Source organism: Chenopodium album, chromosome 4 (genome assembly GCF_948465745.1).
Source record: "Chenopodium album chromosome 4, dcCheAlbu1.1, whole genome shotgun sequence".
Taxonomy (NCBI): domain Eukaryota; kingdom Viridiplantae; phylum Streptophyta; class Magnoliopsida; order Caryophyllales; family Amaranthaceae; genus Chenopodium; species Chenopodium album.
The window spans coordinates 72,501,778-72,559,036 of NC_137837.1; the positions used below are offsets into that span (position 1 = coordinate 72,501,778).

At 36.5% G+C, this 57,259-nt stretch overlaps 2 protein-coding genes and 4 pseudogenes across 2 annotated transcripts; all 6 read left to right on the top strand.

Moving 5' to 3' along the window:
- The first annotated feature begins 5,005 nt into the window (after window positions 1–5,005).
- LOC145628105 (L-type lectin-domain containing receptor kinase IX.1 pseudogene) lies at window positions 5,006–7,122 on the top strand (annotated as a pseudogene).
- Window positions 7,123–8,751: 1,629 nt separating this feature from the next.
- On the top strand, window positions 8,752–11,838 carry LOC145628106 (L-type lectin-domain containing receptor kinase IX.1-like). Its single transcript, XM_081680429.1, has 4 exons — window positions 8,752–8,845; window positions 9,059–9,394; window positions 9,576–9,635; window positions 10,835–11,838. The coding sequence occupies exons 1-4, from the start codon at window positions 8,752–8,754 to the stop codon at window positions 11,836–11,838; spliced, it is 1,494 nt and encodes a 497-aa protein (XP_081536555.1).
- A 1,846-nt stretch (window positions 11,839–13,684) lies between these two features.
- On the top strand, window positions 13,685–15,765 carry LOC145628107 (L-type lectin-domain containing receptor kinase IX.1 pseudogene; annotated as a pseudogene).
- Window positions 15,766–20,694: 4,929 nt separating this feature from the next.
- LOC145628108 (L-type lectin-domain containing receptor kinase IX.1 pseudogene) lies at window positions 20,695–21,789 on the top strand (annotated as a pseudogene).
- On the top strand, window positions 21,692–25,629 carry LOC145628109 (L-type lectin-domain containing receptor kinase IX.1 pseudogene; annotated as a pseudogene).
- Window positions 25,630–35,717: 10,088 nt separating this feature from the next.
- On the top strand, window positions 35,718–36,899 carry LOC145628110 (uncharacterized). Its single transcript, XM_081680430.1, has one exon. The coding sequence runs from the start codon at window positions 35,718–35,720 to the stop codon at window positions 36,897–36,899; it is 1,182 nt and encodes a 393-aa protein (XP_081536556.1).
- The last annotated feature ends 20,360 nt before the right edge of the window (window positions 36,900–57,259 follow it).

Genomic DNA, 57,259 nt, shown 5'->3' on the forward strand with positions numbered 1-57,259 from the left:
CGATGATCCTCAGTGTGAGCTGTTGTTGCTTGGAGGTTCCTCTAGTTCCGATTCTGGTTTTAGTGGTGAGCTTGTGATGCAGAGGGTGACCAAGACCATTGCCCTTATGGATAAGGTCGCTATGCTCGATGATCCTCAGTGTGAGCTGTTGTTACTTAGGGCATGTACTGGAGTTTCAAAACTCTACTTTGCATTGCGTACTTGTCCTCCTAGTACTTTTGAGGTGGCTCAGCGCACTTTTGATGCAACTCTTCGATCTTCCATGGAGCGTATTGTTACTGCTTCGGGGCCTGGGTTTGGTGATTGGTAGTGACGACTTGCCACCTTACCATTTGCATTTGGAGGGCTTGGTGTTTATTCTGCAGGTGATGTTCGTCACTATGCTTTTCTTGCTTCTCGGTTATAGTCATCTGGGTTGCAGACGCAACTTCTTCAGCATGCTGGTATTGTTGGTCTTGGACGAGCCTTTGAGGATGCGTTGAGTCTGTTTAATGGAACAGTGGAGTCTGACATTTTGAGTAATCCTAGTGAGGTCGCTGCCCCTAAACTCATGAAGAAATTGGCAGATATATATTTCACAAAGGTTACCGCTTCTGCAGAATCTGCTTATTCTTTAACTCCTCGACAATCAGCATTATGGAAATCACAGCAGAGTGATCACACCTCTACTTGACTTCGGGCGGTTCCTATTTCAGGGTTGGGTCAGACGATGAACGCCAAGACTTATCGCTGTGTGTTGTCCTATCGATTGGGTGTTCCATTGTTCTCTATCTCGACGTTGGGCTCTTCTTGTTCGAGGGTTTTTGCTGGAGATATTTTCGATGATCACGCGGTGTCTTGTGCTGGTATTGTGGGTATTAAACATCGGCATAATTTTGTTCGGGATACCCTTGTTGATGTTTGCTATCGTTCTGGGATTTCAGCGAGAAAAGAGGTTGACATTGGGTTGGCCGGAGGGAACGACGAGACCCTTAGACCCGCGGATGTGTTACTTTATTCTTGGGATCGTGGTCGCGATGTCTGTGTTGATTTGACAGGGTCTTCTCCTTTGACAAAGTCAAGGCTATCTGACTTCATTCCTGGGCGGGTTGTGGCTGATGCAGCTCATCGGAAGCGGGTTAAGTATGAAGCTCGATGTCAGGCGATTGGATATGGTTTCATTCCCTTCTCCTTTTCTTCGCTTGGGGAATTAGAGAAAGAGGCTTTTGCGTTACTGAAGCGGATTCAGAGGTTCTCGACGACGCAAGACATTGGGGCTCGTGCTGCAGCTCATATCTTCACTAGGGTAGGATTTGCAATAGCTAGAGGAATGGGGGCCCAGATTGTATCTCGGCTTCCCACTAATTTATTGTAGGTTGTATGACTTTTGTTTTTGAGATGATGATGATGATGATGATGATGATGATGATGATGATGATGATGATGATGATAATAATAATAATAATAATAATAATAATAATAATAATAATAATAATAATAATAATAATAATAATAATAATAATAATAATAATAATAACACCCTTGATGTTTGCTATCGTTATGGGATTTTAACAAGAAAAGAGGTTGACATTGGGTTGTCTGGAGGGAACGACGAGGCTCTTAGATCAGCGGATGTGTTACTTTATTCCTGGGATCGTGGTCACGATGTCTGTGTTGATTTGATAGGGTGTTCTCCTTTGACACAGTCAGGGCTATCTGACTTCATTCCTGGGCGGGTTGTGGCTGATGCGGCTCATCGGAAGCAGGTTAAGTATAAAGCTCGAGGTCAAGCAATTGGATATGGTTTCGTTCCCTTCTCCTTTTCTTCACTTGGGGAATTAGAGAAAGAGGTTGTTGCATTGCTGAAGCGGGTTCAAAAATTCTCGACGGCGCAAGGCATTGGGGCACGTGCTGCTGCTCATATATTTACTAGGATTGGATTTGCTATACCTAGAGGAGTGGGGGCCCAGATTGAATCTCGGCTACCCACTAACTTTTTAAGGTTGTATGACTTTGTCTGTTTTTAAGATATAATAATAATAATAATAATAATAATAATAATAATAATAATAATAATAATAATAATAATAATAATAATAATAATAATAATAATAATAAAATATGCTCTACTCAAATTTTCTATGCTTAGCTAAAATATGCTCTGCTCCAACTACTGCTATGCACTAATTTAGACCCCTTTTTTTTATGGAGACCCCGTGCCGTCGCCCAACTTGCACCGTGCCTCCACCGCCCTGATGTTATTTTTAATAATTAAGAAGTTAGGAGTAAATTTAATTAATTTGTATACTCCTTTCAATTATTACTTGCTCCATTTCTCCACGCACAAAGTTTTATAAAGAATAATACTCCCTCCATCCCAGAAAGAACGATCCATTTGGTCTAATTTTAGTCCCAAAAAGAATGACCCATCTATACTTAGTATTTAAAAACTATAACCAAGATTAACACATGTCTCTATCCTATTACCCTTCAATATCTTTTTCTCTAACCTAAATGCCACATGTCTTCTTACACTATTAATTAATTCTTTATTACACTATATTTCTTTAATTCTTTCATTCAAGTTATATGCTTCATCTTCTACATACACTTCATCTTCATCTCCCCTCTTCAATTCAACCCTTTGCTTTTCACTCTTTAATTTTAACCCTTTCACTTTTATTTAATCCCCATTTTCAATTACAATTCCAAAAATTAAATTTCCTAATCATATTTTTGATCACATTATAACCAATGGCTTATTGATATTTCCTAATTCATCTTGCAATGCAATTTTTTATGAATAACCCGTGCATTGCACGGGTCAAAAGACTAGTTAGCATTAAAATACCCACCAATTTGCAACAATATTTGTGCAAAATTAGCTTCCCCATATAATTTTTTTTCCCATATACTTTTAGGGTAATGTTATATGTAGCCCTTAGGGCTATATATAAGCATTAAATATATTCTTGGAAATTGTATAAAATTAGAAATTCATGACAAAAACACTATTTTTGTCATGAATTCCTAATTTTAAACATTTTTCCTCTCTGCTTTATGTCTCTCTTTACTTTTTTGTAAACCCCATGTAAATTTATCTTTCCAATATACTTTTACTTCTTTTATTTAACTTTATTAATACCCGCGAAATAAACCCAAAAGGGTCGTTCTTTCGGGGATGGAGGGAGTAGAAAATACTAATAAAAATATGATGGAAGTGGAGTTGGTTGAAAAATAGAAAAATTTAAAAAGCCAAAATGTGGAGAGAGAATATGAAACATATTTAATATGATGTGAGGAGATCACTAGTGGAGAGGAAAATTATAAAATATTATTAAAAGTTTCAAAAACAAGAAAAAATGAAGTAATAAAATACGGACATAAAAAGAAAATGGAGATAATAATAAAATACGGGGGAATTGTATTGAATATTGCAAGATATTGAGAGCTTAATGTAACTTTGGCGGAAATTGATATGATTTAATAATATTGCCCGACTAACGGTTCTTTCAAAAAAAAAAAAATGTAAGTAATCAATCTTGATCTTGTAAATTTTCTTAATTAATTTTTATGCATAATTTTAAATATTCCTCTATATTCTCATATTTTAATTTCTTTTCCCTTCTTTAAAAAATAAAATAAAATTATACTACCTCCGTTAATTGTTATGTGCAACTTTGGGGTATTATTAGTGAGATATAAAATATTCTAAAGTTGCACATAATATTTAACGGAGGTAGTATAATGAATATTTAAAACAAAAAAAAAGGTACAAAAAAAAAATAGATTAAAGTTACAACTTACAAGAATATAAGAATTACATGCATGTGTACAATAAGCGTGCGCTTGTTATTCTGTTTAGAAAAAGGATTAAACGTTGTCACTTGCTAAGTTAAATACCAATATATCGTCATTTGTTTATTTTTATACCAATAAATATGTCGCCTTTTGGTTAGCTTTTATATCAATTTGTTATCACTTTCTAATTTTATACCAACATGTCACCAACAATTTCTATACCAATATAACACAAAGGTGCTAATCTTTACACCAATATGATTAAATTGATCCATGATCATCCATAGCCAGTGTTCAGTACACTAATTTTGAAATAAAGTCAATTTGGTTAAAAAGAGAAATAAATAAATTTGGATAAACCTACTCTTTTATTGTAATTAAAAAAGCTTGTTATAACTACAATATAATAATGATTACAACTATATATTTTTTTTATTGAAATCGTGATTCGAATTGTAGGTTCATAAAATTCTAATCCATAGCCAGTGTTTGTTCCAATGTCGATCATGAGACCATAGTGTGAACTATATACGTATGAAAATACTCCTAAACTATTTTAAGTGTCCCTTGAAAGTATATTGAGAATGAAGAACTTGAAAGTATCTACTACCTCCGTTACAGGTTATGTGCAACGATTTGACATAAAGCAGAGAGGAAAAATGTGTAATCGCTGCACATAACCTGTAACGGAGGTAGTATATAAAATGTGTTGGACTCTTTGCACCTTGCTCATATTATGTAACACACACTTTATAAGGACTCTTCGTTCTTGAATATCCGATACACTTTGATTTTTATCATAACTTTATCAATTCCTAACTTATTAACTTACTACTCCGTAGGATATACAAGTGTTTAAGCACGGGGCATATATTTTCTAGAAAATATTAATTACATATAGAAAATTTTTGGGTTTAATGGTTGGTTATTTGAGCATTTATCAAGGAACTTTCTATGATTTTAATTTTCTTAGACCATATATAGGATTTGAATTTTTCCATTGAAACTTTCAAAGGTCATGAACTTAATTGTCAAATACGTGCTCAAGTCTTTATGCGTTGATTCTCAAATTATTAAATTATTACGACCAGCCATGTTTTTCTGTCATTGTTCTTTTATTTATTTATATGACCATTGACGAGTACATTGCAGCTGGAAATTATCATTAAATTACATTAAAATCAAGCTTTGTTAACCTTATTCATGGTACAAATAAAATGCAATTATGCAATTATCAAGAAGAAACCTTATAAAGTGTGTGTTACATAATTTTGTTTCCTTGCTTTTATTTGTTAACCATGTTGAATCACTTTCCTTTAACTTCACTAGTTTCGACCAATATAGTTCACAAAGTATTAGCTATATGAATGATACGTTCACTGCGAATGGGGCGATTCAGCTCACAAAGAGTGGCGGTGGTAGTGTAGGACGAGCGTCCTACTCTCAACCTGTCCATCTTTGGGATAAAAATTCCAACAAGATAACAAATTTTACCACACACTTTTCATTTGAGATTACACCAGTTGGCAATAATCCTAACTCTTTTGGTGATGGGATTGCCTTTTTCATAGCGCCTTTTGATGAGACTACTAAATATGCTCCAGAACATTCAAGTGGTGGATGTCTTGGTTTGGTCGGTGGTGATGCCAAATCTTGTAATGTTACCAGCAAATACCAATTTGTTGCTGTTGAATTCGATGCTTTTCAGAATTCATGGGATCCAGTAAAAATCATTTGGGAATTGATGATACTTCTGTAAAGTCTGTAGTTGCTGCTGATGTGGTTAGTAGCCTGAAAAACAGGACTGCAGCACATGCTTGGATTACTTATGATTCTGTAACGAAGAATCTGAGTGTCTTTCTGACTTATGATGTTCGTCATGCGTTTAATGGGGAATGTAGCCTTTCGAATCTCATGGACTTAAGATCAATTCTTCCGGAAACAGTCAGAGTTGGGTTCTCTGCTGCAACTGGTACGTATTCCGAATTTCATAGCATCCTTTCTTGGGACTTCAACTCAACCTTAGAAGATCTTGATGTAAGTGCACCAAGCCCATCACCTCAGAAACACCACAAAAGCAATCAATCACCAATTGAAACAGGTCGGCAAAGTAATAGCAAAGCCGCACTGATTGGTGGCCTTGTAGTTGGTGCAAGTGTTTTAATGATTGGATTAGGATCAGTAGCATTTGTGTGGAGGCAGAGGAGATCCAGGGAAAGTAACGATGACAAAAATATTAATATGGATGATGATTTTGACCAGGATATTGGGCCAAGGAGGTTCACTTACAATGAACTTATTCGTGCCACTAGCAACTTTATCGAGGAAGGAAAGTTAGGACAGGGAGGATTTGGAGGCGTGTATAAAGGTTTTTTGTCTGATATAAGCCGGATTATTGCAGTCAAGAAGATATCAAAGGGGTCTAAACAAGGGGAAAAAGAGTATGTATCAGAGGTGAAGGTTATCAGTCGTCTGAGGCATAAAAATTTGGTTCAACTTCTTGGTTGGTGCCATGAGAAAGAGGAATTGCTTCTTGTTTATGAATTTATACCTAATGGAAGTCTTGACTCCCATATTTTTGCAGGCAAGAGGACGACGGTCTTACCATGGGCAGACAGGTACAAAATTGCATATGGCTTGGCATCTGCCTTGCTATACCTCCACGAAGAATGGGAGCAATGTGTGCTGCATAGAGATATCAAGTCTAGTAATGTCATGCTTGATTCTAATTTCAATGCTAAGCTTGGAGATTTCGGGCTTGCTAGGCTCGTTGACCATAATCGAGGATCACAAACAACTGTATTGGCTGGCACTTTAGGCTACCTAGCCCCAGAGTGTGTTATGACTGCAAAATCCAGCAGAGAATCTGATGTCTACAGTTTTGGGGTGGTGGCCCTTGAAATTGCATGTGGAAGGCGGGCTATTGAACACAAGGAAGAGCCTAGTAAGGTGAGTCTGGTAGAGTGGGTATTGCAGCTCTATGGAGAAGGCTGTCTTCTTGATGCAGCTGATAAAACACTCGAGGAAGAATTTGACATTCAAGAAATGGAATGCTTGATGATTGTTGGGTTGTCCTGTTGCCATCCTGAAGACACTTTACGTCCTACTGTAAGAAAGGTTATAAATGTTCTTAACAAGGAGTCTTCTTTGTCTATCTTGCTTACCAACCTCTCGGCTTCCACCTATAGCACTCCGCCAACATATGTACAGCCAGCTCCTTTCTATGTCGCTTCCTCCCCTGTATTAAAAGGCAGCAGTACTGCTGGCACCACAACCTCCTCATCAGCGCATCCAGTTGTTTCTGGTGCTATTCCTTTGATGGTAGATTATGCAGCAGTCTGATATTTATTTCAATGAATTTTGAGTTAGTAATTTGTTAATCTTTTACTTTTCAAACAAGATTAAATTTCTGTCAGATTTCTTTTTGCAGTTCCATGTTGGTGCAAATGTGCAATTAAAATTCATGAACAAATGAAGAATGTAAACACCCATTAAGGTGTTTTTTTTTTTAATTCTTTGTTTTTACCTCATTTGACAGCTTCGAACATTGATTAACCCTGATGTTGCAATTATATATATCAAGTAATTAAATGCTATAATAACTTCACAAAACTGTAGCAGCAACGTGCATTAGATTGAAACAGGTAAAAATGTTGTACATGAGTACAATTTATGGACATTTATGTAATAGACAAATTAATTAAGACATGAAGTACATAAATGTATGTCATCACCCACGCTTAAGGAAGAAATAGAAAGAAACTCTCAGTGTTTTACCAATCCCTACCCTCTTGGTGGCCAACTTATCTATATGCTATTGCAAAGCTATGGGTCCTATGGCTTACTCTAGCTTATGTACAGGAAAAGGATAGGTTGAACTTGTGTATATACTCGACTAGCAACATCTTTCTATATAAAGGCAGTATGAAAATCAATAACGAATATGGATACTTTCTAGATCACATCTTCTTCTGGATTTACAAGCAGTAACGGAGCTACATGTTCTTCCTCTCGGCCAGTTATTGTGATGGCTCTTCTCCCCTGTTGTTTGGGAATGCAGTGCTGAAGTCTGATTAGCCAATTTATGCCAAGTTTTTATATTGTAAGTAAAAAAAAAAAGGTATGTAGTATTTATTAAAATTATTTCAATAGCGTAACTCTCTGAAGATACATACAGTCTGTAATTTATCTTTGAAGTATTGAAGTATTTTATGTAATTTTAAGTATCAATGCTGCATCAATTTAACTTTGTGTCCACTGTAGTATTGTATCATGTTGTTATGTATTGGTTTCTAGATGTAATACTGCTGTGTTAATCATATACCTTACAATATTTAAGAAATTTGTTTTATGATTTATCTCTAACAATATTTCTTGAACCCTGCTAGTCTCCATTATTTGCCAAAAATTAGTTCCTCATCAGGAAAGCTTTTACTTTGTCGTTGGCTCGTTTTAAGAATTTAAGATTAGAGATCTCTTTTTCAGATCACGTACTATTAATTCTGCATTAGTACGTGTAATAGTTGTGAAACATTTTGGGAATGGAGAAAAGTATATGCATATACGTCTTTTCTCTTTGCACCTAGCTCATGAGTTGAACCCATTTTTTTTTTTTTTTGAGAGCAAAATGGTTTTTTACATTGACTTGGTACATGCAATGTATAAATGTTTTGCAATCTAGAATAGTTATATCATTGACTTTTAGTATGAGGCTCTAAATTTGAACTAGTGATTTCCACGACTTAGTTTGTTGTTACCAGTTAGACATGGTCCTTTATTTATAGCATAGGATTATTAGAGTAGTTTGTGTTTGACATATTAAACAAACTGAAGCTGAAATATTACTAGCTGAAAACTGAATATAGTGTAACCTGGACTTTTCTAAGTGAATGTGAGCCAAGCTTTGTATTCCAATGTATAGAAATGAGCATATAAATTTGCAGCTTTGGTTCATCATTATGCTTCATCCCAATGACCTCTACTATCTTTCATTTCTTTATTTTGTTGTTGTTTATTGTCTCAAATGTACAATCGTTGAGCTTTAATTTCTCTAGTTTCAACCAAAGCACCAAATATATACTCAAGGAATGATACAAATCTTATATATGGTGCGATTCAGCTGACTGTCAAAAAAGGAAATGAAAGTCTCAGTGGAAGTATAGGGCGAGCATCCTACAGTCAGCCTGTGCACCTTTGTGATAAAACCATGGTTCTAACAGCTTTGGTGATGGACTTGCCTTTTTTCAAGCGCTGTTCAATGTTTAAGCTGATGCTCCAGGGGACTTATCTGGTTGGTGTCTTGGTTTAATAGGCGGTCAATCTAGTCCTGACCATTCTTACAATGTTACGAGTACATACCCATTTGTTGCTGTTGAGTTCGATACCTTCCACAATTATTGGGATCCAAGTGAGTCAGGGGATCTGAGTAATGATCATGTAGGAATAAATGTCAACTCTGTATATTCAAAAGCAGAATTTACAGTGACTGAAGGCCTGAAGAACAGGAGTACAACAAATGCATGGATAACTTATGATTCTTCTACCAGAAATCTAAGTGTTTACTTAAGCTATGATGCTAATCCTGTATTTAATGGGGAATCTACCAAAAATGATTGTTGGCTTGTGGTGCTGTCATCCTGAATATACTTACCGTCCCACTATAAGACAAGTTATATATGTTCTTAACATGGAGTCTCCTTTGCCTAACTTGCCTACGAAGTTCCCGGTTCCTACCTATAGCTCTCCACCAACAAAGTTAGAGCCTTTCTACATCTCATCCTCCTCTGGGTTAACAGGCAGCAGTACTTCTAGTTCTGGCACCACAAACTCCTTATCATCTCACTCAGTTGTTTCCGGTACTGCTCCTTTGCTGTTAAAGAATGCAACAGTTTGATTAGCCTTTTTTCTAGATTTATCTGTTTGAAGAAAATTGCCCATTTTATATTCTTTATGTGGGCTTGCCCAGTTAATCTTCATGATTGACATAATTTGTCAATCATATTCTCCACCTCAGCTTTTGTGACCCCCACTTGATGAATCAGCAAGATGAAGCTCATTTCATTTGACGCCGTAATCGCAATACTAGACATTAACCATTGAAAAGCTTCCTACTCTTTCTTGCTCCATTAAAGCTTCATCAACCTCCATTCCACCATTGAAGCTAGCTTCCACATCTCCACCACCATTGATGCTTACCCGACACCACCATTGAAGATTCCCCAATCTCCACCCACCTTCACCAATCTTAAACGAAAACCCTATGAATAAAGGGTGAAATTAATGGCATGGTCAACCCCTAAGGGTAGGGGTGACCATGTCCTCCATTCAAGCTCCCTCCATTGAGCTTGGTTTTCGAAGATGGGTGATTAATGGTAGAAGTGAGGTCGTCGATGGCGAAAAGAGGAGATGAAATATGTATGACGGTGGTTGTGATGATGATTATGGTTGTGGTGATGGTGGTGGAATGCTTTCACGTTTGATATCGATCGCCGATTCAGGGAACTCTTCTCTTGGAAGTTGCCTCCATTGTTGAGTGCGTGATTGAGAAGAGTGAGGAGAGAGAAAATTGGATGGAAAATGATGTTGTTAACGGCGTGAATTATGTAATTGTGAGCTGGAGTAGTGATATGGCAAGAATGCCAACTGTCAATGGCTAATTTACCATACTGTCCCTACTTAAATGCTGGAAATGTCATTTACACCCTTATGATTGACAATTTTTGTTGATCATGAAAATCAACTAGTATTTCCTCGTTTCCCCTTGGTGGTTTGCACTTGATTGTATAACTTCATGCACTTTCCAGCATCTGTATTGCATTAATAAAATTTTGCTTGGATGTATATATGTTATTTAGGGTATCATACACTGTAATATAGATTATAGATCTCTGCATTTTCAAATAAATTGAGTGAATAATTTGTTAATCTTTTACTTTTCCTCAAGAAACATATATATTTTGGTTCATAAAATCTATTGACAATTGCTTTCTGCAGTTTCATGTGGTTGCTGCAATTGAAATTCATTCAGGAATAAAGACTTTAAACACCAAATAAGGTTTTTTGTCTGATATAAGCCGGATTATTGCAGTCAAGAAGATATCAAAGGGATCTAAACAAGGGGAAAAGGAGTATGTATCAGAGGTGAAGGTTATCAGTCGTCTGAGGCATAAAAATTTGGTTCAACTTCTTGGTTGGTGCCATGAGAAAGAGGAATTGCTTCTTGTTTATGAATTTATGCCTAATGGAAGTCTTGACTCCCATATTTTTGCAGGCAAGAGGATGACGGTCTTACCATGGGCAGACAGGTACAAAATTGCATATGGCTTGGCATCTGCCTTGCTATACCTCCACGAAGAATGGGAGCAATGTGTTCTGCATAGAGATATCAAGTCTAGCAATGTCATGCTTGATTCTGATTTCAATGCTAAGCTTGGAGATTTTGGGCTTGCTGGGCTCGTTGACCATGATCGAGGATCACAAACAACTGTATTGGCTGGCACTTTAGGCTACCTAGCCCCAGAGTGTGTTGTGACTGGAAAATACAGCAGAGAATCTGATGTCTACAGTTTGGGGGTGGTGGCACTTGAAATTGCATGTGGAAGGCGGGCTATTGAACACAAGGGAGAGCCTAGTAAGGTGAGTCTGGTAGAGTGGGTGTTGCAGCTCTATGGAGAAGGCCGTCTTCTTGATGCAGCTGATAAAACACTCGCAGAAGGAGAATTTGACATTCAAGAAATGGAATGCTTGATGATTGTTGGGTTGTCGTGTTGCCATCCTGAAGACACTTTACGTCCTACTGTAAGAAAGGTTATAAATGTTCTTAACAAGGAGTCTTCTTTGTCTATCTTGCTTACCAACCTCTCGGCTCCCGCCTATAGCACTCCGCCAACATATGTACAGTCAGCTCCTTTCTATGTCGCTTCCTCCCCTGTGTTAAAAGGCAGTAGTATTGCTGGCACCACAACCTCCTCATCAGCGCATCCAGTTGTTTCTGGTGCTACTCCTTTAATGGTAGATTATGCAAACAGTCTGATAATTATTTCAATGTATTTGTGTTAGTAATTTGTTAATCTTTTACTTTTCAAACAAGATTGAATTTTTGTTAGATATATTTTTTTTTTCTGCAATTCCATGTTGGTGCAATTAAAATTCATGAAGAAATGAAGACCGTAAACACCCACGAAGGTGCCTTTTTTTGTTTGTTTAAAATTTTACCTCATTTGACAGCTTATTCTAACAACTTCGAACATAGCTTAACCCTGCTGTTGCAATTATATATATAAAAAAAAGGTAATCATTAAAATTATTTCATTATCGGAACTCTCTAAAGATACATCCAGTCTGTACTACATGTCTACATTGAAGTATTTCCTGAAACTTCAAGTATCAGTGCTGCATTAATTTAATTTAATTTTCACTCTAATATTGTATCAAACTGTTATGTGTTTGTTTCTAGATGTAATACTGCTGTGTTTATCATATACCTTACAATATCAAAGAAATTTGTTTTATGATTTATCTCTAACAATATTTTTTGAACCCTACTAGTCCCCATAATTTGCCAAAAATTAGTCCCTCATCAGGAAAGCTTTTACTCTGTCATTGGCTCAATGTAAGAATATAAGACTCGAGATCACTTTTTCTGAACGCGTACTATTAAATGGGGTTGTTGTTATGTACTACCTCCGGTCCAATTACTCGCAACTTTGGAATATTTTATATCTCACAAATAATACCCCAAAGTTGTGAGTAATTTGGATCGGAGGTAGTATTATGTTCATGAAATAAATCCATTAATGATTTCTTTCTGTTATTTTGTGTTCTGCTTCAATTGAAATTCATGCTGAAAATGAAGACTTCTTTACCAAATAAGGCCTTTTTCCCCCTCATTTGACAGTATATTTATAACTTCTACCAACATCAAACATTACTTTGCTGGTGCAATTATATCTAGCTGAAAGCGACTAATAACTATCCTACAACTTGAATGATATAGCAAAATATTAGATCTTACTAAGTATTTAAGGTCATTAATATGTACTTTGGGTATTCTGGGATCATATGAAGCTGGTTTTACTCCGAATTTTACAATTCCTGCAGACTGCAGTATTGGTGGCAGCAGTAGATGTATTGGATTTGAGCGTCAGGGAAACCGAGGCATGTGAAGCAGAAAGTGGATAAAGCTTTAGCAATAACTTGCTTTTCATATGCTTAATCGTTTGCTAAGATCAATCTGATTGTGTCAACTCATGCAGCGTCATATGCCTGGTTCTTCTGACTACCAAAGTAAAACCTGGCAGGTATGCTTCTTGGCCAGTTTTAGTTCATCTTATACATGGTTAGGCATAAGTTTTACGAGATCCAATATCTAGAGAAAATACAAGTTGATCTTCATGATACATAATATCAATTTATCTAAGAGCCAATATTAGTCAATTATCACATTTAAGTAAGGGTATTTTTGTAATTTCATATATAATAGAGGCGATCGGTATAACTAGTTATTGGTGCCCATAGGAAATAAACAATGAGAGTATTCTATCTTTTCAATTCGGCCGCCCATAGGAAAATTTTAAGTCATCAATTTGGCAAGTGCTCAAGTCTTTATACTGCATTAGTTAATACCACCAGCCATATAATCTTCTGTCATTATTGTCCTTTTTTGCTGATTTATAATTTTATAGGACCAATAATGAAGACTATTTGTAATAATATAAACGAATTGACACGTGGTCAATAAGTTGCAGCTGGGGAAATTACAAGTAAATTACATTAATAAGGTTGATTAAATTAATAAGCCAGAGTTTAATAGTAGATTTAAGCTTTGTTCACCTTATTAATGGTACAAATAATTTGCAATGCAGCCTTGTAATTCTTCTGTTTAGAATTTTGTAGCCCAGTCTTTCTGCATTGTCAATCATTCACTGTTATAGTATGAAGTTTGTGTTTCAATTTTTTGTTTTCTTGCTTTTTTTCCTAAACCATGTTGAATCACTTTTCTTTAACTTCACTAGTTTCGACCAAGATAGTTCTCTGAATATTACCTGCAAGAATGATACACATTTTGAAGATGGGGTGATTCAATTGACGAAGAGTACAAGGGGTTCTACTGTTGAAGCAAGTGCAGGACGAGCATCCTATAATCAACCTGTCCGTCTTTGGGATAAAAAAACCAGCAAGAAAACAGACTTTACCACCCACTTTTCATTCCAAATCAAACCAGCAGGCAATACTAATTATTTTGGTGATGGTATGACTTTTTTCATAGCGCCTTTTGATGATTCTACAGAGTATGCTCCAGAGAATTCATTTGGTAGGTGTCTTGGTTTGGTTGTGGCTGTCAATGTTACCAGTAAATATCGATTTGTTGCTGTCGAATTTGACACCTTCAAGAATTGGTATGATCCGATTGGTGATCATTTGGGAATTGATGATACTTCTGTAGTTTCCGAGGTTAATGTTACAGTGGATGGGGGACTGAAAAATAGGTCTACAGCAAATTCTTGGATAACTTATGATTCTTTAACTAAGAATTTGAGTGTTTTCCTAACTTATGATGATCATCCCGTGTTTAATGGGGAATCTAGCCTTTCGCATATCATTGACTTAAGCTCCATTCTTCCAGAAACAGTCAGAGTTGGGTTCACGGCTTCAACTGGTACAAGTGTTGAACTTCATAGCATCCTTTCTTGGGACTTCAACTCAACCTTAGAAGATACAGATATCAGTGTACCATGGCAAAATCACACAGCTGTGACAAGCAGCCAGAGTCATAGCAAAGCAGCAATGATTGGTGGCCTTGTAGCAGGAATCAGTGTCTTAATAATTGCATTAGTCTCAGTTGTGTTTATGTGGGGGCGGAGGAGATCAAGGCGAAGTAACGACAACATGAATTTTGACCAGGATACTGGGCCAAGGAGGTTCACTTACAATGAACTTATTCGTGCCACTAGCAACTTTCTCGAGGAAGGGAAGTTAGGACAGGGAGGTTTTGGAGGCGTGTATAAAGGTTTTTTGTCTGATATAAGCCGGATTATTGCAGTCAAGAAGATATCAAAGGGGTCTAAACAAGGGGAAAAGGAGTATGTATCAGAGGTGAAGGTTATCAGTCGTCTAAGGCATAAAAATTTGGTTCAACTTCTTGGTTGGTGCCATGAGAAAAAGGAATTGCTTCTAGTTTATGAATTTATGCCTAATGGAAGTCTTGACTCCCATATTTTTGCAGGCAAGAGGACGACGATCTTACCATGGGCAGACAGGTACAAAATTGCATATGGCTTGGCATCTGCCTTGCTATACCTCCACGAAGAATGGGAGCAATGTGTGCTGCATAGAGATATCAAGTCTAGTAATGTCATGCTTGATTCTAATTTCAATGCTAAGCTTGGAGATTTTGGGCTTGCTAGGCTCGTGGACCACAGTCTAGGATCACAAACAACTGTATTGGCTGGTACTTTAGGCTACCTAGCCCCGGAGTGTGTTATGACAGGAAAATCCAGCAAAGAATCTGACGTATACAGTTTTGGGGTGGTGGCCCTTGAAATTGCTTGTGGAAGGCGGGCTATTGAACACAAGGAAGAGCCTAGTAAGGTGTCTCTGGTAGAGTGGGTGTTGCAGCTCTATAGAGAAGGCCGTCTTCTTGATGCAGCTGATAAAACACTCGCAGAAGGAGAATTTGACATTCAAGAAATGGAATGCTTGATGATTGTTGGGTTGTCGTGTTGCCATTCTGAGGACACTTTACGTCCTACTGTAAGAAAGGTTATAAATGTTCTTAACAAGGAGTCTTCTTTGTCTATCTTGCGTACCAACCTCTCGGCTTCCACCTATAGCACTCCGCCAACATATGTACAGCCAGCTCCTATATATGCCGTTTCCTCCCCTGTGTTAAAAGGCAGCAGTACTGCTGGCACCACAACCTCCTCATCAGCGCATCCAGTTGTTTCTGGTGCTACTCCTTTGATGGTAGATTATGCAACAGTCTGATATTATTCAACAGTCTGATATTTATTTCAATGAATTTTGAGTTAGTAATTTGTTATTCTTTTACTTTTCAAACAAGATCAAATTTCTGTCAGATTTCTTTTTGCAGTTCCATGTTGGTGCAAATGTGCAATTAATATTCATTAAGAAATGAAGAATGTACACCCAAGGTGTTTTTTTTTTAATTCTTTGTTTTTGCGTCATTTGATAACTTATATAGTTATATTAAGTTCTAACAACTTCGAACATTGCTTATCCCTGCTGATGCAATTATATAAAGTAATTAAAGGCTTTAATTAATTCACAAAATAGTAGCAGCAACCTGCATTTGCTTGAGACAAGTAAACATGTTGTACATGAGTACAATTTAAGGTCATTCATGTAATAGACAAAATAACCAAGACATTATGTACATAAATGTATTTCCTCTAAAAAAAAAAAAAAAAAGTACATAAATGTATGTCATCACCCATGGTTAAGGACCTTTCAATCAACAAGCGACATGGTTAAGTACGATTAGGGTTGTACATCGGTCCAAAACCGGACCGGACCTGACCCGGACCTGCATGGAGAGGGACCTGAATCCTTGATTTTTAAGGACCGGAGACGGATCAACAGGTCCGGTTCCGGTCCAGACATGAAAAATCAGGTCCGGTTCGGGTTTGGTCATGAATAGACCTGATTATTGATTTTTTTTCGTTTTTTTTTTCAAAAATAATATAAAACTGCTGACTTGTTTATTAACTTGTTGTCTAGACCTATTTATGGACCTGTTTAGACCTGTTTGGACCTATTTGTGGACATATTTAGACTTATTAAATAAAAAAAGTAGCTTTACCGGTTTCAGGTCCAAAATTCCGGGTTTTACCCGGACCGGTCCTGAAACCTGAAATCCTTGAATTTCAAGGACTGGGACCGGACCTGAATCTACAAGCCCGGATCAGGTCCGGTCCTAACAGGTGCGGTTCAGGTCGGTTTTCAGGTCCGGACCAGTTTTTGTACACCCCTAAGTACGATAGTGCTCCTTCCATCCTTTCTTGAAAGAGGGTTATATTTCAATGTTTTTGGGTTAAAATAATACTCTCCCCGTTTCATAAAAATCACAACACTTAATTTTAAATTCGTTTAATAATAATTGCAATATTTCCTTATTTAGTAAGGAGTAAGGACCTACTACTAACTTATTTTTCTGTTCCACTAACACTACTTTCTGGCCTGTTCATGGAATGAAACGAATATCCGAATTGAAATGTGCATTTAGTTCTAATACTCGAATCCGATTCAAAAATTTCGGATATCCGATATTTGTTTCGGATCGGATGTTTTAGATATGTATTATTCAATATTAAGTAATAAAATGGATTGTGACTATTTTCTAACTTTCACTAATTTTATCGCACATATGTACAACATATTTTAACAAAATAGTAGTCTTTTGGCAATTAAAATTATCATCAAATATATTGAGAATATTATAGTAATAAGATTAAGTATGTATTATAACACATGATGAGTTTTATAAGGACATTTTATATTTTTATATACATTTGAGTATTTCAACTTTTATATTTCAAATCTCTTACTACCTCCGATCTAAATTACTTGCAACTTTAGGGTATTATTTGTGAGATATAAAATATTCTAAAATTGCAAATAATTTGGACCGGAGGTAGTATATGGAATATTCCAAATTTTGAAAACAATATCAAGATTTGATATCCGGTTTTTCAAATTGGATATTTGATCCAAAATCCAAATTCGGATAAGATATTCAAAAATTCGAATTGGGAGTATTATTTTTAGGAAAAATTGCTCCCATTAATCTGAACTTTGCCCCATCCGCGGAAATTAATCCCAACTTTCGTTTATTATCTATCACTCCCAACTTTAGGGGTATTAATTTCTATTGCACCCAACAGGTCAACCAACCTGATGTAGCAGGTTACCTAGACACGTGTCAACACGTGATAGGTCCAAAAAATATTAAAAAAAAAAGAAAACAAAAATAAAAAAAAAATTAAAAAAAAAACTACCAAACCCAGCCCTCTACCCTTTCCCGGAAAACACCACACCCCCACCCCCACCCCGCCGGAATTTCGGCCCCCTCCCCGAAAACCCCTCCCTCGCCATCGGAAACCGCCGCCCAGCCACCCCACCCCTTCCCCCACCCCCGAAAACCCCTCCCCCACCCCCAAAAACCCCTCCCTTGCATCGAACACCACCCCAAAAACCCCAGATCCGCCGCCCAGCACTCCCCCTTCCCTCGAAATTCACCCCTTTCCTTCCCCCACCCCCGAAAACCCCTCCCCCGTTGCCGGAAATGGCGCCCATCCCTCCCTCACCCTCGAAATCCATCCCTTTCCCTTCCCTCACCCTCAATTTCACCCCCTTCCCACGAAAACGACACCCCCTTTCCCCGTCAATTAGCCACGAAAACAACTATGCTAAGGTTTTTTCCAGGGTCTGGGATGGGTGGTGGAGGAAGGCCGGTGGTTTTTAGTGGAAGTCGGGGGTTGTCCGACCGTTTTCCGGTGAAACTAAGGGTCGGGGTTAGGGTTTCGGCGATTAACGGTGGTGGCTGTGCGTGGTTTTTTTTTTTTTTTTTTTTTTTAAGCCTATCATGATACGACACGTGTGCAATTAATCACAAGTCAACAATGTTTACCTGATTAACCGGTTGCAAGTCATTTGGGTGCAATAGAAATTAATACCCCTAAAGTTGAGAGTGATAGATAATAAACAAAAGTTGGGATTATTTTTGACGGATGAGGCAAAGTTCAGATTAATTTGAGCAATTTTTCCTTATTTTTACTCATTTCCCCATATGTTTCTAATTTCCATACAACTATTTTTATAATCACTGCCACGGTGCTCTTGCCCACTCAATCTAACAATCCGTCAATCCTCTCTATTTGCAATTGCCACCGTTACGCTTGAGACTTGAGTGCTTGACCAGTATTCAGTATATGTTTGTTTACTTGTATTAGGGTTCTTATTATTTTCCCCCAATTTGATTTCTGTCCTCCACAAACACAAAATTGGAATCCTCTCCATATATCTTAACTTGGGAGTACACCCATCTTCTCACGGCAAATTGATTTTCCGATTCTCTGTTTCTGGATGTTACCCAAGTATAATATCATCGGATTAATTCCCTCTTCTAATATCAATTTGGTTAATTCCCTCTTCTAATATCAACATTTGATTTTGCGATTCTGGGTAAACCCCAAATATGTTAACCATGTTGCATGTTAGACGGCGGTGATGAGCAAATTCCAGTGATTGAAGAAAGAAAATAAGTCTTTATTTTTTTTTGATGTTCTACCCGGTTCACCCTTTTGGGCTAATCCGAATTCGGGGATCAGTTTTGGGTGGTTAGGTTCCAGTCCCCTCTCAATTGTTGTTGCGGGGGATCGAACACAGTCCTCCCTACCAAGTGTAGTCCCCACTACACCTAACACTCAATTGGTAAATACGTCTTTATTGTAAGTAAAAAATAAATACGTCTTTATTGTAAGTAAAAAATATTGAAATTATTTCATTATCACAACTCTCTGAAGATACATACAGTCTGTTGTACTACATGTCTAGTTGTCTACATTGAAGTATTTTCTGTAATTTCACTCTAGTATTGTATCATGCTATTATGTATTGGATTCTAGATGTAATACTGCTGTGTTATTCATATACCTTACAATATCAAATACTGCTGTTTGAATGTGTGTTTCTTTCTTTTTTGCGAGCAAAATCTTTTTCCATTGACTTGGTAATGTACTTAACTAATAATGTATTGTAATCTAGAATAGTTATTTTATTGCATAAGATATGAAGAAAGAGAGTGTGACTAAGTGGTAGGATATCACATACGTTAATCGTGTTGGGTGAAATAGATAACGGGACTATGTTTTTAAGGGCGAAGGGAGTATGTATTTTCCACGATAAATGTTAGCATCGTTAAATATCCGTAATAAACATGTGGATTTTAGTTATTGTTCTTCAGTCTAGATTTCTATGACTTGGTTTGTTGTTACTAGTTAGACACGGTCCTTAATTTAGAGCATAGGATTATAAGAGTAGTTTGTGTTTGACATTTTAAACTAACTGAAACTGAAATATTACTAGATGAAAACTGAATATAGTGTAACCTGGACTTTTAAAAGTGAATGTGAGCCAAGCTTTGTATTCCAATCTATAATTTTATCTTCCTTTCTTCATTCTTTTGTAGCTTTTGCTCTGTATTCCAATCTAAACAAATGAGCATATCAATTCGCAGCTTCAGTTCATCATTCTACTTCATCCCAATGACCTCTAGTATCTTTCGTATCTTTATTTTGCTGTTATTTATTGTCTCAAATGTACAATCATTGAGCTTTAGCTTCCCTAGTTCGAGTTTCAACCAAAACACACCAAATATTATCTTAACAAAAAAATCAACTTTTTACACTGGCTTGATTCAGCTGACTATAAATAATGTAGTTGACAATCTCAAGCAAAGTGTCGGATGAGCATCCTACAATCACCCTGTGCGCCTTTGGGATAAAAGCACAAACAAGACAACAAACTTTACCACCCACTTTTCTTTTGATATTGAGCTGACCAAAGATTCTAACAACTATAGTGATGGACTTGCCTTTTTTCTAGCGCTGTTCAACGTTTCAGCTGATGCTCCAGGGGACTCATCTGGTGGGTGTCTTGGTTTGATAGGTGGTCAATCTGATCAACTTTGCAATGCTACGAGTACATACCCGTTTGTTGCTGTCGAGTTTGATAGCTTCCACAATAACTGGGTTTAGGTCTTGGAGGGGCTCCGAGTAATGACCATGTAGGAATAAATGTCAATTCTGTATATTCAAAAGCAAATTTTACAGTGACTGAAGGCCTGAAGAACAGGAGTACAGCAAACACATGGATAACTTATGATTCTTATACCGCCAATCTAAGAATTTATCAAGGGGATCTAAGCAAGGGAAAAAGGAGTACATGTCAGAGGTGGAGATTATCAGTCGATTGAGGCATAAAAATTTAGTTCAGCTTCTTGGTTGGTGCCATGAACGAGGAGAATTTCTTCTTGTTAATGAATTTATGCCTAATGGAAGTCTTGATTCTCATCTGTACTGGGGCAGGAGGGTGGTTGTCTTACCTTGGACAGAGAGCTACAAAATTGCTCATGGCCTGGCATCCACCTTGCTATACCTCCACGAAGAATGGGAACAATGTGTGTTGCATAGATCAAGTCCAGCAATGTCAGGCTTGATTCTGATTTCAATGCTAATCTTGGAGATTTTGGGCTTGCTAGGTTCGTGGATCACAATCTAGGATCACAGACAACTGTATTGGCTGGCACTTTAGGCTATCTAGCCCCGGAGTGTGTTATGAGTTATGACAGGAAAATCCAGCAAAGAATCTGATGTCTACAGTTTTGGGAAGGTGGCCCTTGAAATTGCTTTTGGAAGGCGGCCTGTTGAACCCAAGGAAGAGCCTAGTAAGGTGAGTTTGATAGAGTGGGTGTGGCAGCTCTATGGAGAAGGCCGTCTTCTTGATGCAGTCGATGAAACACTCAAAGAAGGAGAATTTGACATTCAGGAATTGGAATGCTTAATGATAATTGGGTTGTGGTGTTGCCATCCTGAACATACTTTCCGTCCTACTATAAGACAGGTTATAAATGTTCTTAACAAGGAGTCTCCTTTGCCTAACTTGCCTACGAAGTTCCCGATTCCCACTTATTGCTCTTTGCCAACAAATATAGAGCCTTTCTACCTCTCAACCTCCTCTGGGTTAACAAGAAGCAGTACTACTGGCACCACAAACTCCTCGTCAGGTCACTCGGTTGTTTCCAGGACTACTCCTTTGCTGGTTGTAAGTGATTTTTTCGTCTGATGAAAATTGCCCACAAACTGGTGCCAGTAATACATTCAGACAAATATAAATGGCTGTAAGTGATTTTTTGGTCTTTTGCTTGTTAAATTGTCACTTAGCTTGATCGAAAACTTCGTGGTTTTTCTAGCATCAGTACTGCTCGAATAATTTTGCCTGAATGTGTTGTACACTATGTGTCTTTAGCTTCATTGAATTTGAGTCAATAATTTGCACAGACAACTGTATTAGCGGGTACTTTAGGAGTTTAGGATACCATCAGATATATTTATAATGTAATGAGAAAAAAAGGTGTTCATTATATTATTTCATTTCATTATGGTTGTTATTGGTGTATTACATTATACTCTTTGTTCATCTGTACACTGAAGTAGTATTTCCTGCAACTTGCAAGATCAGTGCTGCATCAATTTGATTTTGTTTCACTGTAGTATTGTACTGCGCACTTATGAAGCAGTTATCTAGATCTAACACTGCCTGTAAATCATGTATCTTTCTTAATTACAAGTTCAAAAAAAACCTTTGTTTTATAATTCTTCCCTACCAAATGTTTTTGAACCATTATTTGCCGAAGATTAAAGTCCCCATTAGTCTGTTTCTGGCTCGTCGTAAGGAACTAAGACTAGAGATGTCTTTTCCAGATCACTTAATATTGAACTTTGGAAGTATCTATATAAAATGTCTTGGACGACTCTTTGCACCTTGCTCATGAGTTGAACACAATTTTTTTCTTTTCTAAGAGCAAACTGTGTTTTTCCATTGACTTAGTACATTCAATGTATAGGAATATTGGATACTTATTCAAAGCTAGTCTCTAATTTTCAACAAAAGAAGAGGAAGTTCGGTACTTGTCCAACTGTGAGCCGAGTCTTGGAGGAAGGGACTGAAGAAGAGAGACTTAGTGGTCGTCCCATTTAAACTATTAACGTCAAAATGAATAAAATATACTGAACGAGAGAAAAAGAGTTAGCAGAAGGTCACATATCACACGAGATATGAAGAAAGAGAGTGCGATGACAAAAAGTTAGAGGTAGTCAGGTAGAACACGCATCACCTACATAAGCTATTGAGTTATACTTTTTTAGTAACTACTCTCTTCGTTCTTGAATATCTGATACACTTTGATTTTTATCATAACTTTATCAAATCTAAACTTATTAACTTACTACTTTGTAGAATATACAAGTGTTTCAGCACGGGCATATATTTTCTAGAAAGTACTTCCTCCGTTTTCTTTTAGATGCAACACATCTTTTAGCGCGGTAATTAAGAAAGGTGGGGTTTACATGATATAATAAACTTTAAAATAGAATGAGTGGTTGTTAGGAGTGTAATTTAGTGGGTCATGTGCTTTAAATAAGGGATATATTATAGTTTTTCCCTAAAGTAACTTTCCTTTCATAGTGTGTTGCAAGTATTGTGACATTTCATTTTTAGAGAAGTGTTGTAAGTAAAAGAAAACGGAGGAAGTATTACTTACATATAGGAATTTTTTGTGATTAATGGTTGGTTATTTGAGCATTTTTCAAGGAACTTTCTATAATTTTAATTTTCTTACACCATATATAGTATTTGAATTTTTCCATTGAAACTTTCAAAAGTCATAAACTTGTCAAGTCTTTATACGTTAATTCTCAAATTATTAAATTATTACGACTGCCATGTTTTTCTGTCATCGTTCTTTTATTTATAAATATGACCATTGACAAGTACGTTGCAGCTGGGAAATTATCATTAAATTACATTAAAATCAAGCTTTGTTAACCTTAACCATGGTACAAATAAAATGCAATTATGCAAGTATCAAATACGCAACCTTGTAAAAATTCACGGTCAATTACTATAGAGTAAGTGTGTTTTACATACATTTTTTTCTTTGCTTTTATTTCTTAACCATGTTGAATCACTTTTCTTTAACTTCACTAGTTTCGACCAATATAGTTCACAAAGTATTAGCTATATGAATGATACGTTTACAGCGAATGGGGTGATTCAGCTCACAAAGAGTACAGGTTCTGATAACAGTGGTAGTGTAGGAGGACGAGCATCCTACTCTCAACCTGTCCGCCTTTGGGATAAAAATTCCAACAAGATAACAAATTTTACCACACACTTTTCATTTGAGATTACACCAGTTGGCAATAATCCTAACTCTTTTGGTGATGGGATTGCCTTTTTCATAGCGCCTTTTGATGAAACTACTAAATATGCTCCAGAAAATTCAGTTGGTGGATGTCTTGGTTTGGTTGGTGGCGATGCCAAGTCTTGTAATGTTACCAGCAAATACCGATTTGTTGCTGTTGAATTCGATGCTTTTCAGAATTCATGGGATCCGAGTAACAATCAATTGGGAATTGATGATACTTCTGTACAGTCTGCAGTTGCTGCTAATGTGGTTAGTGACCTGAAAAACAGGACTGCAGCACATGCTTGGATAACTTATGATTCTGTAACGAAGAACCTGAGTGTCTTTCTGACTTATGATGTTCATCATGTGTTTAATGGGGAATCTAGTCTTTCGGATATCATTGACTTAAGATCCATTCTTCCGGAAACAGTCAGAGTTGGGTTCTCTGCTGCAACTGGTACGTATTTAGAGTTTCATAGCATCCTTTCTTGGGACTTCAACTCAACCTTAGAAGATACCGATATCAGTGTACCATGGCAAAATCACACAGCTGTGACAAGCAGCCAGAGTAATAGCAAAGCAACACTGATTGGTGGCATTGTAGCTGGAATTAGTGTCTTAATAATTGGATTAGGCTCATTTGTGTTTATGTGGGAGCGGAGGAGATCAAGGGGAAGTAACGACAACATGAATTTTGACCAGGATACTGGGCCAAGGAGGTTCGCATACAGTGAACTTATTCGTGCCACTAGCAACTTTCTCGAGGAAGGGAAGTTAGGACAGGGAGGTTTTGGAGGCGTGTATAAAGGTTTTTTGTCTGATATAAGCCGGATTATTGCAGTCAAGAAGATATCAAAGGGGTCTAAACAAGGGGAAAAGGAGTATGTATCAGAGGTAAAGGTTACCAGTCGTCTAAGGCATAAAAATTTGGTTCAACTTCTTGGTTGGTGCCATGAGAAAAAGGAATTGCTTCTAGTTTATGAATTTATGCCTAATGGAAATCTTGACTCCCATATTTTTGCAGGCAAGAGGACGACGGTCTTACCATGGGCAGACAGGTACAAAATTGCATATGGCTTGGCATCTGCCTTGCTATACCTCCACGAAGAATGGGAGCAATGTGTGCTGCATAGAGATATCAAGTCTAGTAATGTCATGCTTGATTCTAATTTCAATGCTAAGCTTGGAGATTTTGGGCTTGCTAGGCTCGTGGACCACAGTCTAGGATCACAAACAACTGTATTGGCTGGTACTTTAGGCTACCTAGCCCCGGAGTGTGTTATGACAGGAAAATCCAGCAAAGAATCTGACGTATACAGTTTTGGGGTGGTGGCCCTTGAAATTGCTTGTGGAAGGCGGGCTATTGAACACAAGGAAGAGCCTAGTAAGGTGAGTCTGGTAGAATGGGTGTTGCAGCTCTATGGAGAAGGCCGTCTTCTTGATGCAGCTGATAAAACACTCGAAGGAGAATTTGACCTTCAAGAAATGGAATGCTTGATGATTGTTGGGTTGTCGTGTTGCCATCCTGAAGACACTTTACGTCCTACTGTAAGAAAGGTTATAAATGTTCTTAACAAGGAGTCTTCTTTGTCTATCTTGCTTACCAACCTCTCGGCTCCCGCCTATAGCACTCCGCCAACATATGTACAGTCAGCTCCTTTCTATGTCGCTTCCTCCCCTGTGTTAAAAGGCAGCAGTATTGCTGGCACCACAACCTCCTCATCAGCGCATCCATTTGTTTCTGGTGCTACTCCTTTAATGGTAGATTATGCAACAGTCTGATAATTATTTCAATGTATTTGTGTTAGTAATTTGTTAGTCATTTACTTTTCAAACAAGATTGAATTTTTGTTAGATATATTTTTTTTTCTGCAATTCCATGTTGGTGCAATCAAAATTCATGAAGAAATGAAGACTGTAAACACCTATGAAGGTGCCTTTTTTTTTTTTTAAAAAAAAAAAAAAAAATTTTACCTCATTTGACAGCTTATTCTAACAACTTTGAACATAGCTTAACCCTACTGTTGCAATTATATATATATATATATATATATATATATATAAGGTAATCATTAAAATTATTTCATTATCGGAACTCTCTAAAGATACATCCAGTCTGTACTACATGTCTACATTGAAGTATTTCCTGAAACTTCAAGTATCAGTGCTGCATTAATTTAATTTAATTTTCACTCTAATATTGTATCAAACTGTTATGTGTTTGTTTCTAGATGTAATACTGCTGTGTTTATCATATACCTTACAATATCAAAGAAATTTGTTTTATGATTTATCTCTAACAATATTTTTGAACCCTACTGGTCCCCATAATTTGCCAAAAATTAGTCCCTCATCAGGAAAGCTTTTACTCTGTCATTGGCTCAACGTAAGAATCTAAGACTCGAGATCACTTTTTCTGAACGCGTACTATTGATTCTGCATTAGTATGTGTAATAATTGTGAAACTATCTTTAAAGGTAAATAACAAAATGTGTGAGCTAGCCTGTTTTTGCACTTATATTTTGGGGATCCCTCATTGGTTGGATAAGGAAGTTTTTCTTACAAAAATATGAAAGAAATCTGGTGGTTTCTGTAATCTTCCATTGTTGATTTCTTTTTACAGTGTAGTGTACTTACTGCTATTACATTCATGCAGAGATGAATCCTTTAAATACCAAAAAAGGCTATTTTTCCCCTGAAATTTGACAGCTTGTTGTTAAGTTCTGACGACTTCAAGCATTGCTTACCCCTTCAAGTGCAATTATAATGTAATTTAACGCATTAATAATTTCGGTTCCCCTGAAAGTAGAAATTGAATATTCTTAGATCATACAGATTACCGTGTAATTTAAATAGATATACCATATTCCTAGATCATACTATGTAGTTTAACGCATTAACAATTTTGGTTCCCCGGCCCTGAAAGTAGAATTTGCTACATACAGTCATATGTTATTCCAAATTCTATAATTCATGCGAACTGCAATGTTGGTCGCAGACTCGCAGCAGGGAATTTGTTGGAATTGAGCAATGATCATCAGGGATAGCAAGGCGTGTGAAGCAGAAAAGTGAATAGGCTTCACTGCTTCAGCAGTGATTTGCATTCCATGTCCCTAATCATTTACGCTGTGTTTGGATAGAACTTTTGGAAGGAAAGGGAGGGGAAGGAAGATGAAGGAAGGGGAGGGGTGAAGAAAACCAAATCCCTCATTTGGATAGCAGAGTAAATGAAAGAAGAGAAAGTGAGGGAATTTGCTTGTTCTTGTGAATTTTACCCATGGCTGAACTAATGATTTTGTTCTTGAGATAGTATGAATTGAAATTCTCAATTTTTCGAAATAAAAATTTCACATATCAAAATTTCAAAATATAAAATTTGGAAATATAAATTCTTACATATAAATTTTCCAAAAACAAAAAACCTGTAAATCATTTCCCAGTCGATTTTCCAACAAAATTTTCAGAAAATTGATTTTTGAAAATTAAAACCAAAATTTCTGAAAATTGATTTTCGAAAATCAAAACAAATTAGTTATAGAGAAAGAAGAACACATTTTCTAAAAATTGATTTTCGTTTGTTAAAACCTTTTTTTTTTCCAGAAAATTGATTTTTGAAGAACCATAACTCAATTTTGGATATGGCGGCAATTGATGTGGTGGAGGCTACAAACAGCATGTTTAGGGTCGGTGCTGGAGCGATTTGTTCAGTTTTCCTTCCAAATCTTCTCTAATTTGGAAAGATTTGTTTTTTAATTGTGGAAGAAAATTATTTCCTCCCATTTCTCTTCCTCCCAATTCCCTCACCTCCCATCTTTGCTATTCAAAAGGAGGAAAATTCATCCCTTCCTTTCCCTCCCCTTCCCTTCCCTCCATCTCTATGCATCCAAACATTTATGAAAAAATTACCATTACATATTTTTACATGTTTTTTTTGCTTAACTAGAATGTGCACGTGTTAATTCACGTGTTATAATTAAAGATAGGATTAAAAAATATAGAGTATATACTTAAAAATTTAAAATAGTGGATGCAAATAGTCTTTAATAAAACATAAATAGCAACAAAAAAAAAAAAAGGGTTAGTAGTACTCTAATATTTTTATAGAAGTGATTACCAAGTTATTAGTTACTCCCTCCATCTCTAAATTACATTCCTATTTCTAGTATTTATTCCTCACATAATAGAGGAAAAAAGAAATGTAATTTAGGGACGGAGGGGAGTGCTAAAGAGTGATTTCCATGGATAATCTAAGAAGAGAACAAAATTCCATAAATATGCTACATGTTAATAAAATTCTCGATGTATCTAGACTTATCAAAGCTAACTCGACCTGAAAAAATCGACCTGAATCCAGTCAATAAGCGATTCGTTTGAACCCAAAAAAATGGTACCCGAACCTGATATGACCCGACCCGAAACCAACTCTAGACCCTAGTGAATCCGAGAATTTGAGACCCGAACCGAACATCAACTGACCTGGAGATGACATGACTTGAATATAACCCATGAAATATTGACTTGAACCAAAACCGACCTGAATCGAAATTGACCTAAACCCGTTTAACCCGTCAAACTCGAATGTAACCCAACCCATTACTAACCCACCCCGAATTTTACCCGACTTATTACAAAACCGACCCGAATTTAAACCGACCTGTTATTAACCCGACCTGATTAGATTATTTCTCTTACAATAAATGAAGAAATCGATAATGGTTATACGTAAACGTCATTACATGAATTGTTAACAAATTGACCTGAAAAATGTACCCGAACTCGATATGACTTAACCTGAAATCGACCAAAAACCAAGATTAACCCAGTATTTGAGACACGAACCCGAACACGACCCGACTTAGAAATGACCCGACCTGATTAGATTCTGCAAATTTTTTACTTGAAATGAACTCAACTCGAACCCGAGTATGGCTCAATCGGCTTGATTATAATATGCAAATTGTTGACTTCAACTGAACTTGATTTGAACTCGAGAATGACTAGACTTGGAAATGACCCGACTTAATTATAACCCGCAAAATTTTTACTTCAATCGAACCCAACTCGAACATATCGACCTAAGAATTACCTGCAAATTATTGACTTCAACCGAACCCGACTCATACCCTAGAATGACCCTAACTTATTTTAACCCGTGAAAACCCGAATTAAACCCAACCTATTATTCACCCGCCCCGAATGTAACCCAACCTATTATTGACTTGACCTAAACCTGACCCAAAACTGATAAGATGTATGACTTAATGTGATCCGACTCAAGCATGACCCAACCCGAATCCGACCTACATAAATTACGACCTTAATCCGGATTGACCCGACTAGAGTTGTTAAATCGCTAATTTAATTGACCAACAAATATCATCTTCATAAAGCCAAATTTCAAAATCAAATTTAATAAGCATGATGATGAGGGAATAAACAAATCAAACGCAATAAATATGTAAATATTTTGCATATTATATATATTCTCTGGTCAAAGGATATATTTAGTTACTAAATATGTGCCTCTAGTTACGTCTATGGATTAGGCTTGTACATTGTATATAATTTGACTTGGTTAATGAAATTAGTCAATGAAAATATTTGCATATTTAACACCCAACAACAAATATTAAACAATTTCCCTTTTTTTTTTTTGGAAAAATTGAAAAGGATAATCCCACCTTTCGCCCATCTGCTAAAAATAATCCCACCTTGTCGAATTCCAGAAATAATCCCACCTTGTAACTTCATCTTCCCAAAATGAACCTTTTACCGATTTATGAAATTAGTAACCTGTTTTAGAAGGTGACTTGACACTTGTCACCTTCTAATTGGTCCTAATTTTAAATAATTAAAAAAAAACAATTAAAAATAAAAAATAAAAAAACTCCCAGCCCCACGACCACCCTATTCATCGCCACCATCGCCACCATTACAACCCCATGCCGCCACCTCTTTGTCACCACCATCACAACCCCCTGACGCCGGAAAAGCTAGACCAACCGTACCGCCGGTAGAATAGCCGAACCAGCCACCTTCCTTGATTCCATCCCCTTCTCCCGATTCCCTCCCCTTCTCCGTTCCCCCTTCCACTTCCCCTTCTCAGATTCCCTCCCCTTCTCCCTTCTCCTTCCACTTCCCCTTCCCCGATTCCCATGGCAGCGTTGTGTGAAGTAATTCGTCGTCGGGCCCATGGCAGCGTTGATCGAGTTCTGGCCGGACATGGACATGGTTGCCGAGAAACTCCGATTCGAACGAAGTTTCTAATTCGGGTGGGTTTCGATTAGAAGATTAAGAGGGGAATTGGACATGGCAGCTCCTTCTCAAACAATTTGGGGTGGGGATTAAACCTCGGAGCTTGACAAAACGGAATCAATGGCAGTTGAAATCTTGGGTTAGGTGGGCTTGGCTCAGGTGGCGTGGCGGGACGGCGCTGCATCTTAGGTGGGCGTGGCTCAGGTGGCTGGGCTGGGCTTGTATCGTGGGATTGTGGTGATGGTGGGAACTGGGAAGGTGGTTAGTTTAGTGGTGAATTGGTGATGGTCATGGTGGTTATTGAATGAAGAGGGGGAGGTGGAAAATGGTGGGGGATAGGCGGTGCCAATGGTGGGGTGGGGTGGGTTAGGGGGTTTGGGATTTTTTCTTTTTTCTTTTTTCTTTTTTTTTTTTTTCTTTTTCCTTTGTTTTATTTATTTAAAAAAAAACAAAAAATTTACCTGTTGAAACGGTTGTAGGTAAAAAGGTTCATTTTGAGCAGATGGGGTGTTAAGGTGGGATTATTTTCGGAATTCGAAAAGGTGGGATTATTTTGAGCAGATGGGCAAAAGGTGGGATTATTCTTTTCAATTTTTCCTTTTTTTTTACAAAGTAACCAAACATTATTGCATTTTAGAAAGGCTATTAAAAAAAAAGTCTATTAAGGGCTACATATATCATTATGTTTTACGATGTATTAAATTTACTTAGAGGTAATACATCAATTATTAACTTTAAAATCTTTTCTTAAATGTGTAATAATCAACCTTTGATCGATATACTAATTAACCATTGATTCCCTTCAAATAACCATTGATAAATTTACTTTCAGATAATTAGTTATAGAATTACATGAAAGAAGTGGATAAAAACTCAAAGCAAGATTATATACCGTACAATGGCCATTACATAGTATCAAAATAATTTATACATGAATAAACACTCAACTATCACAATATTAGTGGAACCAAAAACTATACAATAATGATAAACAATATACTATCAATCACTAATTTTAAATTATTTTTTTTACAGTTACCCATTATTATTGAGAATATGGGGAAGAATAATGAGAAAGGATAAGAGTATGAGGCATGAAATTGTAAATTCATTTTTTTCGGCCTATGATAATTATTTTAGTAATCATAATTGATAAACAGTTACACAACATTTTTATTTGCTAATTTTTTTTTATTTTTTTTTTGAAATTTAAATTTTAAAGTTAGATAAAATTATTGGAGGGATTTTAAGTTTGAGAGGGAGTGAATGAGAGCTTAGGATTGAGGATTTGGGTGCGTAATTATTATATTAGCTTTAATTTTTGAAAACATTTGATCACTTTATTCTTGTTGGAATAAGTGCTTCATTATTATATTAGCTTTAATTTTTGAATTTTTTTTGTGGTTTTTAATACTTATTTAATGAAAATAATTACTCCCTTCGTCCCTACAAGAATGACCCTTTTGGCCAAATTTTAGTCCCAAAATATTCATCCCATTTGCATTTACATATCCTCTAATTCCCAATAATATTTGTGTAAAATTAGCTTCCCATGTAAATTATGATTTTTCTATAAACTTTTATTACTTTCTCTCTCTACTTTTTGCAAATTATTCCATGTACATTTCCCTTTTCAATGTACTTTTACTAGATTTTTTCCATACACTTGTACTTTGAGTTAAGGTAACATTTGGTGATCAAGTTTTCACCAATTTCACCTTTTGGTGATCAAGTTTTTTTTTTGCTTGCAATTTGGTGATTGAGTTAACTTTTCAGGCAACTTAACTCATCTGAATTTTATTTAACTCACCTTTAACCACACCAAAACTTAATCACCCTCAAAATAAAATTAATCACCTGTCATAAATAACTTTGGAATTATTTGTCAAATCTTTTTTTTTTTTTTTTCAAAAACTAGTTATTTGGAATTAATTTACAAAAATAAGTTTTTTAATTTCCTAACCGAAACAAAAGTTCATAAAAAAACAACTCGTTTAAACACACAACAGCACCTGCAACACACACCCAGTAATTACCCACACCAATTCACATCAGCTCATCCACCCGAATGCAACCAATATCTCGCCGCCACTCACCACCTCTACTCACCATAGCTGCCCAATACCGCCATCTCAGGTGTCCTTGAATCACCAATTCATGCAACCGCAACCACCATTAGCCTCTGCGGCGACCCGCACCTTTCCAAACGCTCCAGCAGTGACCAATGATCAAAGTAGCAACACCACAAGTCTCCGCAAGTAATATGCAAACCCTAATTTGCCATTTTAGCTCACAAGCAGTGGAAATCAGCAATTAATGCTCCAATTGAGTTCAAATAGGTTAGAACTTTTAGAGCAGCCGCTTTATATTTCGAAGTGAACGCTCTCAATTTGTTCAATTTTTGGAATCGAGGAATGAAGCTTGGAGCGGGTGCTCCAATGGGCTGCACAACCGCTCCATCGTGGGCTTTTCTTTCTTAATTCTCACGTGATTTGCAGGTGAATGAAGGTGCTCATTAATATCGTCGAGTGGTCAAGATTGTTTGCTAATATAATGATTGTTGATGATGATTAACGATGATCGATGATGCTGATGAATGGTGATAAAGATGGATGATTGTGATGATGAAAAGCAGAGAAGCCATGAACGAGAAAGCAGGGGAATTTGGGGTCATTGACTCATTTTAATAACTGACATAATTCGATTAAAGTAAAAAAAATATAACTAAATAAGCTAATTTCTTATAGGTTAACCTTAGGTGATTATGTTTTTAACCCAAAGTGACTAAGTTTTTGTCTCCCATTTAATTTTCCTCACGTGAAAAGTGGCTTCAATCACCAAATTGTAAGCAAAAAAAACTTGATCACCAAAAGGTGAAATTGGTGAACACTCAATCACCAAATGTTACCTTACCTCCTTGTACTTCCAACTTAAATTTTTTAATCCCCATGAACACTCCCCAATACGGAAGTTCTTTTAGGGACGGAGGGAGTACAATATCTTTTACATGCACATAAGATTATCGGAAGATAAAAAAAATAATTTGTAAGATCAAACAATAATCTAAAAAAATGAAAGATAAATTCTTATAATTTAACGTCTCAAAAGTTGAATTTGGCATGTTAGTCAGGGCGGGGCAAACTAAATAGGTACCTATGCGACCTATCAAAATTGGGCCCCTAACCTAAAGTTGTAAAAAATTGAAGTTGAGTTTGAAAAAAAATTACTAAAATAAGCGAATAGATACAAAAATAACAGATTACAAACAAAAGATAAAAAAAACCCAAAACCTCTGTTCTTTCTTTTCAACACAGTTTCCCACTGAAAACCTAGGGCCTCACCGGGGATCCGGCTCGCGGCTGGAGCTCCAGTGAGAAACCCCTTTCGTTAATTGCGTGTTTCTAACCGTTGTTTATCTCCTGTAGGTGATTCCAGTTCCAGCAAGCTTTCTCCTCTTTCAAGTTAGGGTTTTGGCCGGGGTTCCTCAAGGTATAGTACCATCTTCTCCGGCAATCGCTCTTTGAGTTGGGGTGTGTTTTCTTTTCTGTTGCAGGGAGACTTCAAAGGTCTTGATTATTTGCAAGTCCTTTCTGCTAAGAAGGAAGATGGGGTTTACAAATCCGGTTGTTCAAGGACGTAATTGTTTTAGGGGTCTTGTAACACCCCAATAATTCTCCCTTTTCCAAACCACTTACTTTAAATAAAAATAGAGGAGAACCATTGGCATGTTACCGCCACGTGTTAAAACGTTAAGGCTTTATCTAAGTATTGCAGCGGAAATCCAAGTTAAATCTTAAAATAATATAATTTAGAAAACCAATAAGTCAAAGCTTACGAATTGGAACCATAAAAGCCCTTATTTAAAACCAAACCAATAATCAAAGTAGTAAAACATAATTAAGTTCAACACAAAGAACGAATACTCTCAATCACACCAATCCCTTGACAATGCGTATGTTAAATCACCGAACTTCACATCATCAAGCTAACCTGTGCAATACTGCTCCCCAATAATACAAATGTAATAATTGGATCATCACAGGGTCATTGAAAAGCGAAGGCCATGACCAAAAGAAAACACACAAAAGCACGCAATCAGCAAAGCTGAGTACATACAAGCTACAACGCACAAAACCTGACATGCTCAACTAATTAAAGTAAATAAACATACAACTTGAATTCATTAATCAAGACTCCACACTTAAACAATTCAATTGACTCAACATACTTTCTAACCAATTCTAAACACTCGACTCTTTATATTTAATTTAATTAATTTAGTTTGGAGTAAGCAATAGACGAGGTTGTCCAATCCACCAAATCATTTTGGTCCCAAATGACCATTTAAAATAAAAGTTTAGCGCGATGCAAGAATGGGCGCGACTCCATCCTCACAAAGTTAGTCTAGGATCCTATCTAACTTTCATTGTAAAATAAAATGTAAATACCAAAAGAAAAGAGGACATGTTGATCAAACAAGCCTCGGAAAGCCACGGGCTACCACCGTGTACCCCAACCCATAATTGTCAATACTCTAGAAGTGCACGCTTTCTAGAGTTTTATTGCTCATCCATGTTTCACTTTACGTGATTACAATTTTAATTAATAGCCGACTCAATCAAATAGACCATACATAAAAATCATACATCAATTTAATTTTAATCTTATTTAGGACAATGGTGATCACATCACAAATTGACCTTTAATTCCATTAAACTTCCAAATTATCCAAAATTGTTGAACATAGTCAACCCACCTAGCCATTTCGGCTTAATCCACCTTTACTCAACATACTAACAAGTCATGATTGATTAATAAATAAAATAAATAACAACCTTGTGGAATAATTAATAAATTCATTCCACTTAAACCATTCAATTCCAATCCTTTAATAATCCAATCAATCCGATAAAATTACGCTTGTATCAACATTCCATACAAACAATTAATCCAATATAATTCAATATGTTTGCATCCATAATTCCATACAAACATAATCAATTCACCAAAACATGTCTCATAAACATAAGCACATGAATTAATTAAATGTACTACCTCCGGTCCACTTTACCCGCAACTTTGAGGGGGTTTGCGGAGGTCGAGGCAAAACTTTTAAGGGGGGATTTAGAAAAAGTAAGGGTATGTAATTAGGAGTTAAAATTGGAGGGAAGTATTGTGGTCCCCTTGTATTGACTTTTTTAATGGGTTGTACTTTAGTGAAAAGAGTGGGAAATTCCCACCTTTTTTTTTTCCCTGGCAGCTAAGTAAGGGGTGAAATTTTTTTGGGAAGGTTTTTCCCTCCCAAATTTTCCCCAAAATTCAAATGTTTACACAAATTCCCCCAAATTTCAAATTTTACCATTAAATTCAAACAAAAGGCCCTATATAAAACCAGGGCTTCCCTTCCAATTCTCCATTTTCGAAAGGCAAGTTTTAGGAGAATTGGGGAGGGGGGAGGGGGGAAGCATAATTCAAGTATCACCAACACAGAAATTAGTTTAAGTAGTACAAAATACAGGCAGCCCTAACAAATTACAAGCCATCTAAACTTAGATTAGTTTAATCTTATATCCTAGAGCAACGTTAGTAGATGCAGCTTCAATAATAGGCTCCGTTGACTACCGTCCAAAAACCACCAGCCGCCACTTCATCACCAAAAAGCAGTCCTAAAATTTTAACAAAAGAGAAGGGACTCATGGGAGAGTTCGTACATGAACTTATGGATGAGTTAATTCAACAAGACCAGCTCATGGAAGATGAGTTAATCGAACAACAATTCAACCAAGAAGAGTATGAAGGGACTTCTAATTCAGAGCATGAACAAAAGCAAAATGATGAAGGCAATGCTGATGGGTATGATGCAGATGATGATGCAAATCAAGAAGAGTTACAGCACAATTGCAGAGCAACAAGAGAGATGACAGTGGAGAAGAAAAGAGCCATTGTTGAGGAGATTATGTTGCACATGGAGGGGGACTCACTGCCAAGAGGCTTTTTAGCCAATTTGGCAAGAAAACATTCAATGCACAAATCTACAACAACAAGATGGTTTCAGGTAATTAAACAATCTCTAGCTGAAGGTATTGTTGTTGATGTTAATACCAAAAAATTAGGCAGGATAGGGCGCAAAGCAAAACAATGCACAGATGAATTTCTTACATCTGTACCATTGTACAAAAGAACAACTGAAAGGGGATATGCTGGAGCATTGAAAATACCCAAAACAGCATTGCATAGGCTAAGGCAGCAAGGCAGGCTGAAAACACACACAAGCACAAATCATCCAGCATTGACAGAAAAGCACAAAGTGGCAAGACTTAAATGGGTTTTAAGTCTAATTAATCCTGTTCCAACAATTGGGGACCCAACATTTACTGATATGCAGCAATGGATACATTTAGATGAGAAATGGTTCTACATCAATCCAGAAACAAGAACCTTCTACCTACTTCCAACAAAAGATGATCCATACAGGGCTCAACAATCAAGGAGGTTCAAAATCAAAGCTATGTTTATGGGAATGATAGGTAAACCATTGTTTGATGCTGAAAACAACATGATACATGATGGAAAGTATGGCCTTTTTCCTTTTGTAAAATATGAAAGGGCAAAAAAGAAAATCAAGAACAGAGATGCAGGGACTCTAAAGACAAAGGCAATTCAAAGTGTCACAAAAGAATGCATAAGGGAAATTCTGCTAACACATGTTATCCCAACAATCTATGCAAAATGGCCAGAGCAGTTACCAAAGGACATAATCATCCAATGGGATAATGCCAGGCCTCATCAGGTACCAAAGGATGAAGAATTTAAAGCAGCTTGTCATGCAAATGGATTCAACATTCAATTCATATTCCAACCAACTCAGTCACCATAAACAAATGTTTTAGATTTAGGGTTGTTTAGTGTCATTCAATCATTACAATACCAATCTTTTCCAAGGAATCTAGATGACTTAATCAAGGAAGTGGCAAGAGCATTTTAAGAATTTGATCCTACACTAAAAAAGTACACATGGATCACACTTCAGTCCTGCCTTATTAAGATTCTGGAAAAGCAAGGGGGTAATAACTTCTCTCCCCCACACATGAAGAAGAGAAGCTTTGACAGCCAAGGACTAATACCTCAACTACTTCATGTAGACAGGGAGCTAATAGGTCAAGTTGTTCATTTTTCGGACACAGTCACAATTACAGGAGATGATGAAGGCCACATGGAAGTAGATGCAGACTAATGACTGTGTCTTAGATTAGGAAGCCAACTGTTAAGGGACTCATAATTGACTGCCACATATAACCTTTTCCTATTCAAACAACTTTTTGTGTTAGATTATGTGTAGGTTATGTGTACTTTTGGTGGATACAACTTGTTTATTTTTTAGGCAGTCATGTAATTAGTCAAGTACAAATACTTTTATTAACAAAAAAATGACATGTTTCACTCTGTTTTTGTTTCAATTTATAGCCTATTATTTCCATCAGAAGGGTTAAGATTTCAGTAAAAGCTTTAGTGAGTGTTGGTACCTCAACACAAACCTTTTTGACAAGGTTTATGGAGCATCCAAACCACCCAAGTAGCTATCAGATGAGTCCCATCATCATATGGAAAACCAAAAGGGGTGTGCATTATCAAATTAGGGACTCAATGCATTAAAGCCAGAAGACAAGGGTCACAGCAGGGGACTCATTCTCAACAACCAAAAACAACCAAACAACTGTGAATTCATGCATCAACTAATGAACTAATCCAACAACTGCAAAACACATCAAATGTAGTGCTACCAAACAACATCCCATAACATTAATCAAATGGGTCCAAACAACAAACTTGCCCCAAAACACCAGTCTTTTAACAACCACATACAACCATCTATCAACCACCATCATCCCAAAACAGAGCTACCAACACAATCACTAGACAATTACGCCAACATTCATGCATCAACTAATCATGTCAATCAAATTACAGTGATTATCCGTAATTAACAACTCACACAATCACACAATCATCAAAAACAATCATCAAATCACAGTGATTATCCACAATTGCACATCAACAGCACAAACACAAAGAATTAGAAAACAATAAATTAGGGTTTATAGAGTATACGCTGCGCATTCAATTACGAGGGGGGTTGAACTGAGGGTAGTAGATCTGCAAATACACCACAATCACTTCCTTCCTCGACATGCCATCTGGAGGACCAGATTTGATGCGTTTTGCGCCAGAGGAAGGTCCGTCAGCACGCTCATGGGACTCCGATGGCCGAGCCACCTTAGAAACCTCCAGATCTATAAGGTGGGACTCCCCTGTAGCAGATCCGGTGGCTGAAACCTCCACCTCAGTCACTGGAGACCCAGATACCCCAGTAGAAACCACCGCAACAACCTCGGAACCCTCACCAGCAGGAGCCACCACAGACGGTGGTTCATCACGGCCAACGGCCTCAGAAAACACCAGCTTAGGCGGCTCCTCGTCGCTGTCATAGTCAGCGAGTTTCGCTCCACAAATCCGCCTCCTAGCAATGACTAAAGCGCGGCGAATGGGTTTGAGGCACTACAAAAAAAATGAGAATAGGCAACACTTAATATTGCAACACTTACATAAATGATACTCTTAGTAATCTAAAGCAACAATATTTATTTGTTACCTTGAACTAAAGTAACAGATAAAAAAGTGTTGCTCTAGAATATATAAGGCTACAGTCGCTTAAAGTGTTACCTTTTTCTAGTTTAAGACAACAAACATAATAATTGTTGCATGAAAAGATAACAATAACAAAACTATTGCTTGAAAATGTAACATTAATATCTATGTTGCCATCTACGACAACATTTATATTAAAAAGACAACATAATTTAAGATATTGCTTTTATGGCAAGTGTGTGTAATGTGTGATATATATATATATATATATATATATATATATATATATATATATATATATATATATATATATATATATATATATATATATATATATATATATATATATATATATATAGTTTAATGGAGTTGTCCCACGGCGAGGTTTGTAGGTGACACTACCAGATCAGTGGCTGGTAGCACTACTTTCAAGTGTTTCATGGCAAGTTAGATCTAGGTTTTTGTTAGTAGAGGAAGCCATTGAAAGAGGAACTCAGAGAAAACCACAAAAGGATTACAAAGAGAGAGAGAGAGAGTGAGAGAGGAATCGAATCGGCGAGAAAAGAGAGAGAAAGTAAGAACTAGGGTTTAGGTGGGAGGGATTTATTCCGGAGAATTCTCCAGAATAAATGATCTCCAACCAATTCATCAGATGAATTGAATGAGGAGCATTCAATTGGGGCAGTTGGGGAGTTGATGAATTTGAAGTGTCGGGGTATAAAATTGGTGGGAATGATTAATTAAATTAATCAGTCTTTTTATTAATCAGATAAGGTTACTAAAATAACTAAGTTGATTAATTTTAAAAATAAGGGTAAAATGGTATTTTTACAGTATAAAGTTTACTAAAATAGGAAAGAAATGGGAAAGTTGCGAGTAATTTGGACCATCCCAAAAAGGAAATAGTTGCGAGTAAAGTGGACCGGAGGTAGTATAACTAAACAATTTTCATCCAAGTGTTCTTTAATCATGAAACTAAGTTATTTTCTTTGGTACCTAAACATGATACTACTTACAACGAAGTAGACATGTACGTACCTCGTGTAAACAATTCGGTTGGCCACTTAAAAACTAGAAATCACCTTCAATAAACTCCTCTCCTAAACCAAACAATAACATCTCAATCAATACCCAATCAATCAAATTTACAGCAACACTAACTTACTTTAAAACCTTTAAAATCCAAATCAAACAAAACTTTAAAACCCTCCTTTTAGTTAAAATTAAAGGCTTATATATAGCTCTTTAAATTTTCTTCATAAAAACCTTAAATACACTCTTATACATGAAATTACAACAAGTTTAAAGTTTAATAAAAATCTTTAAATTATTTAAAAACCTCTAATAATCTCCCTTTTTAATGGGTGATTAAACTCTCTTTATAAAACATCAAAAGTAGTACTTAGGAACTATTTCCACCACTTAAAACTTCAATAAAAAAAAATATATTTATGCTTAATTAACTTTAAACATAATTAATTTTATTAATCAAACTCAAGGATAATATTTTAAGTATAAAAAAACTTCGTTAAAATCATAAACTGCCCGAAAATCATATTTAGAGGCTGAATTTGGCCACGAGAAGGTGGTGCTCATTACCTAAGGTAGTGAGTCTTTCTTAAAACGTTGTTTCCACATGGAAAACACTACTTTTTTTGTCAAAATCGGATGAGTTCAGAACCTGATCGGGATTAAAACGGGATTAATATTAATGAACGGAAATCTTAAAATTAAAACACGAATTTAAGTGTTCAAAACAATCTGGAATTAAGTTAAACTAATTAGTACTTATAATCACCAAAATTTCAAAACATCATTACTATAAAAGCCCTAAATCAATTGTTCATAAAAACCCTAAAATTATGATTTTCAATAATTAAAAACCCTAGGTTATAAAATTTACAAAATCTGAAAATTATGACACTTATAAAATCTGAAATTATAAAGTTTAATCATCAAAATATAATTTGATACTAATTAAATTAATTTCAAACAATAAAATTGACAGGGTAAAGTCGTATCCCAAATCAAAAGTAATTACCTAAATCACTAACTAAGGTAGATAGGGAAGTAGGGTCGAACTCCACAGGGAAACAGGTCTTTTTAATTCTAATTAATTAATATAATCTAAATTATCCAAGTAACCAATATTTTGAATGTGAATTCTATATTACGAAGAATGAGTTTAGGGAGAAAAGAATCAATAATAAGGAAACCTAGGATCACAGGTTCACCAATAATTAATATTCCGGGATAGAATGAAGTAATTAATAATTAACAAAACATAGATAATATGATTAACAGGCTCTCGCAATTTATTAACCAACATAGATCTAACAGGCTCTCGCAATTTATTAGACCTAAGTTCCTATTAAAAATAGCCTTTAATATTAAATCAACATCTGCTCGATTCATCAATTCAATATTGCTAAACATTCACAACCAAATTACATCTGCTCGATTCATATTCTAATTGCAAAGAGTTAAAACAATTCAATAGGAAATTATCATGCAATATCAACAATCAACAATAACAAGCTATCCCTTCATATTAATTATGGATCCCCATAAACCCTAGAATTAAATTACTCAAACATAATAAAACTAAACTAAACAAAGCAATTAAATAAAGCATAATAGAAAGAGATTTAAGTAAGAGAGAGGAATAGTTACCAGAGTAAAGGAGATAGAGTATGGAATAAACCAAGAGTTGTAGAGAGAGAGAAAAGTAGAGAGAGAGTAAGAGAGAAAAGAGATGATCTAAGGAAAATTGTCTCACACAATGATCCAAGACAACTAAAACTAGCTCCACAAAAGAGTATTTATACTAATCTACGAAACCTAAGCTAAAGCAAATAAAACGAACGCTTAAACCGACTTCCGGAAACACGCGCCCGATCGGGCAAAGGGCCGCCCGATCGGGCACGCCTTTTTCCTCGACTTCATAATCTGGGCATAACTTCGACAGGCCTTTTTCACTTGGGCTGAATTTTTCTTTTCTTAATTTATCTTGGACTTGCAACAAAATTAATACTCCAAACAAACCGAGCCCTTAATCACCGAACCAAATTTAATTAGCTCGACCTTGGGCTTCAAAAACTCGTCATAAGGTACGATCATCTCTAATATTTTCATAGTGGCTCAATAAGCTCGGGAATTGTCATAATTCTTCAAATTCCTACAAAATAATACCAACTCTACAAAAACGCTAGAAAACGTATATTAGTAATAAAAATAGCTCCGTAGAGCCCAAATAAGCACAAATATGACCGTGGGACGGGGAATAAATATATATATAAAATAGACTCATCAAAAATCAAAACCCATAAATCAATAATTATAATTACACAAATTAATAAAACTAAGGAGAAAGAAAATAAAACTAACCTTTTTGTGTGGGAAATTTTTTGAGGATTCATGGGGTATTTATAGGAGAAAATTGTAGGGTAAATAAGAAGATTGGGCCTCATAAAAATAATGGGTCGATTAAGTAAACAAATGGGTTAGGCTTGTGTGATTGGACATAAATTGTAGAATAAAGGTGCATAAAATAATTTGTTCAAATAAATTTCGACCCAGATTAATAATTTGAAACTCTTGAAATTAAATTATGAAAAATAACAAATAAATATTATAAATAAAATAAATTTTCATTTATAAAATATTTAAAAATACGGGGGATTACAGGTCTTGGGATAGCTCTAACGCCACTGTCAGGGGATCGCCGGAAAAAAGGTAATTGCGACATGTGTTTGGTAAAGTTAGAGTTAGAGTTTCATAGATTTCTTGCGATTTGCTTCGAAATCTCTATTTTGGTTTTATTTTGGGTGGTTTGTATGTTGCCTTCTTGCCTTTTCTTGTTGGTTTGGTTCTCTTTAGTTTTAATTGTGGTTTTAAGTTCACTAGTTTATATGTTTAGTGACTTCCTTACTTTTTGGGTTCTTTGCCGTGATGGTGTTGTTCTTCGATGCTTTTGTTGTGATGGTGATGTTTTTAGGTTAATATGTGTTTAGTCGTGTGGTTTTACATGATGTTTAGAGGGCTGAGGGGGTGTGTTAATCCTCTCTTTTGATGGCTTGGTTTTCGGGTTTTGGTAGTGTCGGGAATGGTCCTTGTTAATGGTCCATTTTGGTTCTTAGGGTAGGTCTTGGCTTGTGCTTTTTATTTTATTACTTCTTTTCACTTGTTCAGTCATCGGAGTATTGGTAGGTTATCACTTGGTAATCTTCATTTCAGCTTAGCGATGGATTTTCAATCCATTGATTTGAAAAACCTTTATCTTAATTAATCCTGCTCTCCAACATGGGGGCCCTTTTAAGTTCCTTTAGGGGGTGTTTGGTTCAAGCATATTAGGTATAAGGTATGGGTTTGGAATGACCAAAACCCATACCTTGTGTTTGTTTCTAGAAATTTCATTTTTCAAACCCATACCTCAAACCCCCAAGGTATGGGTTTTTAAAACCCAAGGGGGGAGGTGGGTATGGCTTATACCCATACCTTTAGTTTAAATTTAAAAGGAAAACTATCATTTCTAGATATAAATCAAACACATGAAATCAAGTATCAAGTTCCAACCCCATACCACCCAGGTTTCATTCCTCATTCTAAACTTATACAATTGTTTGAACCAAACACCCCCTTAAGGGTTTTTAGTATGGTAATGTTCTATTAATCCTTTGAGAAGAGGCCAAAGATACCCAAAGTTAAGGGTATCAAGTCACTTGTAAAAGTGACTCATATTGTGTTGTTAAGCGTTGGTCGTCTTACTTTCCTTCCCTTTTTACCTAGTATACAAGACTGTCTATGTCTTGTTGAGCTTGAGTTTAGGTACACCAGCAATCGTGTGTGTTTTGCTCTTATGTTCTACCCCCAATCTCAACAAAAAGGGGTAACAACACAACCAACAAAGGTCAAATGTGGTTTCTCCAGCAGCATATTCGAGGGCAATTGCTTGGATTTTCAAGTTGGCATTTACTTGCAAGGAAGTTGTGTTTAAGTTGTTTTAGGTTTTTGTAATCTTTGTAACATTGGAGTTACTAAAGCTCCAGTGAGTAGCTCAGCAAGCTTGATCCGTAGTTTATAATAGTTGTTTTTGTCTATTAAGCATATATAAAAAAAAAAAAAAAAAAAAAAAAATTAAAAAAATTACCACAATATAAAAACTAGGTTTTTTTTTTTATTTATTTATTTTTATTAAAAGGAAATATAGAAACTAGTAATTTGTAGAATTATATATATTTTTAGAAGTAATAATACCACCAAAAATTTACTCTTAATTGGATTTCAAAAAAAAAAAAAAAGTTTACTCTTAATTTTCTTAACATGTAAAATTTATTTTCTAATTATATCAAAGCAAGATCATTCATAGATAAGTTTTTATTTATTTTATTTTATTTATTTTAAAAAAAAAATCCATACGTACATGATAAAGTAACAAACACAAATATAATGACCTGTTTTTTTTTAAGGTTGCCCACCCGATTCATCGGAGCTTAGCTCTGACTACATCCTATCTGAGTGTATACAAATTAGGATATTGATATAAAATTTGGAGGGAGAAAGCAAAAAGTGGATATGAAACTTTAAGAAAGAAAGAGGGTAATAAAACTATGGAGTATGTTTTAAAAAAACGGAAAAAAAAATAATAATTCTTGCTTGTCTTTTGATTGCTTTATGTCCTGTTTTTTAAAGCTACTGAATCTGCTATGCTATTCTGAAATCTGCTATGCTCTGCTTAATAATAATAATAATAATAATAATAATAATAATAATAATAATAATAATAATAATAATAATAATAATAATAATAATAATAATAATAATAATAATAATAATAATAATAATAATAATAATAAACCTTACCTTTTTCTTATGGTGGTTTGCGTGTCTATTCGGCAGGTGATGTTCGACATTATGCTTTCCTTGCGTCACGTCTCTAGTCTTCTGGTCTACAAGCTACGCTTCTTCGCAATTCTAGTATTGTTGGTCTGGGACCGGCCTTCAATGGTGCTCTTAATCTATTTAACAAGATTGTGGAGACTGACCTTATGAGTAACCCTAGTGAGATCGCTGCCCCTAGAGTCATGAAAAAATTGGCAGATATATATTTCACGAAGGTCACTGCATCTGCGGGATCCACTTTCTTCTTATCTCTGCGTCAGGTTACCTTATGGAAGTCCCAACAGGAGGATCACTCTTTGGCCTGGTTGCGGACAGTCCCAATATCGGGTTTGGGTCAGACTATGAATGGTAAGACTTACCGTAGTGTTCTTTGCTACCGGTTGGGTGTTCCTTTGTTTTCTGTTTCAACACCTTGTTCTGCTTGCTTAAGGGTTTTTGATGAAGATATTTATAAGGATCATGCAATGTCTTGTCCTGGGATTGTGAGTATAAACATCAGTACAACGTTGTTCGGGACACCCTAGTTGATATTTGTTTTCGGTCTGGGATTTATGCTCGAAAGGAGGTTAACGTTGGATTGACTGGAGGGAACGACGGGGCTCTACGTACGACCAGCAGATGTGTTGCTATATTCCTAGGATAGAGGCCTTGATGTATGTGTTGACTTGACAGGGTCTTCACCTTTAACACAATCGGGGTTGTCTGACTTCGTTCCTGGCCGTGTTGTGTCGGCGGTAGCTCAGCGGAAGCGGGACAAGTATGGGGTACGTTGCAGGGCTATTGGATATGGTTTTCTTCCTTTCTCCTTTTCTTCGTTGGGGGAATTAGAGAAAGATGTTATTGCGTTGCTGAAGCGGGTACAGACGTTCGCTAAGACTCAGGATATTGGTACGGTGCTCGTGCAGCTGCTCACATTTTCAGCAGGATCGGGTTTGCTATAGCTAGAAGGGTAGGGGGCAGATTGTATCTTGGCTTCCCACCAATTTCTTGTAAATTAATTGACTTTGTAGGTTTTTATGATATTTTTATAATAATAATAATAATAATAATAATAATAATAATAATAATAATAATAATAATAAAATCTGCTCTACTCAAATCTGCTATGCTTAGCTAAAATATGATATGCTCTGCTAACTCCTGCTCTGTTAACTTTTGCTCTGCACTAATTTAGGCTCCTTTTTATTTTATAGAGACCCTGTGCCGTCGCCCAACTTGCACCGTGCCTCCACTGCCCTGATTTTAGTTTTAATAATTAAGAAGTTAGGAGTAAATTTAATTTATTTGTATATTCCTTTAATTTCATTCATGGGCAAGTCTTGTATGTGGCTAGCCACAAAGTATGTCCACATTGATTTATAATTGTAATATTCATTTATATGTATGAATAACCTCATTTTTTTTTATAAGAGTAACCCTATGTAGTCTATAAAAGTAACCCAAATTCATTATACGAGTGAAATCAAGTAATTTATATAGAAATAAGTAACCCCATTTGTTCATTCGAGTAACCCCAATAATTCTTTTGTTTAAATAATGAAAAAAATGAAATAATAATCAACTTATTTAAGAAAGTAACCTCTTTTTCTCATTTAAGTAACTGTAGACACCCATTTGTGTCTCCCCAAAACTAAACCCAGTGATGAGTACCTTTCACGTCGAATCATAATCGAATGAAACGAAAGTGTGGAAAGGTCTAGTGTTGCGGAAAGTTTTTATTTCTTTTCTCTTCTCTCTGTTTTTGAAAACTTATTTTAAGAAAACAGCCAATCAAGTTTGTTTGGTCAATGATATGGGTCTAATAGTGGTGTAGTTGGATGGAGCTTGCAAAGACCTTTCCAACGATATATTATAAGTCCAATTCCGATGAATATTGAGGAAGTTATGACCAATTTACTAAACTGGGCCCGGTTTGAGCTTTATGTACGGCCCAATGATCTTGGGGAGGGCCTAATATGATTTATCATTCCTAATGCAATTAGGAATGGTTTTAGTCTTCTAGATAATTCTAGAAGGTTCTTTTCATTCCTAATTCAATTAGCATTGATAAGTTGACTTTGTTGACTTTTCAGAGTTTTAATTAAAATCAAATAGCATTTTCGAAGAAATTATATTATTTTATCCTCCAGTACGGTAAACTTATCGGATTTTTGAAAATGCGTTAAAATCAAGCTTGGCGTCCAACCCCAGGCCTTGGCGCCAGGCGCTAGCCATTGGCGCCTGGTGCTAGTGCTGGTGCCTGGCGCCAGCTAGCCAGGGTTGGCGCCAGCTCTGATTCCTGAGCGTCAGACTCTGTTTTGTTAATTTATCTTTTTTGGCTGACTTTCTCTATAAATATCGTATTAAAAACTCCGTTTTCATGGATCATCTACATCTATCATCTACATCCATTCATTCACCAATTCTCCTCATTCACATGTTTTCCTCAACAATTAGTTTTAATTAGCATTCTTTCATTCATCTCCTTCATTCATCTTTCCTCTAAACTTTGGTTTTCAAATACAAAATTCCACATTCGCAAGATCTAGAAACACCTAGCCATATTCGAAGTTGCCTTCGCCCTAGACGTGAAAGGTTTTAATTTCTGAGGGTTTGGTCCCAAATCTCTATTTCAATCATTTAATTTAATTGTTTGTTTATTATTTTCCTTGAAGTTACTAACGTGTGTATTTTGTTATTAGAAAGAGGTACGAGGCATCAAAGTAAGTGCTTTAATGGTTTTAATTGATATTATGATGTAGGATCATGTTTACATTGTTATTATGATATTCTTAGTATCATGTCTAGGTTATTTTTAATATTAAATATGATTGTTATGATGCTTCCTATGTTCTTCCTAATATTTATGATTGTTAGTATCATGTTAGGGTTAAAGATTTGATTTTTATTGCTTAGTGACATGCTAGGGTTTGTTATTAATCTTGTTAGTATCATGCCTAGGATCTTGCTATTATTATTATTATGCTTTAATACTAACATGAACATGATTATGATTATAATCGTTATAATTTATGATGATTATGAATATTATTATTATTATTATGATTATTATTATGATTATTATTATGATTATTTATTATGTTGCTTGATGATATTTATTTTTATTGCTTGATCACACCTTTTATGCATGTTTAAAGGGAATTGGTACTTGTAATCATGCTTAATAAGATAATTAATAATCTTGTTTAGGGTTAATGTGATTATAATTCAAGTGATCGCCAATAATAGTTTATTTGTACATTAAATTCAACCAACATAGATTAAACAGGTTTAGGGTTAATCCTAATGATTGCATGTTAATCAGAAAGCGCACATGAATACGATCAGAATAAAGTAGAGGCCTTTTATTAGGGCAGGTTCAATCTCTTTTAGGTTGGATTTGTACCTTCATCCCCGAACCCTTATTTGGTTCTAGACCTTTGGAGTTGACGATCTCTTGGATCGTTAAGGGGTGTAACCTTCACCTCGTGAACGGTTTACAAGTTCCTAAAAAACTTGTTGGCGACTCTTTTGCTCTATCTTCTTCCCTTTTGGACGCCACCGTACTTTAGTGTATGATCACAGTGGGGTTCAAGCTAGCGGGATTTAAAGCTTGAAATTATTCCTTATATTTTTTGGCGACTCCACTGGGGAGGATTTCTATTTTAATTCCTGAATTTATTTCGGCAATGATTTAGAATGAGTGGATGAGACTCGAAAAGTTCTAAGTATTTCATGTGCGTAATTTTGATTAACATTATTGTCATATGCATAAAAAGGATCTCATTGGAAAAATCATCCGTAATGACTAAAAAACATAGGATTATACACGTAGGAAATTTGAGGAATGTCTTTCACAACTAGGACTGAAATAACACCGCGCGAAACTGGAAGATTTTATCGAGCACAGAAAGCTGCTGAGGCATGTGGGAAGTAGCGTCAGGGGCCAGAGCTTGGCGCCACACTTTTATCCGTAGCGCCAGATGCTAGTATTGGCGCCAGGCGCTACAGTTAAAAGTTGGCGCCAGCCTCTGATTGCTGGCGCCAATTTCCCCCAATACCGAGCCAGAAATATGCGTTCTAATTTTGACCGGTTTTTCGTATTGTTTGCTCGATCCTACTTCCTGATTGAATTTTTTTCTCATTTTTCTGAAACCCATATGTGTTCTACATATGGACATAACCCTCTGGGAATTCATGCTCCATCTACCCGATTGAACTCTCCGTGCAACAAAGGGTACATCCGATATGTTGAATTCACCAAACCATGGAAACGAGTTTTTTCTAAAGATCGCGGTGTCCCATCTACTCACGCCAACCCTTCACGGTTAGGCTTCCGCGCGGTGCATCTGGACAATTAACCATGGACCCTCTTTGACTAAACCATATCCCGAACTTTAGAGAACTAGAGCCATGGTTTGGTTGCGAACGCATTGCATCATATTGTGCCTACTTGACTAACTGTGCATTATTTGTTGTGCATATATATTCTATGTTTCTCTTAACCGTTTGTTGACTTGTGTTGAGATTAAATAAATTAGTGACTTAAAGAACTTTGCCTAATTAATTAATTTGAGTCAATAAAGTCTAATATTTTAATCGGAATTGACCTAGTACGACTTTAGGCATACCCCACTTGACTAATAACACCGAAAACAGTCCCAGACCGAAGCTCCAATATTGGCGCCAAGGTCTGAGCTGTAGCGCCACACTATGAAGTTTAGCGCCTGGCGACAGCTCTGTTGTCTGGCGCTAAGCTCCATGGTGTGACGCCAGTCCTGTCGCTTGGCCGACAGTTCGGATTATTGGTCGAGTCATCACCTAATGTCTAATTAACCAGTTTGCTAATTAATTCGGTTAATTTTCGCTGTCAATGACACCTTGTTGAGTCATTAATCGAGTCTTGGTCACATAGTCTAGCCACATGGTCATGACACGAGTCTTAACGCACCATCTACACTCACTAGTCTTAGCACACACTTTGAGTACATCACCATGACCATGTCTTAGGTCCATGCATGAGTCGGTCTTTCCGTCATTTGAGTTGGGGGGTACATTCTATTCCTAATTCTTCATATCCCTCCATCTACATCTTTTTCTCTTTTTTTAACATTCTATTCCAATCTTTCTTCACTTCTTCCATCCATTGCACGTTGAATAAAGTTTGAGTCAAATAATTAACAATAAATATCCCCAGATTCCTTTTCCACAGTAATTGGTCGAGGAAAGAAGAGCGATTAATCAAGGACAACCTCTTTATTCAAGTCTCACTTTTTGATAAACCGATTCGTCAAAAGAGGAAGGCTAAGAAGATAATGGCAACTCAAGAGGAAGTTAATGAACTTAGGAGTTAATTGACTAACGTGACTGAGACACTGAAGCTTCTCGCACTCAAGATCGATGATCCCGTGAAGCAACAACAGATGGACCTCATGCAAGAGAGTCTAAGCAAGCTGTCTAGCGACTACAAGTTTCAAGAGCTTACATCACAAGGGGTCTCGGTGGACAAAGATCTTTTTTCGCAGAAGTTCAATGCCAACGACATCCCAAAATTCAAGGCAACAGATAACCCTTACTTCCATCTAAGAGTTTTCGAAACTATAATGAGTATTAAGGGTATCGATAAGAAGGTTTTCCCCTCTGTGTTCCCACTATCTCTCGAAACCGTTTGCCAACAATGGTTCTTCTCCCTTGACAAAGAGAAAACCTCTACCTGGGAATCGATAGTAAACGCTTTCATTGATAGATACAAGTGCAATATTCAAGTTGAAACCGATCATAGACAACTTGAGATGCTAAGACAAAAAGAGAATGAAGGCTTTACTTCTTTCTTTAATAAATGGAGGGAAACTTCCGCCAAGATGATTGAGGTCCCCACCGAAAAGGAATCTGTGAGGATGTTTATCAAGAATCTCCAAGAAAAGTATTCAAAGCACTTAAAATACCAACACAATTTAAATACTTTCAAGGCTGTGTATAATATAGGCATTGATATTGAAGATGACCTTATGAAAGATAATAGTGCGAGAGGAAAGAAGAGCGACCATCCTTCTTCTTCCTCTCCCATTAATGAAGTACATGCCACGAACCCCTCTAAACCACGAATCCAAAGATCAAAAAGAGTGTTCACTCCACTTGGTATGAGTTATGAAACGACTTTCGAGAAGCTACATCACAAAGGACTAGTCATGCCCATAGGGCCCATCAAAGATCCAGTTCCAGAAGCCAAGCTACCTAAGTGGGACCCTAATAAGCACTGCAAATATCACCAAGGAAAGGGTCACAACACTGAGGAGTGTTGGAAACTCAAAGAAGCTATTCAAGATCTGATCGATAACAATGAAACTTCCGAGATTCTAGCCATCGAAGATGACCAAGCATCCTTCGATCCATCATTTCTTATCACACCTGTAGGAGAGCCCATGATCGAGACAACTTATATAACCTCTCTTGATGAAGTGACCATGATTGAGGAGGATGAAAGTCTTTTCTTAAATAATACCAAGGAAGACTCGTCAAATCTGAAAGAGGATGTTCGAAAACTGCAAGATGTCATTGCCATGCTCTTGAATGTGGTAGAAGGACTAGCAAATCGGGTGATGGCCATCGAACAAAATTCTCGCCAAGGGTTTAATGAAGAACCCAATGCTCCTAAGCCACAGGCAAAACGGACCATTGAAGAGTACACACTAATAGGAATGACTTACAATGAAGCTTTTGACTGTCTTCACGATCAAGGTCTTATCCACCCCATTGGTCCCAGTCAAGACCCTCCACCTGAAAAACGTTTTCCCAATTGGGATCCAAAATCTTATTGTCGATACCATAGAGGTCGTGGTCACACCACCGAAGTATGTCTCGCCCTCAAGGATCGTGTTCAAGATTTCATTGATTCAAATCTCCTTCATGTTCCTCCGCGCGACAAGAAGGCCAAGATTAGTAACGATAGTAACAGTGGCTGTAAAGGGAAGAAGAATGACTATCCTTCTTCTTCCGAAAACACCTACTATAGTAATAGTGTTGGTACTTTCGACCTTAGTGAGATCTTAGCCATGGGTAATCGAAAGCAACCGAGAAGAGATTTTACCCTTATTGGAATTAGCTACAATGATGCTTTTGATCGACTCCATGCCAAGGGAATCATTACTCCCATTGGACCTATTCAAGATCCCCCCACTTAAGAAAAGATTGCCTAGTTAGAATCCAAACGAACACTGAGAGCTGTTGGAAGCTAAAGGAGGATATCCAACATTTGATTGATAATAACAAGCTTCCCATGCCTCCAGTTAACAAGAAGAGCGAGTGATGATAAAGGAAACAATGCAAGACAAGAGGCGAGCTTCAACGACAAGATTTCATGATCTTTTTTCTATTTTTTATTCACCTTTTCCCCAATAAGTCTAGCATAGGCACCTTTCTATTCTCTTTAGATTTATTTTGTAGGATCGTTTTTTTTTTCCTTTAATAAAATGAGCATTTATTTCCTCATATGATCATTTCATTATATTGCATTTCAAAAAAAAAAAAAAAAAAAAATCCATGTCGAATTAAGCACAAGGTATACCAATTATTTGAGGCACCCCTTGTAGCCACATCATATCTCCTTTCACTTTTTAATTTTACATCCTTTCTTCATAACCCACTTTGAGCCTCGTCTAATGATAGACCTTTCATTTTTTCAACCCACATCTACCTAACCTTGGGATGGGATGATGTGTAACTTATGCAATTCTAAAAAAGGCTTGAGTGAATTCAAAATACTAAATTAGCAAAAAATAAGCAAGCAAAAATAAATAAAAGTGTGCAAAAGGGCAAGTGTTCCAATGTCTTTGATATGAAAATGTCTTCGATAAGAACACGTCTCAGATTGCGTCTCTTCTCGAGTGCTCGGTACTGTGCCTGAGAAACATGAATGCCAAGTGAGTGATAGACCACATGATTGAGATTGGCCACACTCATAAAAATAAAGATAAATGCTAATGCAAAAAGAGAGCTAAAAAAAGAGTAGGAACTCAAGCATAAAAATACAAAGATTCAAAAGCAAAGTTGCACACCTTGGGGGCTTATCTAGGGTCTTGAGCCTTTTATCCCCTTCTTCTTCAACCTTTAGCCTAACCACGTTACAACCTTTAAAAAGACCTTTTTGAGGTATACACACTTGTGCGAGGTTCGGCTAGAGCTACGTTCGACCTGATTCCTAACGGATACGTAGGCAACCTCACATCGAGGTGCGGCCGTAATAAAAATGCATTCATATTCACATTCACACACTTACACCATGATCACATCAAGGGATCCCCTGTGCTCATCCCTATTCACTTAGAGCTAGACTTGGGGGCTTGATCCCTATATCATTAGCTTACCTAGCCTAAGAGTCACCACCATTTGACTCTTTTAAAATATTTTCTCCACACACTTAGCTCTTGTGGCCTAGCTTTAGAATCACTATCACACACTGCACAGATACATGACCAAATATACTTCCTTTAGGAACCCTTTGTCATGGAATCTTAACACAACGTTGAAGCATGCCTTGTCATATCAAAATTCACTCATCAATCATAATTGTCATTGCATCGAAGTATGAAGTGCTTAGCCTCCGTGCCTAAGTTACCTAAATGCTTTCATCATTGAGTCAACAGTTGAGATAGCCTAGGATGGATTAATCCTTGCACCCTAAGAGATAGCATCAAACAACATTTGACTAAGCTCATTCAACATGCACCTTCAAAACTTCGATTCTCTTTCGCATCCTTCTTTTTCGGGAGAAAGTCGGTACCCTCCACAAAAATGACGGAAATTTTTTGTTTTTTTTTTAAATTTTCGAGTCGCACGATCACATTACAATGCACACACGAGTCATGAGTCACACGTGTCATTTCACTTCGAGTCGAGTTAACCTCGAGTCAATCACATCGAGTCAAGTTTATACCTTGAGTCGTGTCAACTTATTGATTCAAGAAACATTAAACCTTAGGTCAACCCTAAGATAATTAAGCCTTAGGTCACCCCTAAGATGGTTAAAGAAATTGGCAAAGTTCTATAGTCAAAATAAATACAGGTGCAGCAGAATAGGGAGGACCCTACTCCAATTCCAGGCGCTAGAGATATTTTAGCAGCGACAGACCTCGAAGCCTCTCAGAAAGGTGATTTCGACCTCATACATCAATTTCGGGTTCCTTGGTACGCCAGTTAGCCCCTATAAGTAATTTGACATGATTAAGTAGTCGGTTTGATTACAGTCTAAGTGATCGACCTGACGAAAGATCGTCTCACTTAGCTTAAGCGCCTAAAACACTGGCTCATTACATATTGGTTCAAAAGCAAGCACTTAAACGACAATATTTCCAAATATGGATGGTCGTGCATCTTCTTCAACGACAATTTTTCCAAGATTGGATTGTCATCTCTGGCAAAGTTTCCAAGCGTGGATTGTCGTGCTCCTTCTTTGTTTGGCAATTTTTTCCAAGTTCGGATTGTCATCGCTGGCAAGTTTTCCGAAATTGGATTGTCATACACCCAGTTCCCTATAGCAAAATTTCCCAAAGGATTGTTGTAGGTTTCTATTCAGCATAAATATCGGCAAAAGTTCGTCAACGTGGATTGTCATTCATTTCAGTAAGTGGCAAATTTTCCCGAAGTGGATTGTCGGTCGACTCTTTTTTGCAAATGTTCCAAGACGCGGATCGTCAATAGTGGAAATATTTTCCCAAAAGGATTGTCGCATAGCGTTGGCAAATTTCCTAGGTGGATTGCTTTCAAGAGTTATATTCCAAGATGTGGATTGTCAATCGTAGCAAAGTTCTTATAAAAGATTGTTACGAAGCATTGGCAACTTTTCCAAAAATTGGATTTTGGCAAATTTTCCGAGGTACGGATTGTCGCTTCATCGTGACAACATTTCCAAGGATGGATTGTTACGTGGCATTGACAACTTTCCCTAAATCGGATTGTCATACATCATACAAGAGTTGTGTTGGCAACTATTCCCAAAGAAAAGAGGATTGTCATCACAGCAAAAGCACCGACATACTGGTTCACAAGCAGCAAAGTACCGACGTAGAAGCATTAAACATTAAGAAGCAGTGATCTTTTTGAAGACTATCACAGCGGAAATTACAGTCATATCAAAAAGAAGCTCTTTGTTCAGAGACCAGTGAACATCGAAACAGCAAGGTGGCGTTCCCTAGATTGTGGAGAGTTGTCACAAACAACTGAGGATTGTTTCAAGAGAAGCAATCTTCGATAGTATTCCCTTGGACGTGGAATATTATCAATGCGGAGGAGGGTTGTTTCAGGCAAAGCAATCTTCTAATTTGGAAGCAGTTACATGAGTAGTGGTTTTCAAGCAGGATGGCATTCTCTAGCTTGCAGGAGGTCATCAAAGCGAATCGGTTACTTTCAGAGACGTGTGCTCGACGGTGTAAGATACGCGTTTCTTAACTCTTTTATCTGTTTAACTAATGCTAGTTTTGCAGGTATCGGCGTTGCAAGATTGATTTAGGATCGCAGAACGTTCTGAATCATTCTCCGTCCCTATCGATACTTTGACTTTTGTTTTCGAAACTTGCGTTTCTCCAAACTCAGTCAAAGTGGGGGCTTCTGTAGACACCCATTTGTGTCTCCCCAAAACCAAACCCAGTGATGAGTACCTTTCACGTTGAATCATAATCGAATGAAACGAAAGTGTGGAAAGGTCTAGTGTTGCGGAAAGTTTTTATTTCTATTCTCTTCTCTCAGTTTTTGAAAACTTATTTTAAGAAAACAACCAATACAGTTTGGTTGGTCCATGATATGGTTCCAATAGTGGAGTAGTTGGATGGGGCTTGCAAAGACCTTTCCAACGATATATTATAAGCCCAATTTCGATGAATATTGAGGAAGTTATGGCCAATTTACTAAACTGGGCCCGATTTGAGCTTTATGTACGGCCCGATGATTTTGGGGAGGGCCTAATATGATTTATCATTCCTAATGAAATTAGGAATGGTTTTAGTCTTCTAGATTCTTCTAGAAAGTTATTTTCATTCCTAATTCAATTAGCATTGATAAGTTGACTTTATTGACTTTTCAGAGTTTTAATTAAAATCAAATAGCATTTTCGAAGAAATTATATTATTTTATCCTCCAGTACGGTAAACTTATCGGATTTACGAAAACGTGTTAAAATCAAGCTTGGCGTCCAACCCCAGGCCTTGGCGCCTGGAACCAGGCTTGGCGCCTGGCGCTAGGCTTGGCGCCTGGCGCTAGTGCTGGTGCCTGGCGCCAGCTAGCCAGGGTTGGCGCCAGCTCTGTTTCCTGAGCGCCAGACTCTGTTTTGATAATTTATTTTTTTTGGCTGGTTTTCTCTATAAATATCGTATTAAAAACTCCGTTTTCATGGATCATCTACATCTATCATCTACATCCTTTCATTCACCAATTCTCCTCATTCACATGTTTTCCTCAACAATTAGTTTTAATTAGCATTCTTTCATTCATCTCCCTCATTCATCTTTTCTCTAAACTTTGGTTTTCAAATACAAAATTCCGCATTCGCAAGATCTAGAAACACCTAACCATATTCGAAGTTGCTTTCGCCCTAGACGTGAAAGGTTTTAATTTCTGAGGGTTTGGTCCCAAATCTCTATTTCAATCATTTAATTTAATTGTTTGTTTATTATTTTCCTTGAAGTTACTAACGTGTGCATTTTGTTATTAGAAAGAGGTACGAGGCATCAAAGTAAGTGCTTTAATGGTTTTAATTGATATTATGATGTAGGATCATGTTTACATTGTTATTATGATATTCCTAGTATCATGTCTAGGTTATTTTTAATATTAAATATGATTGTTATGATTGTTCCTATGTTCTTCCTAATGTTTATGATTGTTAGTATCATGTTAGGGTTAAAGATTTGATTTTTATTGCTTAGTGACATGCTAGGGTTTGTTATTAATCTTGTTAGTATCATGCCTAGGATCTTGCTATTATTATTATGCTTTAATATTAACATGAACATGATTATGATTATAATCGTTATAATTTATGATGATTATGAATATTATTATTATTATGATTATTATTATGATTATTTATTATGTTGCTTGATGATATTTATTTTTATTGCTTGATCACACCTTTTATGCATGTTTAAAGGGAATTGGTACTTGTAATCATGCTTAATAAGATAATTAATAATCTTGTTTAGGGTTAATGTGATTATAATTCAAGTGATCGCCAATAATAGTTTATTTGTGCATTAAATTCAACCAACATAGATTAAACAGGTTTAGGGTTAATCCTAATGATTGCATGTTAATCAGAAAGCGCACATGAATACGATCAGAATAAAGTAGAGGCCTATTATTAGGGCAGGTTCAATCTCTTTTAGGTTGGATTTGTACCTTCATCCCCGAACCCTTATTTGGTTCTAGACCTTATGGAGTTGACGATCTCTTGGATCGTTAAGGGGTGTAACCTTCACCTCGTGAACGGTTTACAAGTTCCTAAAAAACTTGTTGGCGACTCTTTTGCTCTATCTTTTTCCCTTTTGGACGCCACCGTACTTTAGTGTATGATCACAGTGGGGTTCAAGCTAGTGGGATTTAAAGCTTGAAATTATTCCCTATAGTAACCTACATATGTTAAGGTGGCCCCATTTGCTAATTAATCACCATAACCCCTTGTTACTTAATTAATTGTCTTATATGTGATTATGTGAAATGGCC

What these genes read in the sequence shown, in the direction of transcription:
- LOC145628110 (XM_081680430.1), top strand. Translation starts at nt 35,718, where the DNA reads ATGGGAGAGTTCGTACATGAACTTATGGATGAGTTAATTCAACAAGAC.
- LOC145628106 (XM_081680429.1), top strand. Translation starts at nt 8,752, where the DNA reads ATGACCTCTACTATCTTTCATTTCTTTATTTTGTTGTTGTTTATTGTC. An exon ending in GGAATCTACCAAAAATGATT is followed by an intron (nt 9,395 to 9,575) that starts GTTGGCTTGTGG and finishes CTGGGTTAACAG; the next exon opens with GCAGCAGTACTTCTAGTTCT. An exon ending in ATCTCACTCAGTTGTTTCCG is followed by an intron (nt 9,636 to 10,834) that starts GTACTGCTCCTT and finishes ACACCAAATAAG; the next exon opens with GTTTTTTGTCTGATATAAGC.